This window comes from Solea senegalensis, linkage group LG2, assembly GCF_019176455.1.
Source record: "Solea senegalensis isolate Sse05_10M linkage group LG2, IFAPA_SoseM_1, whole genome shotgun sequence".
Taxonomy (NCBI): domain Eukaryota; kingdom Metazoa; phylum Chordata; class Actinopteri; order Pleuronectiformes; family Soleidae; genus Solea; species Solea senegalensis.
In genome coordinates, this window is record NC_058022.1 from 10,797,066 (window position 1) to 10,859,709 (window position 62,644).

General features: G+C 41.1%; 4 protein-coding genes across 6 annotated transcripts; 1 reads left to right on the forward strand and 3 right to left on the reverse strand.

Moving 5' to 3' along the window:
- Positions 1-18,789: 18,789 nt before the first annotated feature.
- lg2h3orf38 (linkage group 2 C3orf38 homolog) lies at positions 18,790-22,003 on the reverse strand. The gene is made up of 4 exons (XM_044050331.1): positions 21,814-22,003; positions 21,287-21,462; positions 20,340-20,551; positions 18,790-20,076 (listed from the first exon to the last, which is right to left on the reverse strand). The coding sequence occupies exons 1-4, from the start codon at positions 21,938-21,940 to the stop codon at positions 19,713-19,715; spliced, it is 879 nt and encodes a 292-aa protein (XP_043906266.1). The 5' UTR covers positions 21,941-22,003; the 3' UTR covers positions 18,790-19,712.
- Positions 22,004-22,460: 457 nt separating this feature from the next.
- Positions 22,461-29,578, forward strand: zgc:152951 (uncharacterized protein LOC569013 homolog). Of its 2 annotated transcripts, XM_044012547.1 has the most exons (11): positions 22,461-22,667; positions 23,801-24,040; positions 24,129-24,246; positions 25,186-25,338; positions 25,490-25,684; positions 26,398-26,471; positions 26,595-26,792; positions 26,898-27,035; positions 27,133-27,222; positions 27,312-27,455; positions 27,837-29,578. In XM_044012547.1, exons 2-11 carry the CDS (start codon positions 23,801-23,803, stop codon positions 27,963-27,965), a joined length of 1,479 nt encoding a protein of 492 aa, XP_043868482.1. In that variant the 5' UTR covers positions 22,461-22,667; the 3' UTR covers positions 27,966-29,578. The 2 variants fall into 2 exon arrangements, with proteins under 2 accessions (XP_043868482.1, XP_043868491.1); XM_044012556.1 differs by lacking the exons at positions 25,186-25,338; positions 25,490-25,684 and having other exon boundaries at positions 22,462-22,667.
- Positions 29,579-29,672: 94 nt separating this feature from the next.
- LOC122758381 lies at positions 29,673-40,877 on the reverse strand. Its single transcript, XM_044012535.1, has 12 exons — positions 40,727-40,877; positions 38,927-39,072; positions 38,146-38,227; positions 37,750-37,885; positions 36,954-37,156; positions 36,435-36,571; positions 36,069-36,210; positions 35,340-35,624; positions 34,096-35,253; positions 33,125-33,912; positions 31,430-32,469; positions 29,673-31,316 (listed from the first exon to the last, which is right to left on the reverse strand). Exons 1-12 carry the CDS (start codon positions 40,850-40,852, stop codon positions 31,312-31,314), a joined length of 4,248 nt encoding a protein of 1,415 aa, XP_043868470.1. The 5' UTR covers positions 40,853-40,877; the 3' UTR covers positions 29,673-31,311.
- Positions 40,878-42,384: 1,507 nt separating this feature from the next.
- On the reverse strand, positions 42,385-59,982 carry htr1fa (5-hydroxytryptamine (serotonin) receptor 1Fa). 2 transcript variants are annotated; one of them, XM_044012567.1, is made up of 3 exons: positions 59,870-59,982; positions 45,245-45,367; positions 42,385-44,947 (listed from the first exon to the last, which is right to left on the reverse strand). In XM_044012567.1, the coding sequence occupies exon 3, from the start codon at positions 44,944-44,946 to the stop codon at positions 43,756-43,758; it is 1,191 nt and encodes a 396-aa protein (XP_043868502.1). In that variant the 5' UTR covers position 44,947; positions 45,245-45,367; positions 59,870-59,982; the 3' UTR covers positions 42,385-43,755. The 2 variants fall into 2 exon arrangements, with proteins under 2 accessions (XP_043868502.1, XP_043868511.1); XM_044012576.1 differs by lacking the exon at positions 59,870-59,982 and having other exon boundaries at positions 45,245-45,380.
- Positions 59,983-62,644: the final 2,662 nt, after the last annotated feature.

Genomic DNA, 62,644 nt, shown 5'->3' on the forward strand with positions numbered 1-62,644 from the left:
ATTAATACTTTAATTTTATGTCCTAGTTAAATATAATCAATATATATAGTCAACATTATTATTATTGGATGAGGGTGTTTTTTTTTTTTAATAAAACCACATTTATTATGCTACTGAAAATAACAGGTCTAAACTAATTAAAACATATTTGGTTTCCTGAACAAGTCTAAAACTCACTAACAGTGTCCATAATCTTTTTAGGACGAGTAGCAACTTCATAAAAGCTAATATTTAATAAGCTAATATGTGATCTGTAAGTTTTCAATATGTGTTTTCAAATAATATTTCACTGAGCTATGCAGGGAGAATGGTGATGGTTCAGGCTTTAAAAGCCCAGACGGACAATAAACCTAATTTTGAAATCAATTTTGAAAAAGTGATTATTTGCAAATTTATGCAGCTTTTGAAATCGTTTTTTGAGCTTTATCTCTGGTAAAAAAAATATTTATGTTATATTTTTAGGTCCAAACTTTTATCTGTGTCAATCTTCATGTTTTAATTTGCACACTGGAAAAAAATAAAAAATAAAACAGTCGACTGTAGTATAATGAAATACAGCGCACAGATGTATCTTTAATTTGGAGCCATTTCGTTTCTCATTCCGTGGAGATATTTTACGTTCTGAATTCACATCATGGAAACACACAACCAAGGTTTCATGCCAGACTAAGAAATGATGCAGCCACTTTCCTTTTTAAGCACTCAGCGGTTGTCAGTTGTTGGTTTCTTTTCTTTTTTTTTTATGTGCAAATGTGCAAAAGTGCCTCTGTGTGTGTGTGTGCATTTGTCGGGCTTCCTGGAGTCCTCTTTAAAATGTGCATCAATGCATGACTAATAAGTCAGCACAAGAGTCAGTCCCCGCCCACCATGACATCATGGCGTCATGTAGATTTAGACGTCGGGCCATCATCGCCCCGTGCAGCGTCTGAGAGTCTTCACCACACAGGGTTTGCATAGTAACACGCCAGAGCCGTACACTCTGTTCTGACGAGACGAGACGTCACGTGAGCTGATTAAGCCACATCTTTCTGGATGTGATGTTTTCTTTCATCTCGTTGTGTTACAGTGTCTAAATTAAGTCTTGTAGCATTTCACAACTGTGGTATAAATGCACAGGCACATCATCGTCTACCATGTAATAATGCCACACCACCAGCTGAGGTGCTCTGGTATTACTCTGTGTGTTAGAGGAGACAGTTCCATCAGATCATGACACTGCTGCCTGCGTCAAACTGGAGACAGAATTTAGATTATTCACAACAATTTTCCTCTGCCACGGGATTAAATGCGGTGCCATAATTTGTCCCTCCGCCTATTTGTAGGTGCAAGTTGTTTAAAAAAAATATTTTGATACGAAATGCTGTGAATTATTCAGGGATTATTTAATAATGCAGACACGTGAGGAGGGAGACTCAAAAAAAAAAAAACACGGTAGGGGAAAAACTGCTCAGCCTGACTGTCTGGAAGCTCTTGTCACATATACAGAACACGGTCCCTGTTTATAATTGGTTGCCCATACACAGGCCGTACACAGCCTTCCCTGACACATAACCTTAATCCAAACTTCATTTGCGCTGACATATATCCCATTACTGAGCCAAGAAGAGAAAATGCAAATGTCTTCATTTGCTTTTCCCAGAAGCTCAAAGTGCCCTGGATGCCAATAGCACATAACTCAGTAACAAAGTGCACAGCTTGTGATTGAGTGTGTGTGTGCGTGTGCGTTTGTATTAATCGAGACATCCTGAAGACATCGCTCTGACGTGCAGACAAGTGCTATTGTCGTGAAACTGCAGCGCTTGTCACTATAAAGAGGAGGCCTGAGAAAAGTAGAACTAAAGCTGAGATTATATAATGTCCCCTAACACACAGACACACATATGTGCGCACACACACACTCACACAGAGCAGTTTAGGTGAGTCACCACTTCTTAAAGCAGCAGTGGGTGGTGATGGCACCAGCTTTGAATAGACAGCGTACAGTACAGCAGTACGGAGTCAATCTGTGAAGTTACAGCGACTGAAATATATGGAGAATAAGATGTGAGAGAACGATTTAAAAAGTGTTGGTTTTTTGGGTTTTTTTTTTTTAGTTATGCTGAGTGTGTCTCGCTGAGCTGGAGGGCTAGGAATCATCTCACATCCGTCATGGAGGCTGGTTGTAGGGTCAATCTCGGTACTGTGGCGAATGGCCCTGTTATCACACAGCTTTACATTCGCCGCGCTGCCTCTGCTCAAAGGCTGCAAAACAGGGCTGGAAGACAACCAGAAATAGAGACGCCCAATTAGAACTGCTCGCGAAGCTTTGATGGAATTAGCAGTGAAAGGGGGCTTGCATAACCCACCCTCCCAGAAAACGACAAAATGTGCAGACAGCATATGCAATGCTTGTCCTATTTACTCCAAACAAGTCCTGTGTCACTCCTCTGGTGCCATGAAATAAACTAGACTAAACCATATATCTTCCTCTTCTCTGTTATCTTTTCTGAAATAAATAAGTTCCCATCGAGTTTGACTTCTGATAATGTGCTCCGGAATTGGTGTTTAGTCTACATGTATGAATTTGTGCCTCCTGTCTTCTATCCTCCACAACAGCAGTAGCCTGGTTGCCTTTTTCAATTATGTCATATGGCGATTTTATTTCCAAGCAGTTTGTTCTGAAGCCTCCTGGTTCCCAAACATCAAAGGGCACAAAGACACCAGCAATGTTTCAAAGCTAAGCAGATTTTGAAAAAAAAATAGCTGTTATGAAATGTGCTATGGAGGCTTTTAAATAGTTTGCTGTCAAAACTTTAAAAAAAAGCTATGCATCATAAAATGTCACCTAATCTTTTTTTCCAACGGAGTCACAAGCTGATAATCAACATGATATTTGTGTAGTAAGATAAAAACTAAAATCTCTAATCTCTTTACGCTGCGGGTTAGCTCTTTGTTTACAGCATGTCAAAATGCAAATATGAAATGATTTTACCTTCGTTAACAAGCAGACATACTGAGCAGCCGACAGCTCGACTGCTGACTCCAATGGGTGTCAACTGAAGAAACATAGCGACGATGCAGCTCAACTGGAACGCAAATAAACTCGTCCATAACCGAATGCAACAGGCAAAGTGTGATTTGTGAATTTTCAATTAAAGTTGACTTGATTATCTTTCCCTTTCTCTCACTCACATGTTCCATAACGGGCTCTCAGGTCAGCTGATCAGTTCAGAGGGTTTCGACTCGAGCATTTGTAATTCGTCTAGAGAGATTTAAGTGGCATGTTTCTTGTCACTTTGACTGACATGAGGGTGAACCTGAAACATATTGTAGTGTTACATTAGAAGCTTAGAAAGTTTCCAAACTAAATTCCTAGACAAAGCAACATAAAGAACTAATCTGTTGTGAAGTCAGTACATGTTATCCTCTTATAATAGTCAATAACAACACATAATAAGTGAGACAGTTCAAGGTAATGACAGAGGGGTTAAATGGTTTAAGTGGAGCAACTGCTCTCCTGATCGCTACACCCAAAAAAACCACAGAGAGGGGGGGAGAAAGAGAGAAGTTGGTGATTGTTGGGAGCTCTATAATGGAGTCAGAGAGGGGGGGCCAGTCAGCGTGGAGCAAGTTGTGGGGACGAAAGAGTGCCGCTGAGCATGTCTAATCGGACAGGACAGATTTTGGTTATTGTAGAACCAAGCATGGACAATAGAAGCTGAATCCAAATGCGGAGCTCAGAGCTGCAAGAGAATTTATTTCTCCTAAACTTTTTTTTAAATAATGGAAGCGAGCAAGCGTGACCAAAGTTTGCATAGCTGACACGCAGGTGAGCGGCACTGCAGCGCTGACTAAGATTGCCACGGCTGTAACCCTTCAGTGCCCTGCCAAATCACTCCATTTGTCACAATTACACACACATTCAGTGAGCACCTGTCATTTCTTTACCTTCGTTTTCATCAGAGCACTGATCTCAATGACAAAACAACTCTGTAACCCTTTTGAGTTGTTGTAAACATCGCATTATGATGAGGTGACAAATTAAACAAACACACTGTCCTGAATCCCTGAACCCATTCTGAGAGTTGCTATAACCATTGTCACATTTCTGATATGGTGTAACGCCTATTTATAAGGTTGACTCAAACATTACGCTGTGCAACATTTGCTAGCTAAATGCTAATGCTAGCAGTAACTGCTTAAAACACACACAAATTCAAATGTAATTTCTACATCTAATGTTCATAGTATTTGTCTATATGCAGCAGTTCTGCGCTTAATTCACAATTATACCAAGTGTGTGACCGCTCATCTACAGGCCAGTGTGTGAGCAAATAACCCTCATTTATTCAGTCTCACAGAGCAGCAGGCCCTCTTTCGCAAGAATATCCTTTACATGGAGACGCGGCACAGTTCAGTCAGATAATGTTTTCTTAAACTGGCAAAGGGCAGGGTTTGGAGCAGCATGTTTTATGAGAGTAAAGAAAATAGATCCAAAATATTTCTCTTGTCTGCATGATTTTTCTCACATTCACCTTCTGTCCATTCTACACTGCCTGGCAACACACTAAACCACCAGTTGTCGGAGTTTTAAGGCACCTTATAACACAGGCAGCTGTGACATGAGAGAGAATAAGAATAGAGACTCACTACCTGTGACTTAATTCAGGGGCAAGGACACACAGACTATGGGGGCTGAACTATAATGAGAGGTCTACGGAGGATTTGTGCGTCCTGCTATTGCTGTCGCCTGTAGCAACAGAGTTGCAGCTGGACATGGCAGATAACAAAACACGAAAAAACTGTTTTAAAGCTATTTGTTTTCGCAGTGCATGACTTTTGGCCATTCATCATCCGGCTGACATTTTTACTCTGTCTCTCTTTGGTCTTCATGAACAAAAATAATGTATTATTTGTATGCTGTGTCACTGACTGAGCTAAACAAAAGGGTTTAGGGTCACACGCTAACCTGTTTGCAGAATTGGAGATTGTATTGTGACAATTGTAAATATACAATTCCACGTAGGGATAATCTGCATCAGTGAATACCATTGCATTATATTTTGCTAACAACCGACAGTTACACTATGCAATAACATCATAATCTGAAACCCACACGCACAAACTCACACTGTGTTACCTGCTCTCAGCAGTAATTTGGCAGTCACTGTGATGTGACCTGACAGGGCCAACATGATGGGCTAATGACTGGGTTGACAAGCATGATCAATGTGTTGCTGTTGTTTTTTTTTTTATTATTATTTCTTTATTTATTTATTCTTTGGCTCTTTCAGAGTGTGTGTGTGCATACGTGCGTGTGTGTGCACGCAGACGATCAGAGACTACGTTAATTACTGTGATAGAGAGAGAAAGCCTGTCATGTTAGTCCCCGGGTGGCATTGACAATAGAAGGTGATTTACCTGAAGGATATGAGAGAAATAATTATGCCTTCAAAAAAGGGGAGGGAAAAGGATGTCAGAGCTTGTACTGTCGCCTTCATCATTGTCCTGTTCCAGACGTGGATGTTAACCTCTGTCACAGTTTGCGCTACCGCTGCATTTTGAGAAACACGGAATAAAACTGCTTGCACTTTAATTTTGAGAGAAAGAGACAAAGAGAGAAAAGGTTTTTAAAGCAGAAATGTGCAGGATTTTTTACCCTAGTTCAACAGCTTCAGAGGCATTTTGATGGGTAGGTGGTTTGTTGTGACGGGATTGGAGGCTGTCTCCACTCCAGAGTCTCAGGTCTTGCAAGAAACACAAATTGGTTATAACAATATAATGACAAAAAAGTGTCACCAAAAAGTGCCACAGAAAGGATTTAACTTCACTAAACACCCCCAATGTTGTGTATTTGTTACATTTTCTTTCTCTCTTATCTTGTACACATCACAGAGACCTGCTGAAAGGTGAAGGAGACCTACTGAAACACCAAATTGGAAAAGAGGCCCGACGACTCGAGATGAATCCCAAGATCAAATGAGATAAGACGAAACGGCGAAAGGCCCCTTGATTCTCAGGCCCCTCCAAAAAATGTATTGATCTCTTCAAGAGTGAGATGACAAGAACAATGTAGCGCGTAGCGAGAGATGACAGCAGCGAGACACCGTTGAGAATGTTGAACATTTTCAGCTTCTTAACAACAGGCCACAGACTCCAAGGAGCTCACAGACCCGTATCTGCAAATCACGTCCTGTCTCTCTAATCACCGCAGATGTGATAACTGAATTATCTGTCTCCTCTGATCTTCCCATCTGATTAAAAAAAAAAAAAGAAAACTACACTTCCTCCTCTCCGGGGCACAATTCAACATCTGCACCCCAGCTCTGATCGTATCGCCACAGTTTAGCAAGGGGGAACAGGAGAGATCACAGAGTCAATTGGCTGTCATGATACATTGGTTAGGAGCCAGCCATGAAAACTAATGATTGTAATGTATGTCATGGCTCATAAGCGGCGCACATCTGAATCTGTGCGAAAGGGCCAGAGGAGATCTAAGCAGGAGAGACGCGGACATTCATTCAAGTCATTTGTGATCACGGAGATTTTGATTAAAACACTTTTTTTAATCAAAGTCTATCTTTTAAAATGTTGGGAGGTATTTGGGTGTCTTAGGCCAGATGGAGAAGCATTTCACTGCACGTCGTGTATTATTTTGTATGTAACAAACAAAATGTAATTATGTGACATTTGATAAGGGTCATTTTTCCTTTGGTACTTCTGCACTGAATATTTTTTTTTAAATTAAATCAATTGTGATATACTCAGATACAGAACCTTCAGAATGTATGTGACAATGTCAATTTGTGGTTGTAAGGCATTTGAATTATAATATATTCAACATTGTGAGTATGTTTGACTAAGTAAGTTATCAGTCTTAGGGGAAAAAAGACAAGTTCACAAAACTAGTGACCTAGTTAGCAAATGTATTAATAATGCGGAGCAAAAAAAAAACAAACCTTAACATTAATTAAAAACTAAAGGAGTCATATACAACAAAGTAACATGAGGGAGAACATGGGAACGTTTACCACGGCACTGAAAAGACAAACTGACGGGAAATAAAAGGAAAAACAGACGAGAGGAGGGGGAGGTAATGCAACACAGGTGAAACCAATTAAGCACTGGTGTTGGTAATCAGGGAAAACGCAAGGGCAGAAGGAAAAGACATGACACACAGAGAAATGTATGACAAATTAAACTAACAAAAAAACACCCAAAGTACAGAACAAATGAAAATCCAAAGTCCAAGAAAATAAAACAATGTCCAATTTAGGAAAACCTAATCATGACATCACTGGCCTGTGTTTATTTTATTTGATCTAGTTTTATTTTAGAACAAACCAGTGTAAGACTTACAAACGTCAACGTGGCACTTGGTGGAGATCAAAACTCAGCTTGATTAAAAAAAAATAAAAAATGCCACAGTTGAGCTGCACCACTCCACCTTTTTCATCCCCTTCAAAGGAAAGTCGCAGAGTGATGACAGATAAGCAGCTAATTAATCATGAATGATTTCAGGGCCCTGCAGAGAGAGGTTGTCAAACACTTTTCTGCATATTTTTTTTTTTCGTTTGTTCACTTTTAGCTGAGGGTGGAAAATACATGAACATGAACTTGAAGGTGAACAGGACATTTTCTGAAACATAAATAAAGAGAATGGGGGCAGGGAATTGGGCTCGTAACCAGAGGGTTGCCGGTTCAAACCCCTGCTGGGTCAAGGGCTGGAGCAGAGCACCCAATCCCCATTGCTCATAGTTAATTTGACACTCTAAAGTGTGTCCGCCGTACTCTCAAGCCTGGATAAATGGGAGGGTCGTGTCAAGGGCATAGGACCTAAAACTCTCTGCCAAATCAAATATGCAGATCGGTCGCTGTCGGAGAAGCTGAAAGAAAGAATAAAGGTAAATAAAGAGAATATTCCCTGCAAAACGACGGGCTTTGTTGCAGACATCATAACGTTTATTTGAAATAAAGGTCAATGGAATGTGATCAATTCTAACATGAACGCAGAATAACATTAAAAAACGAAAACCACAGCACACATGCCCTCCCCATCCCTCCCCCCCTCCTTTGATCAGAAACTTTTAATAAACACAGGCAGGATTGACTTCAGTGGCTGCAAGCTGCTCTCATCACTTTGCTGTGCCAAAGCTCTTTCTGTCAGCAGAACATCTGAGGGCACCCAGCACAGAGGAGAATTACATCAGCTCTGGAGATGAAGCCTTTCTGTCAGATAGTCTATGACTGTGTCTCACAGTTGTCCCAGAGTGCTCCTTGGGTGACCTCAGACCGATTCAGTGAAAGGAAGTAAATCTCACTGTATGAAACATTCAAAGTTGCGCTGGTAGTGTGGGAAACAGTCTGTGGGAAATTGGGTCAACAAATCAGACATCAAGTAAAATCAGCGCTGTAAATAGTGTTTATAGAAACGTTCAAATAGCCTTCTTTCATGGGGCAGGTTTTTTTTTTTATTCCATGCCCTATAAGATCTATTTCATTTTGAAAATCCTTCAAATATTCAGCCTACAGATATTATTCATGAGTCAAATGTGTGATCTCTCCCTGTAAAAAAAGACAGTTCGCCTCATTTGGAGAAGTACTTTACATCTTTGCAACTGCTGCGACTATCTTGTAGTATATTCATCCATCCATGCCCATACTGCATCCATTCATTCGTTGTCTACTGCTTTATCTATGAGGGTGGTGGAGCCGCTGGAGCCAACCCCAGCTGACATAGGTTGAAAGTTGGGGCACACGCTGAACTGGTCACCAGTTCATTGCAAGGCCAACATACACAGGCAAACAAACATTCACTCGGACAATAAGAACCTATTGGGACTTTTATATACAAAAACTAGTGAATTGTTACCGCAGAAAAACTAAAATAAGGGTAGAAGACACTGAACCCCCACCAAAACTGTAAAGTGATGCGAGTTTAATGAGTTTCAAAACCAATGTTTAGACAAATATCGCAATAAGATCGCGCTTACGTCGCAATCATTCCCATCGAACGTGAAATTCTGAGCCAAAATCCACCTGTACATTTAATCTGGACACATTAGGACTGATTATGATCATTTAAATATGATAAAATATACGTCAATCCCGGGCCAGCGGGGCAAGCCTGGGTAGGGTAGTCACATTGCCCAGAATAGAGCCAGGTGGAAGAGAGCGCAGAGGAAAGGGGTTCCAGTGAGGGTGATGGGACCTGACAGTGGCTACAACTGTTGCCTTACAGCAAAAATATTGGTTGTATGTTGCATGCAGAGGTTAATTGGTGAGAATGTGAGAGTAAATGGTTGTTCATCTCTGCATGTTGGCCCCTGAGCTCCAGTGGCCCTGTGACCCTCTTATGGAGGATAAAGTGGTAAATGCATGAATATCCCATAAAGCTGCTGAAACACAGACATGCCCAAGTAATCTAAAATAAAAAATGCAGACTTTCACATGGGGGTCCCCTCATACAAAGAACGGTACACAACCTGCCGCGTAAAGAATGATCATCTTTGTGGAGCAGATGGTTGCAATTCTGCCAGCACTAACTGGCGCTAAGTGATTATGTGCAACGATAAGTTGTGTCTCAGTTGAAAGCCTATCATTAGGGCTTTAATTGGAGCAGTAGCCAGGGTTGGTGACACAGTCTGCCACAGATTCCTATACCCATGGGGGGAGGGGTCTCACACTGTGTCTGTTTCAGTCAGTCACGTGGTGCACATGTGTAGCATATGAATCTATTTTTCCCTTTCGTGTAAAGCTTGTTATACACAAACTCAGCAGCAGCGTGAGCACACACACACACACACACACACACACACACACACACACACACACAAGCAGAGTCTTTCTCACATACAAACACACAGATGGCAGTGTCAACGACTGGGGGCAACCAGTGTCGCCTTGTGTGGCCTGGTGTCTAGACTAAGTGCGTCCTCAATGGCATTTATAAATGGGATGGCTGGCAAGAGGGCAACGGCGGCGCTCATGAACTAAAGCAGCCTTTCACTGTTTATTGGACACGAGAGCATGAGAAACTCATGCACACTATTTTGCTCATTGCACAACTGCAAATGCACAGTCATCGTGACGGACAGAGACATGTGTCCCCGTACAGCAGAGACAGTCACTCGCACATTGTTTAAGGCTCCTTGCTCGCACAAAGACAAACATGAAAATAGTACTGTTCTGTGCGCTTGACCCGACTATAAGAACAGTGCTACCGTCCATACAAAGGACAAGTGGATAGTGGGTTCTGTGTGACTGGCCTAGTTTTTGTGGATGCAGGTGGATTAATAAAACATGGCCGGGAATAGATGTAGCACCGGAGGCCTGATTGAGAAGTCAGAGGAGGACATGGTTGTCTTTTGAAGTTTCCTATGTCTTTGCTTAGGACTTACAGGTAGAGTAGACCTATATATATACATACATAGCATCCAGCGTTAACAAGACAAACCATTTCATAAATTAAATGTAGCAATTAATGTACCACTTTAACATTCGATCGTTTATCATTATTAGTTAGAGGCAAAAAAATTAGATGTCATGGTCCAAGTGAAAAAGCCCCGATCTTAAACAATTAATTCACTTAATTCCGACCTTCTTTGCTCCTCTCACACTTTCTCTGCACCTCACCGTCTCTTTAAGTTCACTTTGAATGCACGAGGCGCCAGCAAGTGTCCTTATTAAAAGAATATGGAGTTAAACGGAATGCCATCAATACCATTAAACTGCCGCCGCTGTTAAAGTCAATCAGCGTCCTTAGGGGCTGGCAATTGACCGCTGCTTGAGCACGCTGTTAGAATGTGCCTGCACAGCACAGCGTCACACTGTGTAGAGGCAGGGGGGCACAGCGGACTTTATATCGGATCAACATAAAGAAAAGTATGTTGCAAACAGTGGATCCCCCTGTTTTACCATCAAAGAGGAGTGCATTCATTCCAGAACAGTCACTCTAATCACACCTATCCCACATGTAAGTACACTTTGTTTTATTTAAATTTACATTTAAGTGGACTCGCTGACACGTCAGTAAAAAAAAATATGGGCGCCCTGAACGGTTTCTGCGTTTTCCTCCACATCCCTGGAATCCTTCTCAAAAGGCCTGATTCCACACTTCACATCGACTGAAAGAATGTGACCTCCGAATGTCCAAATGCAGTATGTGATAACATGAAGTTAACCTAATACCTTATTGAAACAAATCTGAGTGATGGACGTCATTTCAGACAGCTTGGGTGTGCCTCCTCCGCTAGACTGAGCTATCCAAACACCTCGAGCTGTTTGAATTAATGATGGACGCACAGAAACCACCGGGAGAAAATGAAGATGGATGACCTGGCTATGAAAAACATTCCTCGGTCAAAAGTCACACTCACATGCTACCTCTAACTGGCTCAACCCAAAACCCCTACGCACTAGATTGAATGTATGCAAAGTGCTATGATAGTCAGTGGTGGAAAGTCGAAGCTTGTTTGTCCCAAAGCTGATATGTTTTAAATGCAATTGTACGTCATGTGATCATCATCTGCCATGATATCTCAGAGTCATCTTGTGTCCTATTACAGTTCTCACATAGGGAAGGTCATGGCAACATGTGTAGACTTGTTCTGCTCTCCTCTGTGACGTGGAAAAGAAATTTATCGCAATATGTGCAAGGTTGCAATTTCCAGTGACTGAAGTCAGCCTTCACTTGCTCTCCTTTTGCCTCTCCTCCTTCTGTTTTTAAAATGTATTTTGTCTCTGTCTTTTTTTTCCCTGTATAGCTCTATGACCCTCACTACATGCACTATGGACAATTACCATTTGAAGGCCGGTGATATGAAACCCAGAAATGTTCCACTGTGTATATGATTCTGTTCTCCAAATGGCTATGATATTGCTGTAACTGCTTTGCTTTTAGTACGGTGCTTCATATTTACAGTGTACCCTCTGGTCTAAATGAATAAATATTGTTAAATTCTGTATAATTTTACTGTTGAGGACTATTAGTGTGAATCATAAAAGTTAGCTGTGGGGGACTGGATGGTGACATTTCAATTGTGTGGGCTGGATGCTGTATTGTTCTTCTGCACATGCATTTCTTAAAGATTTTCAGGCTTTCTCTGTTGTAACAGAGACTTTTTTCTTTCACATCTCCTGTCGGTAGGACCAGAAGTGCTTCTGTCTCCTTATATGGCTCCACTCAGCTGTGAGTCCCCCCTCTTGCAAACACACCCTTATGTGTTCCTTCATCATCATAAATAGCTCTCTATCACAGGAATGGGGAGTATATCATGGGCTGCTTGAGTTGTGACCAAATGGATGAGGTTTCTTGATACTGCAATGGATATTCCGTGGAAAGGAATTATAATAGAATTGAGGCTATTTTGTTGACACGTCTGCCGTGGGTTACTACACCCTGTTGTCAACTGGCTGCTCTGACAATGATGACATATGGACAAAAGCTCCACAGAATACTCTGAGCGCCATCGCTTTCCTAGGCTTGGGGCAAGAGATTTCTGCTTTGGGGTTTCGTCGGGGGAAATCTAGACAGGGTTGATGACGCCTGCGGGCCTCTTTGGATGAGGATGGATGGGGACATTTTGCTGTCAGTGGTGAGGAGGCCTATCTAGTTCTGTCAGAAGTCCATGTGGGGAAGAGAAGACACATGGGACCTGATCTCAATCGGCAAATGTAGTCCTCCTTACTTGTTTTCCTCATCATCCTCATGTTTTTGTCTATGAGTGGTTTTCTCATGGTTGCCTGAGAAATTGACCATTCGTCAGTCGTCAGTTGTTTTGTAGAAAGGACTTTCTCATGGTCAGTTTAGATGATTGGGGGAAAACCCAAAAGAAGCCTGTATGAGATGGTCATTGATTTATCCGTCTTTCTCTGCCTGTTTGTGTTGTTCAGCGCTGACAGACGGCAAACTGGCAACCAAGAGCAAACGCACGAGGGGGGCTGTAATGCAAAGCACTGTCCACAGGGTGCTATATCAGTCAATGTGACCTTCGTGGGCACAGATTGTTCTCTTCGACTTCACCCCCCTGCATCTCCCACCCCACAGCCTACAGTGCTGACTGGGTAATGTGGACTCTCGGCACCCACAGCGTTGATGTAATCACCGTTCATTATCTGGATGTCTTTTAAAAAGATAATACAGCTAATACAATAATGTGGAGTACTCAAGCTTGTCAAAGTACAGTACATTTACCACCCACTGGCATGACATTGAGTTGCTGAGCCGCTCCTCTGTGAACCATTAAACTCAGTCCTCCAGTATCTTAGGAAGAGGGTGAAACAAGCAGTGGATTTAATAAACGAATACGGCTGCCTTGGGAATTCGCGTCTGGAATGTTTTCATTTTGTCCAACTGAGGACTGGTTCGCTAATTGGGTTACGTGGCCTCAGCGAGGAAGTAGTCAAGCTTCAGAGGTTTTTATTTGTTGCGTGGCCGTCAGATTACAGCCCAGGGCATTGACCCTTGGTGTGACGCCCCCATGAGGCCCTTTAAGGGTACATCTGTGTGATGAATCAGGGCAGAAGCCCTACTTTCACAGGATATCTCAGGTTGGGGTGGCAAGGTGACAGAAGCTGAGCGGTCACGCAGCTTATTATGGGATGGTTTTACAGTTTATGCTTCTCTAATCTGATTGTTATGGATCAAAGGTCGAGTGTTGCTGTTTTAAACATTTAAACATCCTGATCGTTTTCTGGACTGCAAATACATACACACTCATAAATACATACAGTTATTGCATAGATGCCTGTTTGATCCAAACTGGTTTTGAAAATTCTCTCATCTGTACTGTCACTATGCTGCTGTCTTCTTCTTTTGGCTTCTCCCTTTATTATCCCCCTTGCGTCCCCTTCTGTCCTCATGTCCTCCTTCACAACACATCCATGAACCTTCTCTGTGGTCTTCTCCTCATGCCCGACAGCTCCATCTTCAACAACCTTTGTCCAATATATTCACCTTCCGTCCGCTGCACGTGACCAAACCATCTCAACCCTGCCTCTCTTACTTCCTGGTCATTCCCAACGTAAATCTCAGCATCTTCAGCTCTGCCACCTCCAGCTCTGCCTCTTGTCTTTTAGACAGTGCCACTATCTCCAAGCCACACATCATAGCAGGCCTCACTACCATCTTGTAGACCTTCCCTTTCACTTTTGACGCTATCCTTCTGTCACATATCACCCTTCACTCGTCTCCACCCTGCCTGCACTCAACTGTTTTGTCCACTGCTTTGGATGGTTGACCCCAGGTATTTAGACTCATCCACTTCCACAACCTCTTCTCCTTGCATCTTCACTGCGCTACCTGACTCACTGTTATTCACACACAGGGATTCTATTTTGCTCCTATACTAACCTTCATTCCTCTTTTCTCCAGTGCATACCTCTATTAAACGAACATACTTTTGTTAATTATGCTGCATTTGCTATATGGAAATGTTTGCCCATGAGCTTAAAAGTTGAATGAGTCAAGGATAATGATATAGCCTAACATTGATTTTTTTTTTTGTTCTACCAACTTTGAACAAAGTCCGTAGAGCTGCTATAATTATGAGGCCACCCTACAGGCCCAAATGTTGGGATTTTACCAGATGTGGTCCACCTGCTGGGATGAGGACAGTGACTTATGACCAGCAGGTCAGAGCATCTTTCTTCCTGTCCCTTGCCTTGTAAAGATACAAACCACCGGGGTAGAGACAGACACATACCGCAACTACTAATGTCGTACACATGGCCAGCCACTGACAACACAGCGGATGTGTTTGCATCTGTGAATATGATATCAAAAAATACATAAAAAATATTTAAGATGCCAGATGTTGAGCATTATATTTAGTGCACTGCTCAAACCCCCTGTGTAGACATTAGTGTGGTGCCTCCCTCTTTTTTGGAAGTGTTATGAAAAGCATGCTTGGGCAAACAATTTAAAGAATGATGACTATTTCTATTGTGAATTATATAAAATGGACGTTTGTGTGTGTATATATGTGTGTGCGTATGCTGTGTGTCTGTCTAAAGGCAACTTTAGTGGTGGTGGCTTCCTGGGGGAATTGAAATTAATGAGTGTAATCAGAAGCACACAGTGAGCCAGGCAAGGGCAATTAATACAAGCGATGCGAGTGGAGCTGCTGGTTTGCTTGGCCAGGCATGGCTGGAGCCGAAGAGATGAAGGATTAAGATGCAACCACAGGCAAACTCCACGGCTTTTCCATACACAGATGTCCATGGAGGGAAGGCACTGGGAGTCTGGCATCAGAACGCATCCACCAAATGACCACTTGGTCAGTATGGCCCAAAATGAGCTGGCAGCATTCAGATAACACCATCTTCCCTGTTTAGTAAGCCAGCCAAGGGAAGGCCCTCATCGAGGGCCCCGCACTTCATACAAAAAGGGACTTGCTGTGCAAAGCTGCACAGTGGAGCCTCTATGTTAGAGAGACTGACAGAGGAACATAAAGAGATAAACAGAGAGGGAGCGAAGGGGGAAGGGTAATGTGTGCAAGCTCAACTCAAGAACATTTCAAAGTGAGGGAAGTTTTTGTTACTCTCATGTTTGTCTGATTGAAACATCCTTTGATGCAATGCATTCCTTCAAGCATACATTTTGGCTTCGGTATAAATAAACACATTGAGCCCGACTGCCTGCAGAAAGCGCTCTGCTTGTTTCTGTAATTGACGCTAAATGAGAGTGTCACCGCCCAGGATCTTTTCACTCAGCCCTCGCTTTGTTGCCTTGAATGGCGTTCGGCACCCCAACAGTCTTGCGTTTCTCCTGTTTACATGAGATAATGACGCATGTGTAAGAATACACCGTCAGGTCAAGAGAGGGGTCGGTATGAACTGTGATGACTGCCTTGTTGGTCCAAACCAATTTGTGTTAAAACGAACCAATGATGTCAGCTCGGACAGCGAGGGATATAATCAAGAGACATGCGATAGAAGCAATCTGTGATGTGAACACACAAAACAAGGGCCCCAGCCCTGTAACGTGGTCATGTAAAAAAAAAAAATAGACGCCAAACCTGGTTCTCCACTCAAAACAATGTTGTTGAACTCCCTCTACCTCTGTGTAATCATTCTTAAAATGTAAATGTTATTACCTCACTACTTGCATTTGGAGTCTGTGTTGATCTTTTCAGGAAATGACTGCTGCTTTTTGACAAGATATTGTGATGTAACATAACATTTTTTGCTTCAGATAAAAAATAACTGATAGAAATGCAAATGTCGATTAAAATCCCAGGTAATGTCCTCACAGTAAGCCACAGTGCACCTCCCTCCTCTGCAAGTACAAGATTGAAAATGTGGATTGCTCACTTCATACTGATGACCTCATTCCCTCCTCCACAAGGCATGTTGGTGTTTAAATGCAGCTTTAGTGTGTAGTGTATTATCAAACCCTGCTCAGTTGGAGGGCAAGTCCAACAAAATACCAAAACAACTCTGTCAATCTTTGATTGAATTCTCCAACTAACACGGTTTGTCAGCAGGAGAAATATCATTGGCCATTGATTGATTCTCCTCCCATGCATAAATCCCAGCCTTTATTGTCCAGAAAGTGCAGACCGCGGAGAGAGAGTATTGTGTTAAAGCTGTCTCTGACACCATCAGAGTACCAATAAATTACTGACACTTCAATAACTTGTGAAATATGTGCTCTTGTGCCTATGAAAGGCAACAGTTTAAGCGCGTCACTCTTTTAGAAGCCCATTACTTTAATGGAGAACGGTTCAAACTTGAACAATTTACAGTTTTCCTTGTGGCTGTGGCCAGAGAGAAATTGTCCGCTAACATCAACTGACTCATATTACTCATAGGAATTGATGAGTTTTCTCACGTAATAAGTTTTAAAAGGATTTTTTTTTTTCCCACCCTTTCTTTTGTTGGACGGGGATCAAAGTCGTTCTACATCTAGTGTAGCATGTCTGCCCTCTTCTGGCCTGATGTTGTCATAAGGTCAAATAACGTTGGCTTATTCACACACACACAAAATTCCATTCCAAAAGATCTGTGTATGATTGGTACAAAACATGAGTGCTCAGACATATTTGTGACAGCTCTGAGTAAAGGTGAAAAAGCGAATCATGATGCGATTATTACTCATTTTGAATGAAATGTCTGGAACACTTAAAGGAAATCCACGACAAAACCATGGGTGTCCAATTGACCCACTTTTAGAATTACTGTAGACATTTAGAAAGTTTGGCATTAATGGCTCTGCGGAGCTATTAGACTGTCAGAGAGTGACAAAGGGCTGTAGCATGAAGCGTTTAATAATCTGTGATAAGTAATGAAGCCGCTTCTGTGTGTGCGCAAAACTAACTTTCAATAGGTCACAATCAAAGGAAGAAGTGGGAAAAAAAATATGGATCGCAATTAAAGCAGCAGTCTCCATGGTTCACCACCAAAAAAAGCCACTGATCTGCGTTTTCACATGTTTCTTTATGAGAAACACACTAGCTTATTAAAGAAGGTCAAGAAAAAAGGGAGGTGTGTGTGTGTGGGAAGGGGGGTCTCTTCTGAGGCAAAACCATCCCCAGACGCCGCTGCAGTGGCAGTTCTTAACCCGTGCGTCAGAGCTGCACCCGTGGCCAAAAACCGCTTATTAAAACACAGAGAAGCCAAGTGCCATAAAGACAGACGGCAAGTAGCTTGTTATTATTCTTTCTGAGAGGTGAACAGGCTGAGATCAATAGCTACAGTGGTTTTACCTCACCACAACTATGGCCGTGCAGCTCCGACCCATACAGTCACAGATATTAACTATTCCAGGGGCCTTTGAAAATGGCTGCCAAGAATAATTTCCCACATGTAACATTTCCCACTAAAGCCACGTAGTTACACTGACACAGTCTGTACTCAGCCAGATCCTATGTGCCCAGACTGGGATGACAGAGTGGAATCAATGGAAAACCAGAGCCACTCGATTAAGAATGAGTCCACTTGGAGCTTGCGAAATGTACTGTAGATTAATTATTTTGTTTTGTCACATTAATGGGGCTGTTCAGGGAATCTGGTTCAATCCTGTGTTTGGTAAATTAAACATAACCAAACATATCAGTCAGAGAGAAAGGCAAAGTGGCTTTGAGGATAGAGTTTGTTTTTGTGGGGGCTCTCTGTGGCTATCATCATTATCAACATAATTGTGTGAAATAGATTTTCTTGTGTTTCTCTGCTCTCTACACACAACATTGGTCTGTCCATCTTGGTAGAGTGATCCCTCTTCTGTGGCTCTTCCTGAGGTATCTCACATTTTTTTCCCTCGTTAAAAGAGTGATTTGGGAGTTTATTCCTTGCCCAGAAAAGGATCTAAGGAATGAGGAAGTCATTACATGTAATATTGGCCCTTATTTCCTCTCAGCCTTTGTCCTGCAGACTGCAGAGCAGACGAGGCTCGACCTTCACTGCTGTGCTTCTCTACAAATGTCAAAACACAGACTCAGATTCCATACATAAAGTGTGCAAGTAATATGATATCATCAACCATTTCATTATAACGACAGGTATTGAATATGCTTACTTTGATACGAGATGTGTGGGAAGTTGTTCGTCTATAAAGACACAAGAAATTAAAATGTTGGCAATGCTATAATGACCATACAGTACAGTGTAATTATTTTTCAATCACTTTATTGAAAAACATCCAGAAAAAAAGCTGGAAATGGAACCCTAATTAAAGTCATGGTTTGTTCTAACATTTCATTTTGAAAAATATCTGCTGTAAATAATATTAATATATGACACGTATATTATGCCAAAATCATTCCAATCCAAATGTGAATGATCAATGTCTGGGAAAAGAAACTAGATAAATAAAACAAATGAATTTATTTCAATAGGAGTTCACAATTTACAGACAAGTGCACTAAAAATACTTCCCGACCCCACTGTAAATGTGTAAAACTCATAAACTGGCAAAAAACTAAAATGACTTAAAGCTGCAGAGCGTAACTTTTTAATATAAATAAAAGTCCATTACATTCAAGACATTGCCAAATGAGTTCACACCATGATGATTGAACCCATCAACTACACAACTCTCGCCATGTTTCTGAATTCAGCCGTGTTAAATCCTGTGACGTCTGGCCACGTTCCCACACCGTAGACAGGAAGTGATTTTTTTTTTACGTGCCAACTGAAGCCTGAAGCACAAAATCAGCATAGTGCTACTGAAGTGAGATGGCTGCAAAAGGTTGAAGTATGACTGAAAATGCCTTGAAACTCCCACAAAAATCTTCCAAAGTAGATTATTCTGTTAAAAAAAACAACCCTGGACGTGTTCAGCAATTTGACAAGACAACTGCTCACAACTGTGTAATCAAAGTCATTTTTCAGTAATTACCCAGAAGTCCTCAGGGGGGGCGACAGAAGTTACACTTCTGGAGCTTTTAAGAAAAAAACATTATAGAAAGGGTATATCTAATGTTAGATATTTTGATAAAGCAGAATTATACAGAAGCACTTTATATAATATTTGTATTTAATATGGTACTTATTTACAAGAGCGTGTCTGTATTTATATTTTATCTTACAAAAGGCACAGGCCAACAAAGCACAATAGCTTTGCGTCACAACACAAGAAGGCAAGACAAATGATTCCACCACAAGAAGCTGCAGCTGCTGAAGACACCAATAAGCCTCTTAAGTCGATTTCAATGCTTTGCTAGTAGCTCAACCCAGCCTGTGGAAAAATGGGTTTTGGGGAATTTAGTATTGAGTAATGAGTGTGACTGTCATCAGCTGCAGAGGAATCGCAGTTCACTGGAGTTGTAAGTCAATGAAGGCGCTTCCACCTCTGTCCCACCCAGAGCATCCTGTCCTCTGATCTTCAGGTTGACAAACTTGATCTTCCAGATGTTATTTTCCATTGGCGATTGGATAAGGCCAAATATTTGCTCAAATATTCCCAGGCATATTTCATCTCTATGGATAGTCCCAGCCACGGCCACCAGCACCAAGCCATGAGGGGAAACAAGGGTCCTGATGCCATGGGACTCCAGGTTAGGGCTGAGTAGGAGTTGTTCATCCCTGGTCAAGGCTAGGAGACGAAGGCTAACCAGTTCAGCACCATTGAACTCCTCCATCTGTTCACTGCCAGCTCTGACAAAGAGAGACACAGCTCTCTGTCATCATAGTTTGGGTTGATTTTCCTTCAATTAATTGCAATCAGATCTGATGCTTTTAGTTTTGTCTGTCAGTCAGCAGGTCAGGAGGAATTAGCACAATATGTTGTTTTGAGAAAAAATTGGTTGTTGGTTGGAGCACTTGAGTGATAAACTTTCAGTGTTCCAATAATTCAGCAAACAAAACTTAAAGTGAACCCCCTATGTTAATGGCTGATTTAAATTTACCTCAATTCTTACCTGGAGAGGAGACGTAGCTTCACATCTGGCCAGAAGTGTTGCGGTCCCCAGTCTTGAGGTTGCTGGCCTAGTGAGGCATTCTGACTGTTGAGGATCTGGAAGAGCCACCGACAGAACTGCTGGCCGAGGACCTGTGGGTCAAAGCCCACCTCATCCTGCAAGTCCGAGGTTTTATCCCTGGTGTTATCCGTCTCTCCTTTATTAACCGCAGCCTTAAAGAAATGATAGACAGTCATGGATTTCACAAATAGTCCAGTAACACATGCTATACTGACTATAGTTCTATTTTTCCATCTATTTGCAGACTAATACAACTGCAACACGTTTGAGATATGTTTTTCTTGTTTAGGTATTTTCCCTGTACTATTGGGTATCACAGTCAGTAAATACAAAGTCCACATGTCAGTCTCAGTGTTATAGGACTTAATACAAGCATGGCTGAGTATAGGGCTGTGCATTGATTAAAATTTTAGGATAAGGTATGAATACTGATAAGGTATGAAGACTTTAATACCAATTGCACTCAAACAAGTTAAACTAATTGTCCTTTTTTTCCTTTGGGGAATGAGCTCCGCCTCTGGATGTTAACTCCCTGCACGCATCAAAACAGCCAATCACAAGCACACTTAGATCTCAGTCAAACAGCTATTGGTTCATATTGGTTAATTGACACAGATCAAATTGAATTTCTTAGGTAGCAACACTTGTTATCGAATGACAACACATGTCTGATATTAGATGATACAGAGGAAATTTGATTCCCTGTCAAAAGCCACAAAAGTATTCATGTTTGATACCAAGCCATGAGGTGATATTAGTCAGTAAGCACTACAATGAACATGATTTAGAATTAAGTGGCATAACCATTAAGTGGCTAAGTGCCACAGTTTCGCTGGCAATTAACCCAGAAGGTTCGGGTTAAGTGACTTGCCCCTTTGTGTCTGTACCTTCCCTGACGACCAAAGCTCCAGTGTCCTCTTCACCAACTGGTGTTTCTCACTGTTGGGGGACATCACCACACCCTCTTTGGCCAGATGCTTAAAAATTAGGTCACGATGAACCTTCTTCCTTCTCAGAAATTCCTCAGCACTTTTACTGAAAGACAGAATGGTTTCCATAGCCTCTGTACGAACAGATGAAGAGAAGGTCAAGATCTATTAGACAGTTCATTTTTAAATCACATCATTTAAGCAAAAGCATTAGTGAAGTTTACTTATCCTTGGATTCGCCTATGACCAAATAACTTGGAACAAATCGTTTACTTGTTGGTAAACGTGCACCTTGTATACAAGTTTTTGACTGAATTTATAATAATAATAATAATGATAATCATCATAGAAATTGTATTTTTTATAATAATAATCATTATACAGGGTCACGCAGGTCACGTAGGTCACTTAAGATATGGAAATGCGAATACATGGATACTTTGACGACATAAGGGAATCGAAAGTAGCTGAATAAACAAACATACCTGTGCTGTTTTCCACAACTACCATCCTATTCGTGACAGTGTCACTAAGTGAATACAAGTCGGCTTTGGACATGAGCTTTAGTATCACTGAACAGCCAGCGCGCTCTGTTTCTGACAGTCCTGACATATTTTATGCCAGTCTACGGTTCTCTTCAGCCATTGACGTCCTACTGGAAAATGGGCTGTATAGGAACAAGTATCAGTCTCAAAACGTTCCGCGCGATGGGACCTCGTTGCCTTTATGGCTGTAAGAAATGTCGACGTCTACATATAAAATGATACGAATGCACGTTTTTGGTTCACAGCTTTTCTCTGCTGACTGCACACGTGTTTAGAACTCGTTGTTGAACCGCCTTATGTAAAGTGTGGAGGACGAAATTCACTTTTTTTTAAGTAAGCCGCGTCTACAGTCGTGTCTCACAAAATAAACTGATTAAAAATCCACAAATAATAATACAATTGAATCCAGATTTGTCAGTTTTTTAAAGGCAGCACACAGTTTACAGGGGCGGTTATTCTCTTTCACGTACCACACATAAAATTGTGGTCTGTAATGTTAGCTGGGGTCAAGTGTTCTAGATTGGTAAAATTACGAGGGACAGTGAAGGCATCATCAGGCGAAGGAGTCAGCAGCAGTGAGGCAGATAACGTGGATGAGTCTGCGCAGTGGTGATGACACTGTGCTGTTGACAATGCAGCAGATTACTTTACCTTCTTATAAACGACCTTCTACTCGTTAACAGGTTCATTCAAACAGACTTCCAGTCGGCGTTAGGCTCGCTTGACTAACACTTTGTAATTAACAGGACGAAGAGGGTCTATGCAGATGTATTGAGGGAGTCTAACTCAGAAAGGTAACGTAACGTTATTGTTATATTTGTTAACACGTTGCACTTGCATTAACCAACGTTGCTCCACAGTTTAGCTCGGACAGCGTTTGGTTAACACTATACATATAGTGGTCAAATGGTTATGTGTATGTTGTGTAATGATTTATTTATTACTAGTTTGTTGTATCGCTGTTCACTGAAGTCCCATGTAAAATTAGACTCTTTCTTTAACAATGTATGATATAACTAGCGTTTACGATCTTAAATAAATAAAAACGTTGTTTGTGAATGTGCATGTATATTTGTGTTCCTCTTTTAAACTTCAGCAAAGGAGAGAAATTGTTTTGAAATGTGGACACAACCTTGGACCTTCCCTAACCTATGTTTGTTTGCACACTGATATCAACATGAGGAATGCTTTGTTCAGCACTTTATGAGTCTAGAGTGACTGAGGCCATCGCTTACTATTTTTTCAAACAAGGACATGTTTAGAAATGAGCAAGGAGGAAGTAAAACTAACATTAAGTGGGTTTTTTTACCGGAAGAACATGTCAAACAAATATTAAAAATAAAAAAAAAACATCCATCACAGAATAGATAGAACTGGAAGCTGAAGGTGACATGTTTTCTTTCAGTACACTTTATTATATGAAAAAGCATCTGGAGAACTTGGTTAACACAAAGGAAGTGAATGGTTCTTACACTTGTTTTGCAGCCTGTTCATCTGAGTCAGACAGCTTCGCCTTCTTTTATCTTTGACACAGTCGCACTATGGCAGCACATGATGATGTTACAAGATAAATATGATGACGCGTACTGAAGTGCAAAAGATTGTTGTACACAAATATTTACATACTAGTCAGTGGTGGCATATTGCACAAATCAACGTCTAAATTACACAACATGTTGCTCCACAAACATGACTCAAACTGCTCTTGCAAACCCTGATATACCCAAGTATCAGTCAGTGGCAGCAAGAGGTTTTTTAAATAAATATTCAACCCTTTCCAAAACTTTTCCTTAGCAAATGCACGTAAACTACCTCTTTATATGCTTACCTGATTATTTTGTTTTTATTTGCATAAATTAATCAAACTGTATTTCCCTGTACATGACTGAAACACCTTTCTTTTGTTATTTTATTATTATTGCTGCAGATGGAGGAATCCGCAGACAAAGCTGTGGGTCGAGTGACCGTGTACTCCATCCAAGGCTGCCCACACTGCTTGCAGGCTAAAGCCACCCTTAAGAAATTGGAAGTACCAGTATGTGACGTGGATTTGGGCCGGCATCCCGAGCTGAGAGCCACAGTGAAAGAGTTAACAGGACGCAGCACGGTCCCTCAGATCTTCTTCAACAACATACACGTGGGAGGCAATGATGATTTGCAGAAATTGGTAAGAGGCTGTCAGCACTGTCAAGAGAAATCATCATTAACCAGACCTTTAACCTTGTCCGCTGTGATGATCTGTCTCACTTCATTAGGCTCCTGAGGAGCTTCAGAGGTTGGTAAGTGTGGTTAAGGAAGTGCCTCTTCCAGCAGATGCTCCACCATTGCCAGAGCAGGATCAGTCAGAGCATGAGGCAGGAGAGACTGATGGAGGTAAGCATATTTAAATAACCTGGTACGAAGTTCATATTACTTTTTTCCGTATCACTGTGTGGGAACATCTGCTCTGAAGTGGGTGTGGTCTGTAGCTTCTTTCAACATCCAAAATAGGAGTAAACCTGAGTCAGGAAGGCTGCTTATCTTTTTACGGAGAAAAACCAAAAGCAGTGAGTGGTTTTATCGTAAAGATGGTTTATACAATATATGGACTTGTTTGTGCAACAGCATTTATATCTCTTGTTGCCTTGGTCAACACAAAGAGTTGATGCGGGGGAACTTGATTCTCTGGTTGAAGCACCAGCTTACCTCAGAGTACCTCATTATACTGTATGTGATCCCTAAGCTCCCTTCTTTGTAAACAGCCCCTTTCCCCTGGGGGCAGACACACACACACACAGCAGTTCCTCGAGGAATATTACAATGCAGTGTTAGATGAGACATATTAGGAGAAACATCATGATTAATTCCAGGTCCAAGTCAAGATCAAGTAGTAGGAGGGAATTTAAATTCTGTAATTGTGCGGTCGCAACATAGCCTGTCATTTCAGCTCCTACTGCCACACAAACTTGTTAAAGAGGAGGAGCTATGTTCTGGAAGTCTGGACGTATCGTGTCGTATGACTTTGCAAGTTTAAAAATCATTTGTTCTTTGAGTATTTTGGGTTTAATAAATGATTTTGTTTAATATTTGTGTCCATCAATGTAGAAAATGAGCTTTTCTCCCTGAACAGCTAAACTATGTTTTCAGTTCTTCTGCATCTCATTTTTCCTCCTGAAAAATTACAAAGTTAATCCCTTTTCCAAAAACCAGAGGCCTATTTATGCACAGTTTAGACTGACAGTATTTCCACACTTTTGTTATTTACCCCGGGGGGTGTGAACGTGTGTTTCTCTGTTTATACATGTGCGGCTTGGCATATCCCTGCCCTCAAAGAGTTTGTGTGTGAGAAAGATGAACTGGCCGACCTGGTAGCAGACCTCAAACATGGCAGTGTGATTGGCAGTCAAAGGAGGGGGCTGACTTTATACAAAAAGAGCTTCTCGGGGGCTCATTTGGTTGAATGGCTGCAGAAAGAGAAAGGCATGGGTAAGTAAGGATGTGAAGAGTAAAAACAGACTTTTTCTGTCAAATTTATTTAGATACAGACTCTTTGAACTGTCTCAAGGTGTCACGATTCATTCAAAGTGTAGTCAAATCCACGTGTGTGCTCTACTGACTGTGGCCATGTGTGTGGTAGCCATGGCTGAGGCCTGTAACACTGGTCAGGCATTGTTGGAGAAGAAGTACATGGTCAGTGTGCATGGCAGTGGGCAGCAGGATGGCAGTTTTGGAGAAGGGAAAGACTCCATGGACACACTGTACAGGCTGCTGGAGGATGACCCTCATTCAGCCCTCAACGCAGGACAAACTGCAAGTTGCACTCCATTACAGGGTAGGTCAGGACTGAACCAGGCTTTGGCCGTACACACGTCACTCTCCAGGATCACGCTGAGAAGTGTCCTTGAACTTCCTCTAACCTGCACCTCTTCTTGGCTGTCGGCTTTTTTTGGTTGGCTTGGGTTTATGTAAAATGACAGTGAAGGTTGTGGCGGTAAGAGCTGAAATGGGGGTTGATGATATATAGATGCATAAATTCTCTACATTTTAAGAAGTGTGGGTGTTACCTAATTGGCTGATAAAAAAAGAATGTGTTAAAAATGCTTGTGGCATTGGCGCAAATATCAGCCTGTAGGTTTTGGGTTAAATTCAGAATCTGGCCAGTTGAAAAAAGGCTTAAGCTTGAAAATACATTATCGTCAAGCCCTATTTCACAACCGGTTCTGCTTTGCTGCAGCTGTGTTGCCGTCTCTTGTCAGATTACAGATTCCTTTTCTTTTAACTCGTCCTCGGTATGTGTTTTTTCTTTCGTGGTGTTCGTGAGGCACATTTTCTGGCTCCGTGTTGTATTTGTCAACTGACTGTTTAATCTTCTTCTTCAGGGGCTAACTAACGTGCTAATCTGAGCTGTAGCTACAGACGCTGCTTTTCTGAGTGCGTTTGTGTCGTTATGCCCATTTCTGTGCAATGCTCTATTTTGTCATGGGAAACATTTCCTCATAATGTGTCTCCTTTCCTTCCTCCTTCCCATCCTTCTGTCCCTCTCAGCTGGCGAGCTGTCGTTGCTTTTACGGGAGATGATTTTGAAGCTGTTCTCTGAGCATCTCTCTGCCGATGGCAAGGTAATGACCTCACTGTGTGTTGAATCTATGTTATATAAGTCTAAAACACTGGCATTAGTGATGTCATAGGTTGCTTCATATATGGAGAATCTGAGTGTGTGTGTGTGTGTGTGTGCCCCACAGTCTGTGGACTACAAGGGCATGTCGGCGAACCCTGTGTTCGAGCGCTACTGTGAGCTAGCCATTCAGCTGCAGAGGGTGGAGCTGCTTTCATTGAGCAGAGAGGAGAAGCTGGCATTCTTCATCAACATCTACAATGCCTTAGTCATCCACGGGGCCCTACGCCTCGGGGTCCCCACCAACATATGGCAAAGATACAGAGTAGGAACTGCATTCAGAGATGCCGCGCACTTTATATCAAAATCTACTTACCGAGATATAGGTATGTGTTTTACAAAAAAACATTTGTTTCTGTCCATTTTCTAGTTCTTCAACTATGTGAGCTACCTGATTGGAGGAGAGGTTTTCACATTACAGGACATCGAGAACGGTGTTCTGCGAGGGAACAGAAAAGGTCTCGCGCAGTTTTGCAGGCCCTTCTCCAAAACAGACCCGCGGCTACAAGTACACAGGCTCTCTCTCTTAATTTGTAACGCAACACCTTAACTCGTCCTTTAATCGACTGAAAATACTTATTTTAACTTATCTTGTTGTCCACCAGGTGGCTCTCCCTCACGTTGAGCCCCTCATTCACTTTGCGTTGAACTGCGGCGCCAAGGGCTGCCCCCCGATTAAAACGTACACGCCACAGGTGAGCACACTTTACTGCAGGTTTATAAACGTCTACTAAGAGCTTGAAAGGTTCTGAAATCAAAGTGCGGTCTGCCCGAATCTTCCAAGGACATTGACAGCCAGCTCCGCACGGCAGCTGAAGCCTTCCTGGAGAATGACGATGGCTGCGTGGTGGATTCTGGGAAAGGGGAAGTGAGACTCAGCCAGTTGTTCAAGTGGTACAAGGCTGACTTTGGAAGCACCGATGAGAACGTAGGTTTAACGTGGACTGCTTTATCAGTTTGTTTTCATCTGTATTGATTTAAAAGTTTGGTATTTTGTCTTTCCAAAGATTAAATAGGTTTGCTGCTCATTTGTGTGGCTGATGTTCTTCCTTAATAAGCTCAAATGTGCAGGCGAACAAAACATGCTGCTTTCCAACAGCATCAAAAATAGGTCTTTCTCTTATTATAAGAGAGACCCAAGCAGCAGAAATGACACTGTGAGTTTAGTTATAAACTCTTGGATCCACAATCTTTCCTGGTAGTTGTACATTAAATTCCAAGCATCAGCAAAAACTGAAGATAGTTTCAGCTTTCGGATAATTTCAATAGATTTCACTGTTTTTTTTTTTTTTTATCCTCCCTCTTGTAGCTGCTGAACTGGGTGCTGGAGCACATGGGCGACTCGCCGAAGAAGACCAGCCTCCAGGGCGTCCTGTCTGCAGGGAAAACCAAAGTCACCTTCCTCCCTTATGACTGGAGCTCCAACAGCACCCACTGAGCTGAAACACGCGCATACAAACACACTGAGCTACACACACTTCGTCTTCATGCATCTGTCCACTTTCTGCTGAGCCGCATCTACAGTACATAAAACCCAGATGGTCGGCGATGGCGTGTTTTTTCGCCAAATACAGCCCCACTGGTCCCCAGCCTCATGCAAATTTTTTAATGCAAAAACTTGAATCCAAAGAGGAAGGGGGCGTGTTTACACTATACCACCGATCACACCTGTCTTGCTATATACAATACTGTAAACCCCTACAAGCCATGTTTGGAAGTTGTCTAAAATATAAGTTTTTAATTTTGCCTAGTTCATAAAAACAGGATGTTTACAAAGGTTTTGTACTGCAACAGCACGTTTATATAATTTGATAAAACAGCACTTCAAGTGTATTGACTTTGCTTATAATGCTTATATAAAACAAATGACAAAATAGTTAATAAATCAATAAATTATTTTAAAAAACATTTCCGTCAACCAATATGATTTTCAGGCTTAGTCTTTAAGCACCACATCAGCAACTCAGGGTCAATAGATGATCATGATCCACACGTCCTCAGCTGCTCATGTGCAGTGTTGTCACGTTTGATCCAAATGCACCGTCGCTTCAAGCATTTGAAACTTGCAAACCCACTAATGCAAGTGTAGTGGACTGCAGATTCTGCACAAAGCTGGTCCGTTATTCCAGCAGCGCTTTCAGTGGCAATGAGGAGAACCTGGAGGAGGATCCAGGCCCTGACTTGAAATGACAGCTACTGTGTTCTTGTCTCGAAGAGACACAGACGGACGAAGAGTTCAGGCTTCAGCTTCAGGTTTTTTGTTTCTCTGTCTCTCGTCAGTTAGCCGTCGTTAGTTTTGATCCAGGTCTTCCATTTTGAAACACAAAAGAGGTAAAACTGTGATTTATTTGATTGTTATTTATAAAAAAAGAAAGTGATAAGATTATGAATTATGGAAATATTTAAATGCACTTGAACACTTGTCATCTTATTTGTACGATTTCACTGTTGGAAAATATTGTTTTGTGTTTACCATTTATTCCAGCATGTGTGCAAAAAATCCCAAAATATCCAGTCTTACAAAATATTTAGAATCTGTACAATTAAATCAGGTTACAATGCTCTTTCTACTTTTTTCCACCTTGAAGTTTAACTTTATTCGCTGGCCTCAAAACATCCATCCAAAGATGAATCCATCATTTGCTGCATTATGCTTTCTTTACTGTCAGTTGTAAGGAGTGTGCGACTTGGACAAACTACCGTGAAGGGGGTTGTTTTGTTTCCACAATTTTGGATTTGATCTCAGGTTAAAAGACAACGTGAAAGGGAACAACATCCAAGTCAGTTGTTGTAAGCATGTGTCACGACTGAAATGCATTAGCTGCATGTTAAAATGTAAACGCCTCATGTGTTCTCTGCACTTTTTCTTTTTAACACACACCATCAGTGTCATTGCAACCTTACCTCATGTTCTAGGAAAATCTGATGCAAAACTTTGTCGAGAGAAGCAATTCTGATATATTTACTGTTTACCTCGTTCTTGGGGATATTTCAGCAATATGAGTGGTAAATAATATGCAATGCTAAATACAATAAAGTCTATATCTATTGTGTCGGCCTGCAGTCTCTTTTACTCCATTCTTCATGGACATGAATGTGCAACAATAGATATAAACCTGAAGCATGATTATCATCCACGACAGCAGACAGAGTGATTTGTTTATTCGAACAAATTTAATCACATAATTTCTTAAGAAAAATAGATGATGAATCATTACCTTTACAAATCCAGGCTATTAACATTTGTACATATAAATAAGCAGGTCGAAGTGCACAGTCCCATAAAAAGATGACAGTAAAAAGTTATCAAACAGATCTTAAAAATATATATACATAAGAGGACCAATGTTAAATATTCTACACAATAAAATACATGACAATGGAGTTACACTGAGTAACAATGATACACTTTGAAATTCAAAGTAAAGTGGTGCTGTGTTAGGTTTCAATTTTCACCTACAGTGTGACACTGATTCAGTCTTGGCACTAATAAAGTGGCGACACGTACGCTGTACAGAGAATTTACGTGACGCCATGAAAGCAGATTTACGTGGTTTCAGCTTCAATCAGTCCAAAAATTCATATAATGCTATGAGCAGAAGTTGTAGGTAAAAAAAAAGATGTGCCCGACCTCAAATAACACACATGTAGCTCATCTTACAGTTCGGAAAGTTGCTGTTAGGTGACAAAGGTTTAGAGGATTTTTTTTCCAGGAGTTAAAGTAAATTTTATATCTTTGAGAATCCAGTTATTGACATGTCTAATAAACATTGTGAAACCCTCTCTCGAAGAACAAAACATGACTTATCTGGAAGACTGTACTTTCTCTGTGCTGCTCAACTGTCCATTCATTACTGTGATTTTTCTTTTTACAATATTTCATACAGTTAGAAACACTGGCCATAATGAACTACATGTAAAATCCTCTCTGTTAAGTCTCTAGGAGCCTCTATCAATGAGTCTTTACCAACGAGGCATGAGGAGAACACTGGTTGGAACAAGTGTGGATAAAACCCAGGTCATGTGGGTGCATGTGGCCATGTTCTTTTAGCAGTGTGAATCCAAACACATCACTGAAAAAGCATCAACTCAAATGTACGTAACATTTGAACTGGATGGTTGGACATAATTTGACTACTAACGGAAATTACGTACACGTCCGTTTGCAGAAACACAAGCAGGAGAAGAAAGATTTGATCACAAATGGTCACTGGAGACGGATGCGGAGACGCTGATGACGCAGGATTTGGGTTAATACCTGTTCTGAATAAGGCGTTTCAACGATATGACATTTAAAGAAATCCTTTTTGTACCTTTATCAAATTCTGCAGGGGACTTTTGCCAGTGTGAAGCAGGGAGATGCAAACGACAGCATACATGTGCAAGTCAATAATCAAGCCATGTACTAGTACTTTTAACTTATGATGAATACAAATAAGATTAGTGAGACTAAGACTCCTTAAGTTTTTCCCAGTTAATTCTGATTTAGAGAGCTTTGTCTCCCTCTATTCAGGCATTCTGTAGTTTAACAAAAAAAGAAATATTAGTTTTTCTGAAGTTATATTTTAAATGTATTGCTCCTGAAGTTTTATAAATGAATTCAATGCTCCAGTTAACCGTTTTGGCACATGTCCTGCCTTTGTTAACAAACAGGTGTTCAAAAAGTGAATAAAAGTACAGTGTTTGGGTTTCTTTCGTACGAAGGCTTCCAGTGTTATTTTGTGTTCCTGAGCCAGGTGATGAGTGTCAGGGTCGTTCCAGCTACAGCTCCACTACACGCACTACTAACCTAAAACAAAAAAAAGTTTATCCAGTAAATCAATGTTCAAACGTTTAGAGGTAATCATACAATGAGTTGATAAACATTTCAATTGTATAATGAGTGAATTAAGTTATACTTACTTTCATCATCTGAATCGAAGCCGAAGAGTGAAGAGCAGTTTTTGAGCGCTTGGTGTTTTGTCAATTCCTCCAAGCTGCTGAAGAAGGACAAACATTTGTCACATCGATGTCTGACCTTCGTCTGGGAGATCACGTTAACCACGTCCTTCGCCTTCTCTGGCTCAGTCTCCTTTTTCTTACTGTTCCAGTAAATATTCTTCCTCGGGGCCGCCGCCTCAGTGGACCTCCTCTTGCGCATCGAGAGCACAGATTCATCCAGGTAAGTGGAGGGCGGCGGCCGTATGAAGGGGGCTTTGACAAAAGTTGCGTAGGTGGGATCTTCGGGTTTGAAGGTTTTGTGCTCGGTGATGTGTGGCTCTCCCAGTCTCTGCTGTGCGCCCTCAGACAAAGTAGACAAATGCTCAAGGTCTTTGACATTCAAAGGGTCCACCTGGACAGGCATTCTTTTCCGAGACTTCTTGTCTGGAGTGGTTGCTGCGGCACCAAGAGAGGTAGAGGTCGCACTGTCTGACACCTCTTCCTCATATCCATTGATGGGTGTGTGTTTGTTGTCTTCTGAAGGCTCATAATAGACTTCACCGCCACTTTGATCATTTACATCACAATGCTGCGCAGCAGTTTTGCTCATTTCCCCTAGTTCCTCAAGATTCAAGGCCTCAACATGATGAGGGGTGGAACTGTCCCTCTGCTCCTTTTTATTCTGCAGCCACAACTCCTCAACCTTCACTCTCTGCTTCCACGGAGCGTCTGCACTTTGGTTTTTCTGTCTACTCGCTGCCAATTCCATCTCCTCTCTTTGAGGTGCTGGGATGTAGTGTCTCCACTCATGGTCATAGAGGCCAGGGTGAAGGGTGGAGAAGAGCTTTTCACAGTCTGCGAAGGGACACTGGGGTCTGAAGGGCTCATGAGTCCTGATGTGGTCCTTTATTTCCTGCTGAGTCATGAAACGCTGGCTGCAGTCTAGATGGTAGCAGAAGTGCTGGAGAGGATCATCATGGAGCTTCATGTGGTCTTTATAATTCTGGAAAAACTGAAACTGCCTGTTGGAGGAAAGCACAGTCAATATAATAAGTTAAAATATTTATTTATTACAGAAAAAAAATGAATGGATGTGCATTTGTACAAATATGTACGAGTTCTTCCTTCTTTCTCCTTCCTACCACAACTGACAAGTTGTGCAACCCTAATATGATTTACCTGATTTTCCGCTCATGATATTGTGACTGGCCAAAACAAACACTGAAAAACAAACTTATATATACTATATACTTAACGTATATCAGCTTAACCACTGCTGCTTTGATCTCAACTGCCTTGTCACCACTTGTCCCTGGTTTTTTACTTGTCACACATGCATTTGCCAAAAGGTTGAATGATACCATTTGATTCATCACCTGAACAGCTTCATGATTTAGATACTAGATGTAAAACAGGGAATATGTTATTAGACATTACTAAGGACGTGTAAAGTATCCAAATTCCCACATTTCTATTCCACCATTATAATTACAACTATAACTAGCAATTTATTATTTGCTTTGACTAATAGAACAGATATATACTTTTCTTTTTAGGATGCACCATTTTTCTATTGGTAGTTCAAAGTTAGTCATTCACATCAGTTATATGAAAATAATCATGTTGAAGTCCATGCATGTTAGGCTGTGAGGCCTGCGTTGTTGTTGTTCATCTTACCTGAGACAGAGGGTGCACTTGTGCTTGGCCCAAACGAAAGTCTTCTCCAGCACATTGTCTTCCTTAATATGGCATTTGATTGCATGCTTTATTAGTGTTGAACTGGTCCTCAAAAATACTCTATCACAGGTCTCCGATGGACACAAGTGATACGTGATGTCCAAACCACAGCCATTCTCTCCGACTGGGTTATCTTTCCCCTCTTCGTCTTGACTGTTCCTCTCGATCACAGATGGATCTTTTATAATCACCAGGCCATCTTTAATGACTACCTGCTCATCCTGGAATTCCACCTTCTTAAAAATATTTGAATTTGGGCTCTTGCACTTTTTGTGAAGCACAGATGTCTTTTTGATAAGGGTACGGATATTTCTGATGATCCGTTCTTCCCTCTTGAGGCTGGAAACTTTCACTTTGCCTCCAGTTTTCCGTTCAGGGATTTCCTCTTTCGCAATAGAAGTCTGATTTTCAATCTGGGGCTGATTTGGATTTTCCTCATTCACTACTACTCCATTTGCAAGTGGGGTGTCCTCGGTGCGGGGCTTCTTATCAGTGGGCTTGTACATTTCATCAAAGTGGTCCAGAACATGCTTTTTGGCAAAAGAAAACTGTTTAAAGCGTTTTCCACACAGTATACATCTCAGTCTTTTACTCTTGAGGTGTGATAGAGCGTGCCTCATGATATTCAAGCCTTTATAGTCTTTACGGCAGATGTTGCAATGGTGCATCATATGGGCAAACTGTCGAGTGCGAAGTAGTCTGTCCTTCCAAGTTCTCTTGATTTTTGGCTGGAGAATTAAAAAAAACAACACAGAAATTAGACAATTTAGACATCAAAAAAATCAACAGAAGAGCTAATAAACCCCCAAACATGACACATCAGAACAACTGTATTATCTGCCTTCATTACTGGTAAGCAATTACATACATCATCAAATCCCTTGGATAGTAATTAAAGAATAAAAACTGACCTTAGTTTTTGAGACTTCTGTTTCCATGGGGGGTTGTGGCTCCTGTTCTGAATCTCCATTAATCTCATCTGGTGCTATGGATTCTTGCAATTCGTCACCGTCAGGGTTTCTGAAAGTAAGAGAGTAGCAGTGTTGCAGTTCTATTGGACAGTCCATTAGCTCCAAGAGTGGTCCATCGAGCTCAGGATCCCCTTCGACAGCAGGAATTTCACTCGGAGGACCTTCATTAAGCTTAGAGTCCGGCTGTGTTTCCGATTCCTCTTGGGTGTGTTCACTGTCACTGTTGACACAGACCATGTCGGTATCTTTCACAGGTCCACTTTCATCTCCAAGGTCTTTTAATGACTCAAGCTGATTCTCTTTGTCTTCACTCTTTGGTTTAAGTTCATTGTCCAGATGAGGCACATCCAGCTCTTTATTGTCTGTGTCAGGTTTCTCCTCAAAACCAGATTCATCTCCAGAAAGAAAAATTTCATTATCAGGGTAAGAGAATTCCACTTTGACTAAAGGCTTCCTTCCCCGTTTCTTTCCTTTAACTTTGACCAACTTCTCTAGGACCGTCTGTACCTGCTCCAGCTTTGGAAGGCCTTGCAACCAACGTCTCTTCCGACCTTTCCTTTTCAAAATTTGGCTCTTCACACATCTGGACAAATACTCTCTCTTGCGGTTAAGAGGGAGCTTTGCAGATGCAGAACTGTCCATTTTAGTGTGAGTGCGTCTCAGTGAATACATTGGCTTGTTAGCCGGCAAGGTGGATTGTAGATTGTATTTGAACTCTGGGTCATCACCAGGTTCTGCCTCATCATCAGACACAGCATGTTTTCTCTTTCGCAGCCTTCTCCTCCTTTTTCTCCTCTTCAAGGGAGCATTATTTGACGGGGAAACACACTGCCTTGCCTGTTCATCTACAATCTGCTCTTCTGGAGGGTCTTGGTTCACTAATGTAACTTCAGTGCACTGGGGCACACTGACATCTTGGGTGCATGGCTCATTCAAACAATTTGTTGACAGCTCTTCACTGTATACTTTCTCTTCTTCCATCATCTCATTGAGAACAGCAGCCTTCAGGACGCTGTCACTTATCAACTCCAAGCAATGGGACCTGAGGGTGAGGATGTTCCAAAACTCAGGGTCAAAGCACAGGCGCTCCTTCAACATCTGCAAAACAAATATATAAAGTGTTACGTACAGGTTCATAAATATCACAAATGGACAAGACACAAGACATTCTCCCCCAATCCAACCTGCAAAATATGAAAGCGAACATTGGTCCGAACATGACTGCTGTGGGGATTCTGGTCCTGGTCAGGATGCATGTAAAGAATGCAGACGGTTCGGTAAGCCTCCAGGCTGCGTTCTTGACAGAAGACCAACAGCGCACACGCTCGACAGATCTCCAGATCATGCGGTAGAAGGAAGGCGATGGTCTTGCAGACCAATGATCGGGTAACAGAATCCGCCTGTATGTCACACAGGTGCAAAGCCCTGGCACAAAGCTCGACACAGACCTCAATTCCATCACCACCCACCTGTAAAAAAAAACCAAAAGATTTATTTATTGAATATTATTTCTTGAACATGAATCTATACTCGGTATAAAAAAATTATATTTCATAATTCAGTCAGGGACTCCTTCTTGTATTTCTAAATTCTGTTCCCTCTATTGTACCAGAAGAAAATATTTTACCGCAAAAGGGCTTCTGTGTAGATAAAAGTTTTTAAATTTGGAATTATTTATGTTTAAAAAAAAACGTGATCATACAGGTATTGAATAAAGTCTGTATACAGCAAACGTATAATTTTAAAATGTATTCTTACAAATGTGCAAAAAGGGAATGAGTGGTACGAGATTTTGAATACGATTCCTTTCAGTTCAAAATATTACAAACTTGACAAACTACCTTTCAGTTGCAAGCTTAACAAATTGAATTGAAACATTGAATTGTTTCTAATCAGAGAGTGTTATGTCTCACCTCTGTGGTGACCAGTTTGATGAAAGGGAAGATGGCTCTAACATTGGTAGCAGAGGAGGCCAATGTTAAGCACTCAGCCAGGAAGCCTGGTCTTGAGGAATGGGCCCTAAGATGCAACCTACTCCAGATGAAGACCAGGTCCCTACAGGAAGACAGTGAGTCCAAGACATCTTGTTTTGTTATACTATCATGAAACAAAAAACAGTTTGTACAACCAGCATACTTTCAAATTCCTTCCTCACAGGAGCAAACAATGGGAAATTCCAGGGAATATGACGAAAGCTAGAGAAACCACTTATTCAATAATAACAATCAATGAGCTATTCATTTGTAAGCACAATGTAATTGTCTGAAAAATATACTTACCAGATGTAATACATGTCTCCATTGTGTAGATACTGGGTAAGGAAAGTTTTACACAGTGACAACAGGAGCTCATCTTTTTCAACGCGTTCCGTGTTGCAGATGATCTCGACTGCATCACGACCATCTATCACTGCCATCTAAGGAAGACATGTAGAGGCACACATGAAAACACACTAGAAGATAAATTAAAATGTATTACATTTTACATCATATTTATTGTAGATATGTTATTAAAGAATGCATTTCTGTAAAATAATAAGCCATGTATATGCCTTTACAATTTTTACTTCAGTTTTTACTGGTGGATTTGTATATTTCATTCTATTAAATCATCTATTATCTATTTAGACCACAAAGTTATTATTTTATTTTCTAAACTTTGGCTATTTTAATTATTTATATCCATCTCCTCCTCGGCTATGTTAAAGTACAAACATGTTCATTTATACTATCCCATTTATTTTTTTCCATGGAGGCTAATGCCCTTTGCTTTGTTTGTGCTGCTGATTTTACTCCTACCTCCTTGTGAAGATGGTCATGAAGCGAGGCCTTGTAGAGGCAGGTCAAGTAGGCCTGATGGAAGAACAGGTGCTTGCCGGCCTCACTATTTTCCAGGCAGCTTTTAGAAAGTGCCATAGCCTCCTGCAACTTTTCACAGGCCTGCAGGTACCGGACCCGCAGCTCCAAGAATACAGGCAACTCTGAGCTCAGGTATTCCTCAACTACAGGAAGGAATAACATGTGTTTTTATATATATATGTGTGTATATATATATATATATGTATATATATATATATAAAATTGGAGTATTAATGTACAAATGTAAAAATATGTATGTGCTTAAATATGATACACACTTTCAAAACCACTTATATATAAAGAAAAAATATATATTTTAATACAGTTGTGCTGTTCTGTGGAACACTGAGTAAATTAAGAAATTAAGATGAAACAAAATCAAAACAGACAACAAAAACAACTGCAGGGAGCATGACATGATCCAGGAAACTGAAATATGGGACAAGTGATCCGAGTCTCCAGTAAATTGTCATGTTTATAGAAAAGATCACCATTCACAGTTTAGAACAAAACACAGTAGCAGCTTCACCACTAATTCTAACAGCGTGTTCTGGCTGTATTAGGAAGAAGTGAATAAAGTAAAGTTAAAACTGAACTTGAACTGTCTTGCTTCATATCATCCCCACAGATTTGGCTACATTTGTTATACTTTACATTTGTTATTGAACACCCTTTGAGGTCTGACAACACATTTCTCTGTGTTCATGCCTTCTGTTATATATGATAATGGGCTCACCATCTTTTGACTGCAAGTCTGCCTCCTTCAAGATTCTTTGCAACACTGGATTCTCCCATGGTCCTCCTGCTTTGATGACCAGCTTTACTTGCTGAAAGTAGCCATTCCTGTGCCTCAGGAGCTGAGTGTGACACTCCTGCAAAGAGTAGTAAAACTTTTTTTACTTTTTTTTGTAAAGGTGAAACATTGAAATTAAGACACTATGGTCTAAAGTGGCCAAGTGAAACAGAGTAATAGTTGCAAACAATAAAGTAGTTTTATTTAGACAATATAACTGCGTGGAATGGTTGTTTATAACTGTTAACACTGAGCACATTTATTGATAGACAGCAGCTAGGTCTTTTAAGATCTATGAAAGAAGCAAGCAAAGGATAGAGGATGGGTCAGTTTTGTCACCTGAAAGGAATCAAGGATGTCTTTCAAAGGGTCTTCCACAAATTCTTCTTTGCTAAAAAACAGCATCAGTTCAAAAAAGCTCCTGTAAGACAATGAGGGGGAAAAAAAGAGTTAATCGAAAACAACCTCGAAAACAAAACTTAATTGTGCTTAGGGTGTTTAATGGCATTTACAAATCCATTCTTTACCAATTTGTGTCTTGAATTTACTCTTAATCAGAAAAATTTGTTATAATAAAAAAATGTCCCCACATTTATGTTCGGATCCGGTCCAGCCTACATCCAGGACATGATCAAAACCTACACCCCAGCCCGCCCACTTCGCTCTGCATCGGCAAACCGGCTTGCTGCCCCCTCACTGAGAGGATCGCAGAGGCATTCGCTGAACTCGAGACTGTTCACTGTCCTCGCTCCCAAATGGTGGAACGAGCTCCCCATCGACATCCGAACAGCGGAAAGCCTCCACATCTTCCGCCGCTGACTAAAAACACATTTCTTCCAACTCTACCTCAACTAAGATGACGACGACGACGACAAAAAAAAAATGACTAGCACTTCATAGTTTGGTTTACTTGAAGCTCTTACTTACTTCTAGCTCTTATTTGTACCCTAATGTTTAAATGCACTTACTGTAAGTCGCGTCTGCTAAATGACATGTAATGTAATGTTAATAGCGGTGAAAGGTTTAAAAGGTAAGGTTCATATCTCCTGTTCAAATTAGAGTGGAAAATATAGCATGAACATGACATATTCAGTATCTTAGTTCCAAGTTAAATACTTACAAGGCCAAACTACTGAGAACATAGTGGATGTGCTGACAGTCATCGGGGAAGGCAGCAGTGGCTTTGGTGAAACTGCAGAGTGCTGTACGCAGCACCATCAGTTGAGGGAGAGGGACTTGCCATTGCCCTGTGTACTCCTCAACCAGCTGTGTGACAAGAACACAGAACACCACAAAACACTCATGTTACTTTAATACAACAAGAATTACATGCACTACACATGTGCAGCTGAGAAGCATCAATGATTCAGGTGATCCAATGATTTTGCCCCAATCATGGTGCACAGTATAGATGATGGTGAATTTTAAAGTTCTGGCAAACAATTTCAGTTTTGTCTCATAATGCCAGAGAATCATTCTGACAATTGAGTTTATTTATATTTAATTAATTATATTCTGCCTGTCTACTTGATAAAAGCCTGAGTTCTACAAATCAAGTTCTACTAATATATCAAGGACAATTAAAACCATTGGGAAATATCTGAACAAAGTTTGCAGCAGTGGAATAACTTATGTCCAGAAGACTGCGTTCAACACTGGCTATTCTGCTTCCTAATGTAAAGTCGAAGATACACAAGAAACAACACAGAAAGAACAATATGACGCACACAGTAAATGAAGGAGTTTTTTTCTTGGGGATGAGGTGTACATCCGCAACTACAGTTACAGGTCTAAGTAGATACCTGTAGTGATTGTGGAGGACACAGGACCTGTATCTTACAGGGCTCAGACCAGAGATGGTCGTGTCATGAGATGTGGTATTGTGGACCTTTGACTATCTATTATTATAATGTATATATACATATATGTATATGTAATATTGTTAGGCAGACTTACGCTAGAACAGACTACAGTGATCATGTAACTGCTGGAGTAACTTGCTTGAATAAACGGTGCAAGAAACTGGTGAGAGTTTCTTACTTTGTGGATCCAAGATACTACAGGTTTGAAATTCAAATGCTTTTACAAATGAGACATTACAATTTTTGATTTTCTATTTAAATAGAAAGTGCAGAAGCTACTGTAAGTTATCTGTTGTGATAGTAGCTCAACACTACTTGAATTCATTTGTATTTTTTATGTTTAAAATGATGTCCATATGTGTAACAATCTTAAATAGTTGTATAATAGTTATAAATAGAATAGAATAGAAATGCCATCAAACTCTTCATCATATCAGGCCTGTATTATCCATGTTGGTCCTACAGTGGGACTCACTACCTTTTAATGACTGTTGTCATTGGTAATGCCTGCTCCATAAAACAAGGTTGCAGTTTAAATTTGGTGTAATTGTCACAGACAATTCAGTCGTAAGGCTCTTTAAACGAGCACTTAGTTATCTTAAGACACGTTATATTATCTGATGGCTAACCATCTTCGGGGTATTTAACTGATTCCTGAGAGACAATATTGGACAGCAAAACATTGAGAATTTTACTCAACGCGTAACTGAGTGTTAACAAAAACAGTAATATACGGAAAGCTGTAAGTCTTCATCTCGTTAGTTAGCTTAGCTCAACAGAGTAGCTATAACGCCATGCATTATCAACCGCCAGGTATGGCGCCCTGATAACACAATTAATACTTCGACTAGCTTTGCAAGGAGCGCCGTTTATGTTTTCTACTTTCTGCTAACCACTTATGTTGTATATCTAGTGTGCTATGGCATAGCTGGCGCTAGCGACACAACTGTATTAATAACGCTAGTCTGGAGGCTAATGCTAGCTAGCTAAGCTAGACGCGTCAGCTATAAACAGACACCGAATTGGTAGAATACGCAACAAAATGGAGTGTAACTTACCTCACAAAACTCAGAGCAATAGTTTTTGCTCTTCAGCGACGACTCGTCGCTGCAATGTCTGTTACACAACGAGTCTAGGGCTGATTCAAGTCCCTCTGTATCTACATCGCTTTCGCTGTCCGCCATACTGATTGCTGTATCCAGCGCATAGTCAAAGTTGCCAGGTTGGTATGGAAGCATCCACCAATCGCCTTCAGATAAAACACAACCAACCTGGCAACACAGCAATTACAAAAACGTTTTAATAAAGTTTAGAAGGTAAATTACAACAACAAAAAAACACACTCCCAATCAACAATTCAAATCTTTGAACCAAATTAAACTGGCGGATTAAAGGTGAATTGTTTTTACAAAGCACCTAGGAAAATGTAATGTCACAAGGTACAAGATGATTGGTTTGAGGCCAAAAAAAAACAACAAAAACATTATTTATTAATTGATTAATTTATTTACTTATGTATGTGTTTGTCTATTTATTTATTTATTTGAGTTGTTTTAGTTCAAAAACAGTGTCATTTTGATATGTCTTGACTTGTCAACTGTTTTGACACTTCATGGAGGCATTAGCATTTGTTTCAAGAGGGTGCAAAAAATAAGAAAAAGGATTTACCACCAACATTGAAAAACAAATTACTCCTAATCCAAAAACATAAGCATCACCAGAACACCATACATTAAAATTGGAATGGATGGACCTATTGAATGAACCAATACATTAGTATTGTACCACTGTATATATACCAACATTCTATGGATGAATGTTCATACTTTTATTTTATAAAATGACAATCTAACAAGTAAAATTGAATCAATAATTTGTAACTTTACAGGCTCAGTGAGCCAAATCCACCAGGATGTCAAGAAAGGCCATGCATCCCCTTTTCAGTCCTGTACCTTGTTATTGGGGAATTTGGGATGAACCTTCCCTCCAAGAACAGCACAGTCTCTTTAAGGCCAGAGAAAGAAAGAAGGCTTTGCCTGGTCTGTGCCTAGCATACCGTATCTGCATGGATGCTCCCTGGGGAGCGTTCGCTCACTTTTGCTGCAGTTGTAGTTTGTGTGCTTTGGAGACAGATTTGGCAGCAGCCCTTCAGAGCACAGTACGTTTGTGATGTAACAACTGCATGTACATGAACATTGCAGCTTGTATGTTTTAGATGGGCTGAAAATCCACAGACAGTTCTGTTCCTAGTATCTGCGTTATACAGTATTTTACTGGAAATGGGATAAATAGTGAGTATAGGTTAGAATTAAAGGGGCATGCTTCCTCAGATTTTCTTAATGGTCTCTTTATGACCATTAAGGCATAAAGAGACCATTTGGTCTCTGATTATTTATTTATTATAAGTGATACAATGAGGACTTACACATCAAAACAGTCTTTACAAATGAACAGCACTATTTTGCCACATTCATGGTTTTCTTTGCTGTGTCTGTGAAAAAAAGCTGTTAGATTAATTACGGCAACCAACAAAGTCTGCAGTATTTCTGCTAGCCACAGGGAGGTGCCATCACACCAGACTGAGGTTTGTTCATTTAACAGCAGAATGTTAGCAGAGTGAAACTGAGATTAACACCATGTGATTTCAAAAGCCAGTAACACTTTCTGATTATCAATGGATTGTCTTTTTTGTTGATACTTACTCTCTCTACATGCACATAGCAAGTGTACTCATCTCAAACATCACTTGGAATAGCAGCAATGACTCGGAGAGCGGGGGGGTGGGGTCATCGTTCAGATGTGGAATGTTTATTAGTGATGATTAAGACGGAAAGACAAAGAAACAGCATACAAATACTGGACATACTTTCAGAGATGTATGTAATACTGCACACCGAGTATTTTCTCCTTAGCATACAGTACACCCTCTCAATTGACTCATCCATATTTTCATCAATTTATCATGTGCCCTCTTGGAGGCAGTAAAGAAACAGTAGTTCTATTCCAAGTACTTGAGTGGGAGTAATGTAATGAGGATTTCTCCACCAGTGGTTTATCACAGCCATTATCCAAATGCTGGCTATAGTGTGGGAATGAGATGGGATGGGATGGCATGTCAATGGTAATGGTTTCAAGACAAATACAATTCAAACTTAAAAACTGAAAACATATTTAAAGGAACATAATGATTTGTGCAAAAATATCAATTTAAGAGGCTTCATAGAACCTGTAACCTTTACAACTTCTCCAACAATTAGATGCTTTTGTTCCGCGTGTTGTTTTTACATTTCGGGAAGTGATATGAACCAATGATATGATTTGGCCCCAGATGATAAAACATTTCCATCACACATAAGGCATTCTATTATGGTGCCATCCATCTTTTTCAGTATTTATACTGTATGTTAATGTGAGGTTTATGAAAAGGAAGTGAAAACATACCACTTTTCAAATTGTCAAATCAATTATGTAAGAATCAGTGCCATTATTTTAGCTTCAACAATCAAGCTTTTTTTTTATTCTATAACGTATTTGTTGACATGGTTTGCAGTCATTAGTCAGTCAGGTAGAAGTCACTCAACCCAACCCACAACATCATACGAAGAAAACTTTTGTGTGTTTAAATTCTGTGATATTTCACACACGTCCAGCCTGCCAATATAGAGGGGCGGACATTAGAAGGAAGAGACATAATAGACTGCACTCTTTAGACCTTTAAATGGAGCTGTTCACTAAATGCTGAGATCCCATATCTCCAAAAGGTCAGCAATGGCCTTTTTTCAAAACCCCAACTTGTCAGTGTCCCTTCACATTTGCACACCACTTAACATCAATGAGATCTCAGGCTGTTCTATTAATAGCAGGACCTGGATTTCAATGTGGAATTTAACTGCAAAGCTCATTTCTGAGCTAGTGCCATTTAGGTTGTTGAAATGCCTGGTGGAGTGTCTGGAAAGCAGAGTCAGTCCTTTCCTGTATGAGATTATTCTCTCTCAGGCCCATTATAGTCATTATTCTTTGACCACCAGCCATTTAACTGTACCCTCCCCTTTATGTGTTTACGTGTTGTCATGTACAATTGCGACCATCAGAGGTAATGGCTGCACCTTACTAGTCTTTGGAAAGCTTTTTTAAAGTCTTCATTAAAGATGGTGTAGATGAGGGGGTTGATCAGGGAGTTAAGATATCCCAGCCATGTCAGAAAGTCAGCCATCTCCATGGAAGTGCTGCACGAGCTGCAGGTGTTGACAATCACCTCTTTGACAAAAAATGGCAACCAACAGATGACAAAGGCTCCTATTATCAACCCCAGTGTGGAAGCTGCTTTGCGTTCACGTGAGCCAGAGATCCGAGGTCCTTGGTAAAACTGGCTCCGGCGTGATTCACTACGCGACTCATGCCGGCGCTTCTTGCAGTGAAAAGTCTTCACTGAGACGCGCACCCGTTCCCGTGGAGGTTCCTCAGTTGAAGGTTCAGAGATAGACTTTTCTGGTGGGTTTATGGGCTCAGGACTTCGAGGCTCCCCATCAGCATCACCATCTCCAGCAGGGTAGGATGAAGGGATCATGCTCCCATTGGTCATGCATGAGTGACGGCTGGCTCGGCTGGCCTCCCTGCGCATATAGAGGGTCTGAGCAGCCCGGTAGATTTTGTAGTAGAGGATGAGGATGAGCAGCAGGGGTATGTAAAATGCTCCAAGGGTAGAGTACAAGGTGAAGGCCATGTGATGGTGGATGATGATGCACTGGTCTTTGTGGTCCGCATCCCCACTGTAGTGCCGCCACAGAAGAGGGGGAAGTGAGATGAGTATGGACAAAAACCACACCACTGCTACCATCGCTCCAGCCCTGGCACCTGTGCGTTTGCGCGAATACTCCACTGCGTCAGTAATGGCCCTGTAACGGTCAATGGCAATTGTAGCAAGGTGTAGAATGGAGCATGTGCAACAGGTGATATCCACACTCAACCAGATGGTACACACCACCTGGCCCATGACCCATCGCTCTTTCTGGATGTACACAATACTGAAGGGCATGACCAGCACAGCCACCAGCAGGTCAGTCACTGCTAATGAGCAGATGAGGTAGTTGGCTGGATGGTGCAACTTGCGGGTCACTGCGATAGCGGTGATCACCAGACAGTTGAAGAATGTTGTCAGGATGGCGAGTACAGACAGGGTCAGTGTAAGCAGTGTCTTACTGGGAGGAAGCGTATCCAAAGAGTCATAACCACTGGTGCTTGTGGCAAACACCCCATCAGTGGAATTCAGGAAATCCATTCTGCAGTTAGAAGTTAAAGACAATTGTGCATTAGAATCTGAAACAAATCTTGGGAAATTGAGCTGTCAAAATGACTTATTTAGGAGAGAATTTCTTGTGAAACTGTGTATATTGTTTGTTTGTTTTGATCAGTTCTTATCAGACACAGATTTAAATAGTCACCTTTAAATGAAAGAAAAGTTTGACTTCAAAATGTGCCTTTTAGTGATAACCTTATATGTGTTCAAGGTCTTATGAAAGGAAACGGCTGACAGAGCCACAACACTGTTTTCTTCACATTCGCACCCAAAAGTTTACCTGACTTAGCTGTAGCTTTAGAATGGCTGCATCCAGTTGGTTCAGTGTGCAGCAGAGAGTCTGCTTTGATCTGACCTTCCTGCCAGCTCTGCCATCACATTACCCCCCGTCACTCACCAACACCTAGGAGAGAGACAGAGTGAGAGATGGAGAGAGAGAGAAATTGCAAAAGAGGAGAAAGAGAAAGGAGACATGAAAAAAAAAATCCACCAAGGACAAGTATGGTTATACAACAGTAAAAATCACTGCAGATGCAGTTACAGTCATTGCTTTCATGTCTTACTTTATTTCACTTAATTCATGTGTCCCCCCCCATATCCATATAATTATCAGTTGATTGATTGATTGATTGATTTGTTTAAATTGAAATGCTCATGGCAGCTTTCATTCACTGGCATTGCATTACTTAGTATCCCGAAGACATGTGTGGGAGCTGTTGCTATAGAAACACATGAACTACAGTAGTTTTACTTAATGTGTTGATGGCGCAGAGGCAGCCAAACTCTGACCATCAGGTCCCTAATGACATTGCTCAATACCCAGATGGTAGCCCCAGAGGTAGGTAAGTACGTGAACAGTTCACTTAACCCTCAGACAAAGCAAAGTGCCTGTTGATATAAATCAGAGTGAATACTTCACTTAGTTTTTAGCATTGGACCCTAGGTAATCATTATTCATAGTTAATTGTGCATTATAATGAAAAGCTCTCAGCGTCATTTGTAAAAAATCTAATGTGAAATTATAGTATTTGCACCAACATCATAATGTTGACCCTCTTATGTAATATGCAGGTGAAATTCAAGAGCAGTGCAGAGGCATATGATGTGTATTCATTCAAGGTGTGGGCACTGGTCATCCATTTGCCAGACTGATTCATTGTTTACTGTTTAATTCTTGTATTTTATTTCTAGTGTGTATGACACATTTACTGGCACAAACTGACCTATTTGGATTTCTACCGTGAAGTAAATCAATAAAAAAGCTATTCGTTTCTTTATACCTGTGATTCTAGCATTTAAGAAAAAAAAAAAAAAATCCCACTCTAATGTCTTCTCATGCAGTTCTATTTCTCTTCCCTTTTACTCTTGGATCAATATGGAAGAAAATGGTACTTAACATGCAGATTACTTTGCACAGATAGACAGATGATAATTACAGCTCCAGTCCTCTTGCGCTCTGTTACTGCGCCGACATATTCTCTGATGTGCATTTGAAAAACAGTTATTTTTGTCAATATTTTGCAGAAATATATACAGTTCTGAGATATGGGTATGCATACAGTACATATATATATATACATATACTGTATGCATACCCATACAGGGTGTACGTGCAGAATGCAGTATGTCAGTGTGAGTTAATAGATAAGACAGGTTGTGTCAGCGTTTATATACCACAAAGAAATAATCTGTTTTTGTCTTGAAATGCTCTAAAACATAGGCCAAATGCTCAAGGCCATCTGAAGATAAGCTCCAGTGAGTCAGGGGGAATCTGCTCTCTGCTTTATTCAGAACAAAACCCAAAGCCCTCATGTAAATGTCTTTGAACTGGGAAAACAGCTTTATTCACTGAGTCACATTGTTTTTAAATTGCACAGCAAGTTGTGTTCCATGTAATGTGGTTGTCAAAACTGTACAATCTACAATATCGGCACATTTGTTTTGCACTGAATTAATGACAAACGTCAAATTCAAGGTTATCACATGCACGGTAGCAGATTTATGCTGTGCATGTAAAAATAAAAGGTGGCTAACAAGCTGTCAGAGAGGAGGATAGGTTTATTCTGTATGCAGGCAAACTTGACTCTATTTTCCAAACAATGTCAGTCCATCTTTCCCTCATCATACAAGAAGACTGCAGCTGCATGTGTAACGTGGAGTAGTACAATGTGTGAAATACAAACAGGCTGCTCCAGGAAGGACATCAAGCTGCCAAGTGTGGGCTTCTTATGTGTGTGAAGGAGGATAGTATAGAGCTAATTGTGTAAGTGACAACTCGCATTTCTAAAAAAAAAAAACGACCATCAACTGTGGAGACAAGCACAAGTCTGTTCATCTGTTTTCATCTGCTATCTATTTTATTTGCGAAAAAAAACAAAACCCAAAAAGCTCCAAATGACACTTTCTAATAATAAAGTACTTTTTTGTCTTTTCTTACTGAGCAGAAAAAGCATTTTAAACTTAAGTGAATGTAAATGTGAATAATTCCAGCTTTCTGGTACAGAAAAGCACCCAACACTAAACAAAGGTAAGTGGGTTTAGATTAGACTTTACGACATCTGAGCAATGTTTTTTTGGTTTGTTTAAGTCACTGTGTAAGATTTTTTTTTGTTTTGTGTTGAGTGACACATTGAGTCATACCCATCTTGAAAGGGAGATATCGTGCCCATTGCCATGAGTGGGCTGATCAGCTGTCATGTTCACTTATGGCAGCAGTCACTGGTTTAACTTACTGACCTATGTTCTTCTTTCAAGCTTGACTGGATCACTTCACGCACAAACATTAACCTCAACCATCTATTTTATCTACCTGCCACATGCAGACAGATATATTAACTGGTGAGATGCCCAGCGGGAACTAACTTTGATGGAACTGGCACTCGCTGACCGGGTCAAAACATGACAGGTAGATGTGATGCGTCCCCCTGTTTGTTTCCACTTACCTGGAGGTTTGTTTATAAAAGGAACAGGACATTTTGCTCTCATCTTAAACACTGAGTAGGCTTATGTGTGAGGTTCTGTCAGTGTTTGCTCGTTTCTGTATGCTGTGCATTTGAAGGTGCTATGTATGTACAGTATATGTAGGTTTCTGCTGCTGGATCGGGTTTCCTGCTGGGAGCTGCATTTGCTACGAGAGTTTCAATGTTGACAAGACAAGAGGATAGAATATGGTCTCTGGGCAATACTACTTCTTCATCATCTCATGCTACAGTGACTCACTATTACAGTACTCAAAGGATGGACTGGGGCTTTCTGGCATGCTGCGGTGCTGATTTCCATTGGCGAAGACAGCTGTTGACGCGCAAAGTCATTAAGTTTGAGGTAATTGACAAAGGCCAATGGCACCTTCAAAAGTGCCGGGAAAAAGAGATGTTTCCTCACTGTATGGTGAATGGTTTGTATTTATATAGTGCTTTTCTAGTCTTGACGACCAATCGAAGCTGCACTACAGTTTTGCCATTCACCAAGCTGCCGGTACAGCTGCCAGGAGAAACGTGGCCTTAAGTGTCTTGCCCATCGGCATGTAGACGAACCCAGACGAACGACTTACTCTGACTTCAAAGCGAGCAATGCAAGACAAGGCAGATTCATCCATTCAAGTGTGTTTTACAGAAATGAAGCAAACACAAAGAAACACCAGAAGAGAGACAGTACAAAACAATCAGAGCGGCGTAAAAGCTACAGGTTATGCATACAGGCACGGAGAAACATTTAAAACATGAAAGCGGTCATAGCATGGTCCTATCTCACTTATATGTGACAACATGAAGTCGTTTTTATGGTCAAAAACGTCCCAGTCGCTACAAACGAGCCGATGTAAATATCTCATCACTGAGGCTCTTGTCAGCCGCGCAGTTTCAGACCAAAACCACACCCGCAGAACACGGACTGTCTTGTGATTGGCCAGCCAACGAGAGCTTTCCCACTGATCACAGCTCTCAGATCCACAGCTCCCCCTCTGGAAAGGCAGGTGCACCGCTAGCAATTATCAAAACATTGAGTAATGCCGTAATCCCTTACGCATTTGATCCGGAGTCTGACCCAGAGTCAGAAGACACTGTGACAAGTGAAAGGCTGCTGCAGGACGCCTGTAGCTTGGATAACATTGTGGTTACCGAGATGATAAACACACATGTAAATGAAACATGAGCTTAGCGTGTAGCTTAGTCTGTAGCCGGCTATCGCTAATGCTAAACAACAAAACAAGCCCACAAAGACAGTAATATACGTATTGTTGGCACTGTTCCTTCCTTTAGGTGAAGTTTGGTGCTGTGTCCTGCTTGCTACTTTCAACCATAGAAGAAGAAGAAGAGCGTATCGGTTGCGTATCGGTTGTACAGAGCTCAGCAGCTACAACGAGAGTAGTTCTTCTTCTTCTACGGTTGAAAGTACGTCACCGTGTTTGGAGGAGTGGTGAAATTCGCCAGTGACATAACTAGTCAACGGAAGTGCCGTTCCACTTTGTAGAGCTCAGGAAAACAATCAAACCCTGCGCTCTCAGCAGTGGCTGAACTGGACTTTTAGGGCTTCATAAACGAGGTAATGACGCAGATACACACAAAAATGCAGCGTTAATTGGCACTTCCGGGCTATGGGATCTTTAAAGCGTTTGAAAACCAGCCTGACTGATACTAAGCTGTGTTTATGCTGAATGGAACTTAAGTAAATCTAAGTCCTCTGAGCTATGTGGCTCAGCATCTGTTCAGCGCAGCAGTTATTCTGAAAAGGCATCTGTTGCTGTGTTTGTCCATCTCTTATATCACTTCTGCAGTCATTGTTTGTGTGAGATCTTTAAACTCAGCTCATCCAAGCTTTCAAGAATCTCATGATGTGTTGACTTCACTCCACACACACACACACACAGCTTAAACTGACCAAGCGGACATAGAAGGCAGACATAACGAAAACACCATGAATCACTTACTCAACGTAACTGGTGACTACACTGACACATGTCTCTGAATAGCTTGTGACACCACAATGTGGGAAAACAGCTTACATTGCTGACTCGTTGCCACATCTCTGCTGTTTGTACGGGGTTTAGTATTGCAGGGGGAAAGTGGTGGAGAGCTCATTTACAAATGCGAAATTTACATAAAGACGTGGACGTCATTGCTACATGTGAACTGAACGCGGATCAGAAAGCAAACAAAACGATCTGTCAAAGCAGAATTCAGTCTTGTCCTCTTCCAGACGATGACAGCAAGATTTCAATCACTGCTAAACTGACGGAGATCATTTTTTCCCCCCAGTTGTGCCACAGTAATGTATCGGGAATCGGGCATTAACAGAAAAGCCGATGAGTTGATTTGTAATAGAGAATTGGGTATGCGGTCAGTGCACGGAGAGTGACTGTCGAGTTCATCAGCACTGGGATCGAGCGGGTACAACGGGGCCACTAAGCTTTGGTGGGGGGTTTCGGATGAGTGGATCGGGGGGGAAACACACCTCTGGGTGTGGACGTAGCCCAGACAAGAACTGGGTGGGTTAACTTATGACTTTCTGTTGTGCACTTAAAATGACCTGAAATTTCCATTAGTGACTGTTCTGCTACTGGCTGTTAATGTTACAGAGAACTTCGAAAGACTTGTCGACTTTATTGACAGATAAGTCGATGTGAAAAATGACAAGTCGTTAATGCCCTAATAGGGAACACTGAATCTGGTTGCAGACGTATAGTCAGACCTTATAATCACCATCTGTTGCCATTCTGACACAAGATGACAATCACAGCTTTTGTTCATAATGGCTTAATGGCTCATCACCAGTACAGGTAGAGCTGGGTAATATGGCCAAAAAGGTTCTCACCGTGAAAAATAAAATCTAATCAGTCAATGTCATGGGTTTTCTTGCTGGATGTCATATATACAACATATGTGCAGTATATAATTATTGGTATTCCTTTGTCACCCTGCCCTATAGTAATTCAACTACAATTTAAAGTTCGTACCAGTTAAATATTTTAACATTCCCAAAACAGCTTACACGTTCCCAGACACTTTAATAAGGGAAAGAATGAATCCATTAAAGCATTAGTCTAGTGAGCAAGGAATTACAGAGATACTCCCATTTTAATCCACATCTACAAAACAGGTGTGATACTAAAAGCTCTGGTTTAGTTTGTGAGTTTGAAACATTTGGGTGACCATTCGAGGTGACTGACATCAACAGCTTTTTGAATGCCAATGGATCTAGTTCCTTTGAAGGCAGCATGACTGGTATTGTGTTTGGTTTGCAGTCTTTAATGAGGAAAGTACTGCATCGAAGCACATAATCATTAAACATTCTGATCCACACTTTACCTGGATTAAAACACAGAGCTCTACATGTCTAGGGGCTGCAAAACAAAACCCAAACCCCTGTGCCTGTGGGAGATGGTAGCATTCTCTCCACAGTATTGTGTTATTACTGGAGAATGGTCTGGCTCTCCTCACATTATCGTTCTCTTGACTCTTGACTGTGTGATTGCAGGATTCTTATACTTTTGAGAGATTTCTCACTCCGATATCCTTGTTTTCCCTTAGTGGAGGGGATTTTGAAAGGAAGGTGAAGGGGGGAGCCGAGTGCTGCCTGAAATAGGTGCCGATTGGCAGGCTTAAATGTGCGCTCTACATCTGGCTGCAATGCACTGTGCTCACAAAGATGAAAAAGTAATTCACTATCTCTCTACATCAGTGAACATCCTGACAACAGCTCGGTCCCAGCAATCCTACGTCCTCATCTAAATAACCTGGTCTCTCAGGGAAGCAGCTGAAAGTTTTAGTATTTTATATAGCTGAGTACATTATTGCATATACAGATAAGTCGTGATTAAACAGACAAATACTGCACTTTTAACTTTTCGCAGACGTTTTCTTCAGTTCGACAGATATCGTAACGTATATCAGTTGTAGCGTGATATTATTGATATCGTGGCCCATGTATCGTATTGTGAGGTACTCTGTGATTCCCACCCCTAACATAGCACATTTGTACATGTTTCTCTTTCTCACACATATTTTATTAATTCATACGTCTTTAAAATGTTCTCTGACAAAAGCCGCTGCTTCCATTAAGGAAATTTATCATTAATTAATTTGAGCAAGCAAAGTTGGAGCAGGAATACATTTGCAAAAAATGATCTACAAATCGAGTAAATCCAGAGCAGGTGAATTAAATGTACCGTGGGTATCCTTGTCTTTTTTTTTTTTCGTGTCATGCTGCTGATGTACATTTTACCTAATTTATGCTTACTTATGTCAATAGTGAAGGGTGTAATTCTTTACACAGACAACATACATGCATACAAATGTGTGTGTAATCAGGTGTTCAATCGAGCTTGACAGCCCATAGCTTTTGTTTGTGAGATAATCTGGGTTTTTCTGACACATGTTCTGCGTTGTACTTCATTTACGTCAAAGAAATGTGTTTGCCAACAGTAATTGTCACGAAAACGCTGAAACCATATGGTGATATAAATTAATTAAAGATACCTATTTAATTATTAAAAATGCGATGTTTGATGTTATTAATGGCATGCTACCAACATGTTACAGCTAATCGTGCTTAAGTGGAAACAACAAAGTTGTGTCACCAAATATTTTGGCAAAATATGCAGTCAAATCCAAATCTAGCAAGCAGAGACACGTTATGTTTCATTAGGAGTTTTGTTTCCTGGTAAATGGATATGCTTAGTCTTTAATGGGGTCGTGACTCCGATTTCAGCATCATTTTTTGAGAAATTTAAAAAGTCAATGTCAGAAAACAATTCTCAATCAGTTTACTCAATCTAAAGTGCTGTTAGCTTTAAATGAAAAAATAACATAAACAACCCCCATCGTGCACTCATGTAGACATAATCAGCCACATGAATTAAATTAACGTGTACCTCATGCATAGTTCCTCAAACCTACAGGAGCTAATAGCCACTGCCTTTGGTCACTTATTTCCACAAGAGCTGCCCTGTAATGAGGGCACCTTAGTGTAAATGGTAATAACATTGAACCAGGTGATGTAAAAATGTGTTTCTTCTCTCAACTGAAGCAGATGAATGATTGGAACCTGCAAGGTGAGTCTACAACAGCAAACCTTCTTAAGAATGATTTTTTTTACATAACTGCAGGGGTTGACCAAATCACAAATGACCAATCTGATTACAGCTTTCTGGCTTTCAGAGCTCATTTCCAGCAGGTATTAAGCTCTGGAACAAACCCTGAGTCCATTAGTCTTTGCTCGCTTCATCACAAGCTGTGCCCACAGCAGATGCACTGAAAATGTTTGGATGATGAAATGTTAGATGAAAAGCCCCTGTCAGCTGGGGTGAGGGGTTTGGAAGTGGAAGGCATTTGCCCGGCACCACATTACGGCAGTATGCATGGATTCATAATGCAGAGAAGCATACGTTGCTAATTTGTTTAAAATGTGAACGCTGAATTAGACATCTATTTTGTTAAAACTGGTTTCACAGCATAATGGCGAAAGAAATCACTATCCACATTTATATTTGTTCCCTAGAAGCCTTGGGAATAATTATAAATAAGTAATAAGAGAAAGTCAGTCAATGGATGTTTCTTGTGAATGCACCATCGACCAATCCAGCCCTTTCTGATCAGAAGCTTAATTTTCCAGTTATTGAATGATGTCAGACAGCAATCTTACAGAATATCACAGATTTAACAATGCTCATTAACTTTCAATTTATTTCATAATCGATTATATCCAATAGCTTCTAGAATAGCATAGATAGTCTATTGCAGTTGTGCACATTACAAGAAGTTCTCAGTTATAATTCACAAATACATATGAATAATGAATACACCAGAGCAACATTATCCTGTCAGCATCTACAACCTTCCCACACAGTACAAAGTTAACAGCTACAAAAGTACCTGGGATGAAGTCACTGCACATTCTGATGAGATAAGTAATGGACAAGTGCTGTACTATCAAGTATATCTCTTTTTTTTCTCTACCAAAGTAAATGTGACTCAGTTGATGGAATAAAATTGGGTTCTTCACTTTCAACATCAGATAATCTACTCCTCTTTTACAGTTCTCAATTGTCAAATTGACAAAATCCCCAACACGATATTAGTTACTTGAAACTACAGCACGCATAGGGAATTAAAAGACCTTTCAATTAGAAGTGGACCCACTGTGCAAGTTGTGCAGAGAAAGAGAGCGAGAGGAACAATGCTGCACATTCTGGGAGGATGCAAGATTGCACTCAGCCAGGGAAGATACAGGTGGTGTCATGATAAGGTCCTCACAGCACTGGCAGACATATTGGAGTGGGAGAGACAAAAAGAAAACCCCAATAGACCCATGAGACACCAGCTACATCTATCCAGTTCATCAGGGCGGGGGAGACACTGTCTTCCTCAAAGAACGTGAAAGGCCTCCTGAAGAAGGCACGATCACGGGAGGTGAGGGTGGATCTGGGGAGGATACTCGGGAAAGTGGAAAGACGGATGCAAAGGGGCCTCAAAGACCACAAAGAAATAGGACCTGGTGCATTAGTGCAGGGACCCAGTCATTATGGAGGATGCTAGGACTTTCAGGAAGGGAGAGGAAGATGGGGATGCGCGGGCTGGAGGAGGCAGCAGAACGAGCCTCTTGCCGGCTCTGGACTACGAGGGAGGAGTTGAGCTGGAAGCCAGGGGTAGATGGGCAGTGATTGGTCAACACTGCTGAAGGCGTTGTGGTTACGGAATTGAAAACACCCAGTGAAGCTGGGTACCACCTCATGACATCTTCTCCTGGATGAAAGTTACGATCACTGAAATGTGATTGGAAGTGAAGAATCTTCAGCAGATGCATTCAGCAGTGTCCCAAACATGCATAGGGAATTAAAAGAGGTTTTTTTCCAACCTGAAGAGCTTCCAGGAAAGCCAATATGATTTTCATATTAAAATCTTCTAACACAGCAGTGCAGAACTTTGTCGGAGGAAACGTTCAAGGCTGAACTTGCTACAATGTCCCCCTGAGCCCTCTCTTGATTCCCTATTCATCAAGCAACAGCCTAACAAATTAGCTTTGATCTATGAACTCTTTCACACGTTCGCAATAATTAAGCATTCAGTGCAAAATGATCAGAAAATCAATGCAATTCCAAATCAATTGAAATCTTTCAAACCTTGACTTTCAAAGACGTCAGATTTATGATAATGCAATTATTTGGACATAGTGCACATACTACACGTCCTATTTTATTGATTATACATACAGGCACATGCTGCATTACATATGCAGAGTGAAGTATATGCATTACCCCGCTGATAAATCTACTCGACAAATCTAGGGTTTGTTTGTTTTTTGCCACCTTTGTAACTTAGGTTTGAAGATGGCTGCGATAAACTGTCTGTGCCTCAGAAACTGCAGAGAAACGCAGCCTTGAAGAGACAAATACTGAGTCCTGAGGGCAGCCACTTTGTGTGAGGTATTTGGTTCTGGCGCTTATCTATTATTGATAGATACATCGGAGCAAAACAGATGGAACTGCAGTTACAGGATGTAAATATTGAGACCAGTGTTTGTTTCTTTTAGCAGCTTGGACATGTTAATCACATGGTGTTGGACACAGCTGACTGCTGTGGCACAGAGATTTGTTTTTCCTCGGCTCAGGCTGTGGCTACTTGGTGGATTTTATAATTTCACATGATTACAGTTCCTCAGCCACAAATCCTTAAAAATGTTAATAAAAATGTAAATGTGTAACTTACTGTTTACTTTGTATATAAGACATAATGTATGGTTGAGGAGCTCTTTTTCTTTGTTGGTGATGTTTTTGTTTGGTATTTAAAAAACAAAAATCTGTTTGACTTTCAGGTCTCTTTGGGATTAAAGCAGACCCAGTCTGTGAACAGCATGGGTCTGGTTCCACCTTGCATCTTAAGCCCGATGAATAACAGGCTACCACTTGTTTTGTGGAATGTGGGGGACAGTGGAGGCTCTAGGTGTCGCTCTTAGGGTTTTGGGTCTTTTATTCATGAAGAGTCAATTTCACATAAAAGGCCGAAGGGAGAGAGCGACCATCTAGACATGGGCCACTATTAGATGTGCCTCAGTGATGGATGATCTCTTCAGGTCCACTTCAGCCCCTACAGGTTAGACGGAGTAACAGACTAATTCACCGTTACGTGGCGAGTTATTGTATAATCCTAGAATTCATTTCTGCAAACAAGACAACAGCCATCAAATGGTCGTCCTCCATCTGTCTTATTCTGTTGCTGTGTGTCTCTGCCACACACACAGAGGAGAGTCCCTTTCGGCAGTGCTTGAACGTTTGTTTTATGCTGTCTTAGGTTTGAAGACCTCTCAAATGTGTTCAAAGAAAAAAAAAAACAAAAAAAACAACAACAATGAGATCTGTCTAGTGTTCTCATACTTCTGGCAACTATCACTGGCATAATTTTGCTTTTTATTCTCCTCAGTCATGGACTGGTGAAAAATAATTTAACAGTGGTTCCTAAAGGCTATGGGCCTTTTTTTGTTTTTTACGTAGCAGACACACATTCTTATTGAATGCTCTTTACAGGCAGACAGTGACAGTAAGAAAAGACCCTGCTCTTTTTAAATAAAGTAAACGAGTAGTAAATTTGATTGTTACTGAGGCTCCTCCATCTGTAACATGTCTCTGATGAGCTGAACACTGTATCTGTCTGCAATTTTTTCCCTTTTTTGGTAGCCAGGGTTTAACCAGAGTGACACAAAAAGGCAAAATGACATAGGTTTTTCTTGTGGGGGGAGGGGTTGTTTTTTTCCCCCAGTGTACTTGAAGAGCTTTTTTATACTCACTGCATTTATCCTAATGAAATTATACAATGAAGTAAAGACAGCTCCGTCACAGGAAAGGACAAACAGATTTAAGAGTAGCAAGAGATCACGGGCAAAGGGAAAAAAAAAAAAAAAAATCCCATTCAATCAAAGCTCTCTACTTTGAAGTGGTGGTATTACTTGTCAGAATGGGTGGTGCAAATAGCTGCCAACTGCAGTCTTACCTAAATCAGTGGTATGAAAACACAAACAGTGGCTTAAGAAACAATAAACATTGAGCCGTTTTGGATTTGCCGTACACCAACCACCTAAGCTACAGATATGAGAAACCTTCTGACATTTCAACAGATATTTATAAGTATTTTTTCTACTTATGCCTGCCTCACTAAAGACCACCTGTCCGATCGACCACAGCCATCAGCACTGTCTTCCCTCTTTGTAAACATTGAACTTCCAATGCAACGCCTCAGATCCCTGAGGCTATGAACAAAACAAATTTACCTGAGCACACCAGTCTGGCCCAGGGTCAAAACAGTTGTTAAATATCTAAAAGCAAACATGTCCACGGTGTTTTGTTTGCTCGTTGGCTGTCTAGGGTTGTAAGTTACCAAAGTATCCGTGGCATGCTGCTTCTCTCTCTCTCTCTCTCTCTCTCTCTCTCTCTCTCTCTCTCTCGTATCCCTTTGGCAAGTCACGTCTCGCAACTTTTTCACCTTCCCATCTATTTGGAGATTGATGTAAAGCACACGTTCAAAGTTGTGCGGATGCTTTTATCATTTATCACTTGGACTATCGTAATGCACTCGGCGAGAATTAGTGGAGAGGGTTTTTTTTGCGAATGCCTGATGTTTGTATCTGATTTAACCATTTGGGTGAATCCATTTGTATATTTTGTTTTCCATTTGCTTCACTCCCTGCAAGAGGAAAGGAAAATATTCTTCTCAAGACAAATTAATGTTGAAAAGGCAGTACATCTACCTCTGGTCTAATGTTTAATCATGTCTTTTTCACAATTCTTTACAGCCAAGCATCTTACCTTAAATATATGTAGGTTTAATGGTCCACACCTAAAGCAAATCAGGTGCGTTTAGCATGACACAGTTACTGAAACATGAACCCGGTCTCAGAGTATATCATGAATACAAATGACGGACTTACAGTTAGAGTATCAGTATAGATAAATGTAAGGTAACCTTAATATTAAAGCTGACCAGGCTGAGAGCACAGGATGAGTAACACTATATGCTTGCTGCTCCTTGGCCTCATATCATCACCAACCATGAGGTGTCCTTCATTTGACTCTGTCACTCATCACTGGGGTCCATTTTTTTTCCAAGATAATTCTCTTGCTGTAATGAAGAACCATAAGCCAAGTGTGGAGACCTCCTTTAATACTTCATGTCATTTAATGGAAGGGTTTCCGATGCTGCCCCATACTGCAAGGAAAATGCTGGCCTTAGAGTACATCAATTGAAAATCCTCCTTTTAATGTTATGTCTGTGCAGTGAGGCGATGTGTGGACCAGCCCACAATCCTGACAATTACACACATATTTACATTCAGTGTCAGAGCTGAGTGTCAACGCAGAGAAAGCCGTGCCCTTTAAGGTAGTGAAGTAAGGTGGAGGACGTTGGGTGGCGGATATTCATGCAGAAGAGTGTCCAGTGACAGACCAGCAATTACTATGTACTGTAAGCACAGGCTTTCTAAAGCTGTCAACCTGAGGCTAAAAGTGTTTTAATGGTATACATGGAACCAGAACCATATCCCTCATAAGGTTTTAAGTGTGTAAGAATGAGTGATAGTGGTTAAACAGCATATTGTAACAAACCGAGGACTCAACCTCAACCCTCCCTTTCGGAGTCAAGTGCATCAGGCAACTACTGTGGCCTTTGTATTCCAGAAAGGAAGTCATTCTTCTTCATTTTGGTCGTAAGTGTTCCCTTCAGTACACAAAAAAGACTTATTCTACGGCCATGAAAACCAACGGATCTTTATTCTTCCAATTAACCTGCAGTAAATGTTACACTGGACCTTTAATTGTAGTTTTAACCACACCATACAGTGCATTCCAAATATTCTTTTGTTACAATAAGGTTGCACATGGGCACAACAGTCAGATGTGTGTGTGTGTGCATGTTCAGTCATGCGAATGCAAAAAAAAAAGCCTGCAAATCATTCATCCCTGTGATTCCTTCATTGTCTTTTCTATCATACCAACACAGTCAGGCAAAAAGAAACCACACACACACACTTGAGATACAATGCTCTCCCTCCCTTCATAATTTCTACCACACACGCCCTCATTCTTGATCACACTCGACATGAAGCTGTGGCACGGGCCACCACAGCTTCCGTCTGGTCACACACACACACACACACACACTGTCAATGCAGCAGAACTCATCCCCACCTGGATTCCAGCACATGTCCTCAGGAAACGTGTTGCTGACTTTTATGAAGCAAAGTCTTCATCCAGATGTCACATCCCATACACTGGGCAGACAGACGCAGCCCATGGACATAATATTGGACATTCCTCAACACACACACACATGCAGCCACTGGTTACTCTTGGCTCACACACTGCTGACCCTCCAGAGGAGCGGGAATCTCCCTCATCACGACTCTTTTTCTGTGAGCCAGGTCTGCTCAGGATCCAGGCGATAGCCAGTCAAGACAAGTCATTCTACACAAGCCACTCACAGCAGGTATACAGCCAGTCACCCCACACACACACACACACACACAGAGACCCTCACCCCCAAACCCTTAACATAATTAAAACCACCCCTTCATAGTGACTGTGCCTTGTATTTAAAAGGGAAAAACAATTATTTGCATGTTCATTCAAATGCAGAGATTAAATCATTCAGCCTAGACTTTATCATTTAATATCAATGACAATAGTTGTGTCCAGCACTCATGTGGAGCTTTAACTGCCTATAGGTCCTTAATTAGGGTCTCTTTTTTTTTCAAAAACCAATTAAGATGTCAACAGCTTATTTACGCCCATGTCAAGTAAAACCCAATTTCCACATAGCCTGTGCAGCCTCTGTCTGGTCTAACTACTTCCAATATTCGGTTCACGGATTCATAACTGCATGTCACTCTCTATATACCTGCAAATAAATGCAGAAAATGAACTTACCCGACGTCCGCCGCAGAAATGAGATGACAGAAGGAACCAGGCGCAGGGAGCGAGAGCGAGAGAGAAGGATATTACATTCCCCACTACAGCCAATTCACTCACAGCCCAGCGACGTTCGCACCGACACCCGTTTTCTGTATCGACGAAAAAGGAGAGCGTGGTGGCGGCGGTGGGCGCGCGTACGGGAGCGCGCTTCCCTGGCCACAGACTGAGCTTTAGAGAGGTGCGTCAGTAAGGAGGCGGTGTGAAGAAAAGATAAGATAATAACAGCTCTCTCCAGTAATCACAGCTAATAAGGAGACAATGTTTTTTTCCTGCTGCCAGCCAGCTGACTGTGGCATTATCTGTAAAACTTCATCAGATAAAAGTGTGTCTGCGCTTCACTTGTCATCTGTGCAATCATTGCGAATGGAAAAGTGTTTAAAAAGGGGGTCTATAAGCAGCAGGTGTATATGGTAGCAGGCAATATTACATTGCAAACTACAGCAAACAAAAGTCACCATAGTCATCATGAAGGAATCTTTACTGCATGAGAGTTATGATTATGACTTTTAATTGGGGTTTATTTCTAAGGATATAAACAGTAGGTATGTGGAAGGTGAGGGTCATCCAGTCATCTGTCTTTTACCGCTTTATCCTCCACACATTAAGGTTGTGGGGGTTGATGGTGCCAAACCCAGCTGGCATAGGGCGAAAAGCAGGGGTACACCCTGGACAGGTCGCTATAGTCCATCACAGGGACACACATAGAGACAAGCAACCATCAGATTAGAGTGTCCAGTTTGCCTAATCCCCAAATCTCCATGTTTTTGGACTATAGGAGGAAAGCGGAGAACCCGGAGAGAACCCATGCACACACGAGAGGCTCAGGACTTTAGCAGGAAGTCCTAAAAGAAGAAAAATCTAGAAAAGTCGCTGTGTTATTGTGAGAGGAAACATTAGAAAAAAAAAAGATTCGGAGGGAGTCTTTAAGGGCACATATGAGTCAGTCTGAAGTTAGTGAAATGCTATACTCTAAAAACTCCACTTGCCTCACATTAACAGTCACTTCACAGTTTCACAGTAACACGTTCACATTGCGGAGAAAGTGTAAAACGTGTATAGGTTTCATGCAGAGGTGAGAGAAAAGGTTCATTTGAGAGTTGAAGCAAGTGTGAAGTTACCAGAAAATGCTTTTATGTAAAAAAAACAGCCAGATGATGTCGTTTGGGTAATACTTGGGGTTTGGATGATGGTCATAATTATAGGGACTTGGAAAACACCGGTTATGAAATGAGCTGGCTCGTGATGTCTAGTTGGAGGTGTTGTGTTACATTCTCCCATCAATCTCGCCTCCCTCTGAGCGCCACAGCTCTCTCCGCTGTTTATTCGGCTGGATGTTATGTAAATGTGTAGTCACTTTGTTTCCGCTAAGGAATCACCGACTGATGTTTAGATTCCCATTCGGGGGGGAGATTGGGGTTCGGTGAGCTGCGGCGATGAAATGTGGACAGTTGGATGTGATGTGTGGGCTCGTGCAGTCAAGACTGACAAGACAGATGCCCAAATCCAACATAAAAAAAAAAAGACTGATTCATGGTGGGTTGGATAAAAAGATGGTGTGGTGAGCATCTGGTTATGTAACGCACTATTCTTTGAGACATGCTGCTGGATTTTCAAAAACCTGTGGAATATAGTTTGATTTAATAAAACTAATATCTCAAGGCCGAAAAGGAAAAAAAATGGGTTTTGAGAGGTAGGTTTTTCTGCAGTGCAGTCACACGCCTTGGTTGCAGTGATGAAGCAATATGACGTCTCCTGCCTACTATACAACACTTCAGTGAATCCCAAGCCCATATTAGTCACTGGGAACAAAATGGCCACGGCGACGTGACACAAATCCTCCGTTTAATTAAGTATCGACAGAGTTAAACTATTATACACCAGGATACAGAGTGACTCTTGGACAGATGTTCACTTTCCTCTTCCACGCTGACAACCTTAACGTGACACTGTATCGTGGAAATGGACTTTGTGTTTGTGAAAACAGCCAGAAGGAAAACTAACTGAAGGTCTTGTTAGTCAAAACAAATGCATGACAGCATTTTTACTAATATGTATTTGCTTTTCTTAACATGTTAATATTGGCATTTTTTTATGAGCAGATGTTGCACTGGTGTATTGCATCCCAATTCCGTGGCAACGGTGTTGTGAACAATGCAATCATGATTCTATCCTATTCTGTTCTATTGTAAAAATAAAATGGAACTAAAGGAAAAAGTCTGCCTCCCTGGAAAAAAACATCTGCTGCAGTTGTTCTCGTTCTCTTCCTCGCTGAGGACAGTGGGTGGTAAGAGCTCTCGTGTTTCCTGAGAGAATCATGTTGAGTAACTCGAAGAAGACACAATACTTCAGAGGAGGATTTTTTTCCGTCTCTGTGTCAAACGTGTCTTTAAGAAATGCTGGGAGCTCCCAAATCAGTTTGACCAAAAAGTTTTTTTTTTATCACATCACAAAAACAGCCATTTATAATCCTGTGTAAAACAAAAAAATCAAAGCGTGTAAGTGGCTGTAACAGTGTCTGTGAGGAAATACAGCGTTTGTAAAATGCTAATTTTACAAGCTAACAGTCACTGTGGTGGAACATTTTTTGAAATATTGCAGGCTGCATGATAAAATAAGATAGCATCAACACAGAGTTTAAGGGGGCATTTGAAGTGTATTTAAACGTAAAGTGTTTCTTTTTTTATTTTTAGCTTGACACAAACAAGATTAATGTATGATTACACATAAAGA

Bases quoted from the DNA above. Each gene is read 5' to 3' on its own strand.
- lg2h3orf38 (XM_044050331.1), bottom strand. From the start codon at position 21,940: ATGTCAGGACTGTCAGAAACAGAGCGCGCTGGCTGTTCAGTGATACTA. The intron at 21,463-21,813 runs GTATGTTTGTTT...CTGTTCGTACAG, and splicing joins AGTTGTGGAAAACAGCACAG to AGGCTATGGAAACCATTCTG. The intron at 20,552-21,286 runs GTACAGACACAA...CATTTCTTTAAG, and splicing joins AGCTTTGGTCGTCAGGGAAG to GCTGCGGTTAATAAAGGAGA.
- zgc:152951 (XM_044012547.1), top strand. From the start codon at position 23,801: ATGGAGGAATCCGCAGACAAAGCTGTGGGTCGAGTGACCGTGTACTCC. The intron at 24,041-24,128 runs GTAAGAGGCTGT...TCACTTCATTAG, and splicing joins ATGATGATTTGCAGAAATTG to GCTCCTGAGGAGCTTCAGAG. The intron at 26,472-26,594 runs GTAATGACCTCA...TGTGCCCCACAG, and splicing joins ATCTCTCTGCCGATGGCAAG to TCTGTGGACTACAAGGGCAT.
- LOC122758381 (XM_044012535.1), bottom strand. From the start codon at position 40,852: ATGGCGGACAGCGAAAGCGATGTAGATACAGAGGGACTTGAATCAGCC. The intron at 36,211-36,434 runs GTAAGTATATTT...GTCTTCCTGTAG, and splicing joins GGAGACATGTATTACATCTG to GGACCTGGTCTTCATCTGGA. The intron at 32,470-33,124 runs GTAAGATGAACA...TTCCTCCAACAG, and splicing joins AAGTGCACCCTCTGTCTCAG to GCAGTTTCAGTTTTTCCAGA.
- htr1fa (XM_044012567.1), bottom strand. From the start codon at position 44,946: ATGGATTTCCTGAATTCCACTGATGGGGTGTTTGCCACAAGCACCAGT.